The following is a 72,089-nucleotide window of genomic DNA, read 5'->3' on the forward strand; positions in this document are numbered from 1 at the left end:
TGGACACAGTCTGACCATTTAAATTGAGGACTGGCTGTTTAGTGTATTGCTCTGCACACCCTGAAACTGAAGTAAATAAATGGAATTCATTATTTCTCATTAACACGTGTGATTTTCCTGCTGTATACATGTCGTATGGTGCCATTGCTCAGATTTCCGTTTCCCTGTTCTCCCCTAACCAGTTTCTCTCTCAAATCTCTCAGGCTTCAAATTGCAAAAAGTTAATTTCTAAAGATTTAAAGACTTGACTGGAGATTAATTTTCATGTATGAATATTCATGATTTGAATGTATCAAAACACGCAAGTAGGCCAAACTTTACTTCTCCCTTGTTACCAGTCACATGGGTGATGGCTTTCGCTTCTCCTCTCCTCTGTGATATGGTTTGTAGAACCGGGAATGACTTTCAGAGGCTAATTAATCTTGTTGAGTTACACTAATTAGAAAAGTAGTGGCAGACATTTGAATATGGGACAGTTTGAAACATGATATGACAGACCGTTCCCCATCAGAGATGTTTTGTGAGGCAGGTGGCTGCCAGACACCCCTTTGGTAATTTCCATACTAGATTTTGGTAACACGGTCAGTAACATCCATGCACCCTATGGACACTGTGTATAGACCAACTATGTATACACTTTGAAGGCTTTTTTACCCCTGTCAGACTGGTATGAAATGGCTGCTGTTTGCCCTTCACTTAACCCAGCTATTCTTTAATTTTATATCGCTTAAGTTCTCATACTGGTGCAGGATGCCTTTTGGTTATAAGACAGACCAGGATTCAGCTACATGCATAATTAATTTCTGAATAATAGCCCTCAGTATTAGAGAATATTACAATATTTGGTAATCATTAATAAGTAATGCATTCACACTTTCACTGCTCATTGTTTGACGAGAACTTTGGATTTATGGCAAATTCTTTCATATAATATCAAGTAGTTATTGAGCAAGTGTAATGAGTCAAAATTATGTTTTTACATTAATGCTGGCAGTTGGAATACCATTAAAATGCATGTAATTTTTTTTTTTAAAAAGTACCAAAACAGGGTTATGTCACAGTTAATTTGTGTGATTTCAGATTCTTCATATTTCAGTTTACATTGAGAGAAAAACAGCTGAAAAAAGCAGTAAATATTCTTATTTACTGTTGTGCCTTGATTGCCACTTGGCCTGTCCCTGTACGTGAACGTTTGAGGACGTGTTCACTGAAGTGTCCAGGAAAATGGGAGTAACCCGGACCGAGGAATTGAAATTTTAAGCAGCACCACCACCACGCTGACGGCCATGGAACACCTCAGACAGCTTAAATATCACCGCTAATTAACACAGAGAGGTGCGCTGTCATAGGCATGATGGATGTTGGAGGGGGGGGGGGGGGCAGATCGCTGCTTTCAGCCAACCAGCGATTCCTTTATTAATCAAAGCCTGAGATGAAAAGGCTCTCCCACACCTCGGGGAGAGGGAGATAGCAGGAGCTATTGTTGGGAGTGTTTCAATCATTTGCTGTGAGCCTGTGATGTATTTGATCAGGGGGCATCCAAACATTTGTAGGAGACAGAACATTTCTGCTGCTGAGCACTTGTTTTTGTAAACCTCTGAACCACCCACTTGTTTACACAACACAGTACGCACAGTCAACAGAGATTTACTGGTTATAAAGGGAAATTTCTGTTTGGAGGACCTGTTTTTTTATGCCTCTGACAGGAGAGGTGAGGATGTAGAGAGTTGGCTATCACTCTTAAACAGCTCTCCTCCCTGATGGAGTGAGCCAGACTGAGCACAAGGCAGCACTCCTACACTTTACCTCTGGACTGACTCCATGATCAGTCTGTCTCGCAGAGATGATTTCGAACCTAGATGATTTCAGCACTTTGTGTATGAAGATGGAGTGTTATCTCCCCCTCTCTGGTCTCCTCCCCATCTACCACACTTAAGGAGGTCCATTGTTAAGTGCCAGGGGCCTGTGGGTGCTGTAAATCAGGCTGCAGAGGGAGGGGATGTCTCCCATGGGGGAAGGCGCACACTCCCAGCAGCCTTCAGGCTGATCTCATCCTGCCTATCCTAATGCTTTAATTAAGGAACTGGTCAATAGCAAAGAGGAAGGTGCTAAAGGGTATGATCTGCACTTCCTAACATACGTCTGATGTGGCAATACCTACGCAGACAGAATGACGGGGCAATGTACTTGAAGAAATTCTTCCCTCCTCTCGGGGGAATGTGGGTATCAGCTATCACCACACACACTGTTATGTCTGTTTGATTACCCACTTTGACAATAGTACTTCTTACCGGCTATAACAAGTCATGTTTCTTTAAACAGAACTGACTGCTGTGTATACTTTTTTTAGTAAATGCTTAACTAAACTTTTAGCGACATGCTGTAAACTCTGAGAAACGTATGGCTTAACTAAGTCACATTGTATCTGACTATTTGTTTCAATATGATGTTTTTAGATGGATAGGTTAAGCAAAGTGCGTCATGACAAATTTTATTATTAACAGCTTAGTTGTTTAAGAGAGGGGGAAAAGAATCTGAGTAGTACTGGTATGGGCAGATTGTTATCAGTATGGTATTGGACATAAGTGGCATTAAGCTATGCTATGTTTAAAACTTACGTTTTATACTTAAGCTGGATTTGCAAACTCATCAAATGTGACTGTTTTGACCTAAACAACTTTTACATGATTTTTTGTATATTTGCATTGGGTTGTAATATCAGATCTGGGATATATATTACAACCTATCTCAACCCATGATATCGGTGATAGGCTCATTAAAGAGGTGTATTGATTATTGATTATCTGTTGTCTCAGCTATAATGGCTACTCAGAAAGAGAGAGAGAGAGAATTACAGAGCACTTGGCTTTGCACTGTGAAGTAGTATCTGTTCCTGGTTGTGAGCAGACAGCAGCTTATGATACATCTCCCTCTTGTGGTGCAGACGAGGCTTTGTAGAAACCCACCAAAGTGATAATGCTCTTGTAATGGCTAATTGTGCTTGTTGTGTGCGTATATATATATATATATATATATATATATATATATATATATATACATATATATATATATATATATATTTGCACAAATATAATAACAACAAAATAGCTCATAAGAGTTTAATTTAAGAGCTGATATCGATGGTTTTCTTGATAATAACCAAAATCGTTATCAATAAAAAAACATGGAAAATGGCTAGATATCAGCTTTTACATGACTGTATATTTATAATCACTGACTGAGTTTCATTATTAATTGTGCTTCTCAGAATTGAGGACTTTCTTCATAATTGTAAATTTAGAGATTTGTTTTTTTGTTCAGAAAAAAAGGGAATCCATTTTAAGACTCTGGATCAAGGAGATGTATCATTATTTCTGACAATTTATTGTGAAAAGTATATTTGAGTAGATACTACAAACAAGTTAAGATGCTGTTGAAAACATAAATAAAAGCAGGATCCATTAAATTCAGAATTAAGACTATTTAGGAAAGCAAAAGTTTGCACATAAATTATATTGTCTTTGTACAGTTTTCAATTGAATAAATGTCACAAAGAATGAACAAACATTTGTTTTATTCATGCTTAGAATGGCGTCTATTTGAGTATATGATTAATTACCTTGTAATTGTTAAACAATAGTGTGTATAATATGATGTTTATGGTGGTCTCATTGTGGATCAATGATCTTCTGACCAAAACTGTATTTTCATGACAAATGAATGTGGAGACGAGACTAGAGCGGCAAAGATTACTTGATACATTGATTATTACATTATTATAGAAAATGTAGTAAGTCAAAAAGTCAAATATTTGCAGGTTTTGTGCTTTACTTTGTCATACATGATGATAAACTGACTGTCAGTTATTGACAAAACAATTAACTGATTGATCAAGAAAATATTACGATTATTATTATGAAACTAATCATTAGTTGCAGCCCTGCACAGGAGTCAAATCCCCTTTCTGCATTGATCTAATGGCTTTTTTCCCCCCCACACTACTTCCTCCCAAGAAAAATTTATGTGTAGCAATGTCCTGCCATTTAATTTATTGTTAAATCAAAGATTATTAACCTTCATAGAAAGTGAGATAAGATACGACTTAATTTATCCCGCAGAGGGAAAATCTAGTAAGGACTATCTGCTTTAATCTTATTAATGTTAATTCCCTTTTTACACAGAGCATTGTATGATCGTTTTTAATTACCACCAATCTGAAAATAACTTTTTTCATCACTGTGCTGAGAAAAAAGGGTCCCTCATTTGGTTATATATGCCACCTGCTGACAGGATTGGTGCATTACATGTTTCCAAGTGGGTAATGTGTCATTTAAAGACCAGTCATTTAATCTCTTATTTTATGTTGACCACAGTGGAAGAAAACTGAAATGAGTCACGGTGATTTTTTACAGCCTTTTTGTGTTGTGAAGTGCTCAAATATACTCATACTCTTCTAGAAAAAATAAAACAAAAAAGGAAAATCTGGATCCTTAAACATAGCATGCAGATAAATTCAGTCGCGCACACGCACACAAACACACACACACACACACACACACAAAATGTGATAACATGGATTTGTTGAAAAAGTGTAACAGCTTTATTGAGTCTTGGGGCCCTAAAACTCCATTTACCACAGTATGATTGAGTCAAACTTGATTTCCAATCCTTAAAATGACAAAAAGGTGGGGCTCACATTTTAAAAAACAAACAAACAAAAAACTCTTTACCAAAACAAAATATACACAAAATCCTCCAAAAAAATACATGCAAAGGAAACATTAAAAAGTATGCTGACTAATCATGGCTGCTATACTAAAAAGGGCAAAAGTGGCGGTTTTTACTGCCATGGCCGATTGAAGCCATTTTCTTGTCATATGAAATCATCAGACTAAGGATTATTACTTTGTAAATACTTTGAATTTCTCTCGAAGTATAGGTCCCATACATACTATTTCCTACCCCTAATACAATTTAAATATATATTAACTTCATAAAAAGTAGGCAGGTCAGTGATGGGCCCCAAACTCCTTCCACATAATCTAAAAGTCTGACAGCAACATAAGTACCAGGCTACAATACAATCCTCTAAAACTGAGCTAACATCTTCTGTCGTCATACAGAGGCCTGAACATAATATAATGTAGGTTATCAACGTAGAAAACACCACGTGGGCCTTATATTCCCCTGTCCACTGCTCTTCATCTTCACTGAAGATGCTCAAAGTTAAGCTGGAGATGAAACGACATGGCACTGTATTCACATCACATTCAGTCAGGTCAAGACGGAGGCGAACTCTCGTTATCTGTTAATGAACCAAAATATGCTTAGAGCCTTTTGAACTGATATGGGCAATGGTTTGATGATTTGACTAGACCAAACCAAATTAATCCAGTACTTCCAGTTGAACCATCAAAAAGTAAAACTAGTAGGATGATAAATGCATCAGAGGCCCAAAAAACTTCTACACACTGCAATTAAAGGAGATTTATTGGGAACAACATTTCAGTACTCTTATGTTTATGTATATAATAATAACCTGATGATGACCTACATACCAAAATGTTTCCAGTAAATCTACTTTAATTACTTTAATTAGTAGCATACAGTGTGTGAGAATTCTTAAGTGTATTTTTAGGCCTAGGACTAGTTTTAATTTAATCCAATTTTGTGCTAATGCAATTTTTCAGATACATTTCTGGTTTTCATATAACATTCAGCCTCACTTTCCAAAATACTTTTGAAAGGACGGACGTTTTTCAAAATCAGAAAAATCTATAAAGGCTGATCAGGAAAAAAACACATAAGACTGACAGTGGTTTCTAGGAACAGAGAGACAGTACACATTTATATTGAGGGGGTTTATAGAAACACCTAATTTCTGCAACAGAGAGGTGGTTCCTACATCCAGTTACTGTATAAAAAAAGGTCACATTGTCCAGAAATTCTCCCGATAAAACCTGTCAGCTTTCTACTGTTTTTCAACTGTGTAACCTATCAACAGTAAGGACAAAACTCCTTTAAAACAAGGTGGAACAGTGAATATGTGAGCCAACAGTCGCTACACAGCTTGACTAACACCAAGATTAGTTTTTTGTTTTTTTTACATTTCAGGAGTTAAATTTTAGTGTTTTTCATCCTGTTTATACACATCACCAACAGAATTTCACCTGTAGTTCAGCTTTACAGCTGGGCCGGTAGCAGACAAGAAATTGTTTTAGATCCATTTAAGACTTGTGTGTTGGAAAACAGGCGATGCCCACAACATGGACCACAAGTCTGCTGTGACACTTATGAACACTAGCTGGTACTTGATTTGTAGCATTAGGAACAAAAAAATGGGCAGAACTCAAAACCTACACAGTTCTGTTTGTGTGTCCTTAGTTGGACTGTCCATATGTAGTAGGTTGGGTTGCACTGGAGTTGATTGCAGGTCAACAGGATACCCAAAAGGTGCTGCACGATGCATTAGCTGTCAATGTGGCAAAAAATACATGTAATCCCTCTGCAGCAATACCAAAAAATATCTGCAACCTTTCAGATAAAAGGAGATGTTTTTCATTCAGTTATTGCCATAATATCAAGACCTGCTCTCCAAGGTACTGAATGAATCCTTCCCCCTTTGTCTGTATCATGATTTAAACTTTAAAAAAGTACAAAAATCTACTATCAAGCTCTGTGTAAGAGCTGGCGAGAGCAAACTAAAGTCTGGTTGTGTTTGAGCGAGGCTGTTTTTCAGGTTACAGTACTGTTGAGCTCCAATGTGTGACGTCACCGAGCTGCAGACTGCTGTTCTGTCTGTTGGGTCTCTATGGGAAGCAGAGGGTCAGACAGTCAGACGGTTGTTTGAAGGCTGTAGGGGGCTCCAGGAAGCTGTATGGGCAGATGCGTCCTGTGAGTACTGGTTTTCCTCTTTGCTCATCCCGACTGTACATAGCCGTCGGTGTCTCAGCAGCCGGTCTGTCCGTGAGAAGTTCTGGAGGCAAAGAAAGATACGTTTCAGTCAAAGTTAATGGAACAATTACACTAACGGTGCTTAGAGTGATTGATTTGTCACAGTTTTACTTAGTCGCTTACTGGTACATTTCTCAAATAATCCTAAACAAAAATTGTACAAAGGCCATGCAATGCATTATCTACAAAAGCTCCTATCCTTTTTGTTTATTCATCAAAGTAAATATCTATTCCTCTATTCCTTAAGTTATTGTTTACAAACAAGACAGTCTATATGCTTCGCCAAGGCTTCATGTTTCCTGTATGGCATACATCAGTTTTAACAGTACAAAGTTGCACATTGCCTGCAGATTCACCTGCAAGCATTTCATCAATTCTGAATACATACACATTTATAATTTTGAGTCTTTAACATCTGATCTGAAAAATGTGCCAAAGCAACTGAAAATAAAGCGATGTCTAACCTGATGGCAGCGATCACACTGGTACGGCTTCTCTCCGCTATGCACCCTCTTGTGTCTGTCCAGGTGGTAACGCTGAATAAACCGCATATCACAGGCGTCACAAGCAAATGGCTTCTCTCCTGTAAACAACCAAAGATGGAGAATTTAGCAATATATATTTTAGATTTGTGGAATATATATAGACAAGGTGCAAGACCTTTTAATAAGCATTTATAATTATATTTTTTGAGAGAGATTATAGCAACAGAGCAGCATTTTAATAACACGGAACCAACATTATCAAAAAAGAAGAAGAGTAAGGACAAATATAAGTATAAATAAGGCACCATAATAAATTAAAAACATGCACAATGTGCATTAAAATAATTTAGCATGATTTGTGTCTGGTTTTTCTTTTGTAGTTTAATCCAAGCAGATGGAGCTTCAGATGTGTGGATGCATACTGAGGTCCACTGGCTGTATAGTGGCTCCACTCTTCATTTCATCACCCTGTTTCACATGGTTAACCACTAAATGCCAGAAAGGCCGCATTGAAGTACACCCAAATGAGTTCTCACCTGTATGTGTTAGTATGTGTCGCTTGAGGTGGTAGCTACTCCGGAAAGCTCCATAGCAGTGGTCACAGATAAAGTTCTTCTGGACCTTCAAGGAACTGTCATCGTCCATATCCATAGGTGGAACTAAATGCTAACAACAATAACAAAATGAACTTAAAGTGAATTGAACATCAAGAGTAGATCTCTGCACAGTGTTGTTTTTTTCCCAATGCTTACCTCCACTTTAACTTTGCTGGATGGTGCTGATTTTTTGTGCTTCTTCTTGGGCTGCATATTCTGGTTGGCCTGCATGTCCTTTCCATCCATCATTCTTGATGAGTGATAATCCCCGTCTTTTCGGATCAGCTTTTGGAGGAAGGAATAGTAGTAGGTAAACTGCACAGTTTGCCACTGGGACAGTTATTTTGCAGTACATGTCTAAGAGGCTAGTTTGCAATTAAGCAAACATATATTCACTTCCCCCTCATTAAGTAATTCATAAGCTCTATAATATACTAATAATAATATGTATATAATGTAATAAAAGCAAGTATCTGAGATACACAACTAACTGAATATTCATTGCAATCATAATTTTGGCTTTTCACAATTAAATGAACATACAATATTGACAGTTAAAATGGATGCTACACTAGAAAACTCTGCTGCATATTAAATCAAGTGTTTCCTAGACTAACAGCCAGCCACCATGGGGTGATTGACATGTTTTGGCTTCACTTTAAAAGAGCGGACATGCCGCTGTGTGTGCACCTGCGCCAGCATAGCAAACTTTCTAGAATGTTGTGGCTGTAGTCCAAGTGGTTCAGAGTAGAGGAGTTATATACAACAGAGAGTAGACGAGCAAAACAACCAGAAAGCAAAAAGCTCGTCCTTAAAAATGGATTATCATAGTGAAGCTACTTTTTTAAACTTGACCTCACTGTATAAATGAGCTGCTGTGACCCCTAGGATAATCACAGCCTCACGAAACCTTACAGCCACAAACTATAGTCCCAGCGCATTCAAATCTTTTCAAGGTTTTTTTTTTGTTTTGATGATATCCAATAGCAAAAAAATGCTATTCTTGCAGAAATCTCCAAATGTCAAAAGTTTTTTGATACTTTTCTTTAGTGTCCAAGGGTTAAACACGCTTTCTGAGAGACCAGGCCCAGTTTTCTCTCTCTTACCAGGGGAGGACAGCTCCCAGCTGAAGGATGGCCCATGTGGCTGTGGTGGGGTTGCCCATGGTGAACCTGGTGTCCATGGTGGTTGTGGCTGTGCTGAGAGTGGGTTTGGTGGCTCTCAGGACTGGCCCTGTGCCCTTGACCCAAGGGTGACATCATCCTCTTCTGTCCTGGGATGTTGTTGGCTTGCATCAGGGCCATGCTGGACAGCACCGCCTCGCAGCCCAGCAACCCAGCCTGGCAACACAAACAATGTGTCAGAGCAGAAAGACGGGGCCGCAGGACTCCTCACAGAGACAGTGAGTCGGGGAAGGAGAGGGTGTTGAGTAATGGGAGGAACAAGGAAATGCACTGGCATCAGGATTGGGAATACAAACTAAAAACATGATGGTGATTCTGGAGATGAAGAGACTTCCACTGACCCATTTCATATGGTCTCGAACAGAGTTGTTGGAATTGTGTGTCATCGCCGTGGTTTGAATGCGTGTGTGTTTGGGGGAACAGAGGGGGGCTTCAGTTAGGATGAGGGGTAACAGAAGAGACCACACCCACCCAAATCATCAAGGGCCAAAGCCTGAAAGTAGAGGCATCACAACATGAGGCTAACATTTTTTAACATGCTGGAATCAGGAGCTGGAAAACCAGACCAATCTAATTAATTTCACAAGTCACCAAATCTGCCTACATGGCCCAGAAATGTAGGTCCAGCATTGATAGGTGCAGTCTATCAGGCAAGAAAGCCCCAAATGGTTTGGTGCACAGCATGCTTCAATGGTTGACAGAAAGCACAACAGTCAGATTGAGAAAAATAATGACATCCAGTGGGAAAAATGAAAACAGCTGTATAGGTATGATACATAAACAAATGCTTCATACATGAGGTAACACTGAAATATATAAAAGACAATTATCTAAAATTGGATTTCAGGCCATGAAATCTGGCTGCATTGAGATTCCAGATGCCTGAAATGTTTATACTCAGTGACCTAAAACACACTGTCTCATAATGACTGAACATCACAAAAACATGTCTTTGAAACGGATAGCTACAGCGTAAAAGTACTAATTAATTGTTTATACATTTGTAGCATACAACAAACATTTATAATGGACTTTTTGTCTTGTCTTTCATGCTTGCACGATCAATTCTGAAGAGAAAAATGCAGTTCTACCACCTCCAGTCAGTGAGCTATCATTTTGTAGTTTGATTATTTTATAAATAGTTAAAGATGGGGTGGACAGAAATGATTTTAGAATTAAAATATCTTCCAAATTATTTGACTTCTTGAGCAGTTAGTAACTACTGACTTGTGACTGGGGAACATTTGTTACTTCTTTCAACCTTTAGTATGTAAGATTGCAATGTTAGTGCTCAGTGTTAAATGTATAACATACAGGAACAGTTCTGTAAGCAATTAGACCTACACACTTTACAATGAATTGAAAAAATTAGACTTACTTTGGTTTCATTTCATGTAAATTTGCTAATAGAACTACAGAAGAAAATGAACTGATAATATATTTTGGTATTTAGCACACACAAAAGACTAGAAATTACAGGTTAGAGAGACTCAGACTGACCAACTCAGTAGTGATTGTTTGTATTCTTGGCACTACCAATCAATTGATTCGACATAAACACATTAATCCCCTGGTAGCAAGGCAAATTAGAATAAAACCATGTGATTGATGCATGTGCGTGTGCATCAACAGAATGGGAAAAAATATCCAAAGGGAAAAATAAAGCACATACCATGCAACAGAGAATATGCCATAGGGTGTAATATGATTATGGCAGTTTTATGTTTACATGAAATAGACCATGCATGAAATTTCTGATAGTAAACAAACACTGCGTCTTTACCACTTCATTGGAACACATTTGCCTAATTTAATACAAGATTTAATGATGAGTGCTTCATTGAAATTATGCATTAGAGCACCAGTAAGCTAGCTCGTCTTAAAGACGTAGCAGTACTGGAATTGCGACCATCTCTGCACAATTGAGCTCAATTTATCAACCGGGATTACATCTAGAGCACACAGGAGAGACATTTTGTCTTTCAATGCGATTTTTTTAGCCTGCAGGTTGGGAAGTGTGAAGCATGCTGAGAGTCTCTGTTGAATGAAACAGAAATGGCTAACCTGCTAGCTAGCCAGTAGTTGGGTTTTGGGACAACTCTTGTATGACTGCACCCCCACCCCCCGCCCCAGACAACACAACAACAGCCAGGCAGGGCGTGCGGGCTCAGCGCCGACCGCTAAATAACACCTCCCTCACCGGCCACAGCTGCTGCGAACACACGCGTGGCAGATTATAAAACGCTGAAAGAGCCGCGACTGAAATTCGTTGTAAAAACGACTGCTTACCGTTTGATTTTTAGAGTTATGTAGGTTATTATTTCTTGTCGCACTTCCAATTTTTTTCTCAGTTTACAAACACTGACAGGAAACGCCACCGGAAGTGCTCCCCGGAGCCACTGCTGATTGGCCAGACGCCCCGCCACGTGATTGAAGCAGAATGACCCACATACGCGGCCATAGTTGTGAGGGAGCGAGGCAGCTAGAGACGCAATTAGCAACTTTCTTGATAAACGATTTATTTTTTAACCTGTTTATTTTGTATGGAAAAAATACATTCACTAAAAAGGAAACCACACTTCAACATTTCAAAAGAGAAATCAGACGCTCTATTGGAACACTTAATGGGCTAAAGAATACTCAAGAAATATGTAAACCTTTAAATATTTCCTTGTACGTCTTAATTATGTGTCTCTTGATATCCCCAGGTTTTTAATATATATATATATATATATATATATATATATATATAAATAATTTAAATCACATTTGTTTACTCCTCCAACCTTTATTAACATACAATTTCTAAAACACAACCTACATTTATTATTTTTCCTCCTATAACTAAAATAATTTATGGCATTCTACGGACACTAAATATTCTAACATTTCAGGGACTAAATAATACTTTAAAAAAAATGAAATGTCTGAACCCTTAAATGTATTTAATATATTTATTATGTGTTACTTGGTATATCGATGTATTAATTTTTTATTTTTATAATTGATTAAATAATTGAATCAACTGTATCTACATCTTAAACATTTATTATATTGTTTGTTACTATCATGGCGAGAGATTTTTAGAGATTTCAAAAGGATTTTACCAAAGTGTGTGGTGAACCAATTTCAGAACAGTTGTGTAATTCACTGGAAATGTTTCAAAAATAACAAAGGACCCTCTCTTTGTCAATTAATTTATTAATTTATTTATTCATTGGTCCAGGGTAAGTATTTCTCCTGATAACATTACATTAGTACCTTTCTAAAAAAAGAGTTTCCAAAATGTTTTTCCAGAAAAAGCAAGTGCCAATATCACATCAGAGTGCTAAACAGTAAGGCCAAACAAAGGCAAGTTAAGGTAAAATTAAAGCAAGACAAACGATTTTGAACAAATCAGAGAGAAGACAGGTGGAAAAAAAGAGCAAAAGCATTAAAAAGCTATAAAAATACAATAAAAAGATGGTAAGAATAAAATTAAGCAGTACAGTCAGGATGTCGGTTATCATTTGTCACATTGTAATGGCAGGTTTAGTGCACAGCCTCTAAATTCCAGATAGAGGAACACAACTTGTAAGTTGTTTTTTTGTTCACAAGTCGTTTCCCAGTCTTTCAACTTCGTCAAGGAAGAAGTCCATATCTCTGTGGGAAAGCAGCGGAGAGAAAACAATCATGCGGAAAAAGTTGACCTTATTTCCCAAAGGCTGGTATCCAACCATCATAGTGCCTTGTTTCATCATGCGCTCCTTAATGACTGGAGCTACCTGTGATCACAAACACAAACACACACATGCAGTTAACTGATTCAGAAGTGATGCACAGAGTTAGTAGTAGGAAGGAAGCAGTTAAAAAGGTCTCAAAAAGTTCCTCGACTGTTAATGTAATACATAAACTTACTTTTGCCAGTCTCTCCTGGTAATCTGCACTTCCTTCCTTCCCTCTCAAACTGGGTGGTATGAACCAGAAGCACACATTCACAAACTCTGGCTGTCCGTGGAGACAAACACACACAGGTGGTGAAAATGTTGCAGGGAGGAAACAACTTAGTATGCTTGATATGTCGACTTACCTCGCGCAAAAGATGAAACCCTTCTCTTTTCTTCATCTGCTCCACCAGATACCTGCAGGACATATTTTACATTTGGTTGGCCTGGATTTAATTTTTTTTGAAGATGGTTTTAATGATAAAGTTCCTGCTGTGTAAGAAAAGGATTTAATGGTAAGTAGCAGTGGTAGAATGTAACTAAGATATGATACATTTAAAGACATTTAGACATTTTATAATTAAACCTTTAATCTTAAAATGAGCCCTACCGTGACCAAATAAAACCCTGCTTGAATAAACGCATCAATAATAATCATTCAATAACACATTTGGAATATATATAAAACAACCTGAGTGGGTACATTCTCCAAAATGAGTTCTTTTACCTTTGATACTTTAAGTACATTTTGATGCTGATACTTTTGTGCTTTTACTTAAGTAAGTTTTGAATGCAGGACTTTTACTTGTAATGGAGTCATTGCAGTAAATAGGAGTAATGTGGAGTTAGTACTTTTAGTAGTTTTACTAAAGTAAGGGATCTTAATGCTTATTTCCAGGAAAATCAACATCTAAATAGCTAACTCACTTATAAAGTGTTTTTTTTGTTATCAAATGTTTTTATTAAGTAAGTCACACAAGGTTATAGAAAACCATCTCTGTCAATCACTTATAAAGTGTTCAATCATTTATGCAAAAACTGAAGCAGATATAAAGCAGTGTTTTTAAATCATGTCTCGAAAAGATTAGAGTTTTTAATTCACTACTTGACCCCTCCTCTGGCAGGCTCGTGTTGTGCAGCAGCTGCATGCCTACCTTACATGGATAAAAGCTTTGTCCACACGCTCGGCTAAGCCAGTGGAGCCAACAGCTTTCCACATCAGCCACAACTTCAGACAGTCGACCTTGCGGCTGCACTGTACTGACTTATCCCCGACATCCAGATTCACATCATAGAATTTGTCTTGCTGGAAGAGGTATGTGGCACTGGCACAGTGGCACTTCTTCAACAAGTTCTGAGACAAACAGAAATGATTGATTGTCAAAGATAAAAAAAAAAGAAAAGAACCATGTTAAGTATATCAGAACTGGCTGTAGCCTCAAACCGTGGTATCCCGTAGCAGCAGGGCAGAACACTGCAGGCCAGCCACCAGCATCTTGTGTGGATTCCAGGCTACTGAATTCACTCTTTTTAAACACACAGACATTTAAAACACAGACCATAAGCTTTGCATTATAGCTATCTTCTATAAGACAATTTCTGTAAAACTGTATGGGCAAAATGTTACTCATAATGAAAAAAACATTTTTTAATAAATACCTGGCAACCCCTTTCATTAGATGTCTGTGTTGCTCTGAAAAGAGCACGCTCCCTCCCCAGCAAGCCTGAAACACATGACAAAACAGGCAAAACTCTGCATGTTCTGAAATCTGAACAAATAGCAAAAGCTTAAAGATACAACAAGAGATACCAAATGCTAGTGATGGGATGATGATACCTCAAGGAGTGTATTGACACACTATACAAACTGAGTCAACACTGTATTGACACTGTGTTGGTCACTCAATAGTGCCCCCTGCAGTAGTTATAAAATCATTGGAGGTAAACAAAACGAAAATGAAATGGAAGAGCTAACATGCTGCAAACCCAACATCAGCCTGTGAAATATTTAATCGCCAGTCCTTTACTTAAAATATGATCTCATCATTGTATAATTTCATTTGCTGAGTTCAATTTGTTTGCTGAGTTAAGTTGTTCATGAGAAGAGTTAAAAATTTGCTTAAAACCTTGTTTGTGTAAATGCTAAACTGAGTTGGTATGTAAAATATAGCGAATTAGTCTGTAATAAAATTCAGAGTTAAATTATTTCAGACTGGGCAAAACTTCTTGGAATGATCCATGAAGTCAGTGGAACAAAGTGAGGCCAAGCAGAAATCCAACAGCAACAGCAAAAATCCATCCAACAAACCCACAACATGTCGATACAGTTTGTTCCCTTAGAAACACACTTTGGCGCAGCACTTCGTAGCGACACACCACCTGTATCGGTCACATGTTTTTTTTTTAAAGCAACACACGCACCAATACGGGGTTTCACTCTTGTGTGGTCGGCACAGTGCTGACGCACCAGTGTTGTTCGTCCCATCACTACCAAATGCCCACAAAAAGACATAAAACAACTAAAAGACGCGCATTGAATACAAGAAGACACAAATAATCACAGACATTTAAAACAAAAAAGATACAACGGCCAAAAAAAGACACAAAATGACTATTAAGAGACAAAACCAATAAAAAAAAAGACATAAAATGTATACAAAGACACAAAAAAATAACTAAAAAAGATACAAAACAACTACAAAAAGAAACAAAAGACGAAAGAAAGACACAAAATACCCACCAGGAGACAAAAAACATAAAAAAAAAAGACACAAATTACTTTCCAAGAGACACAAAACAACTAAAAAAAAGACACAAAATGCCTACAAAGAGATACAAACAACTTAAAAAAGAGACAGAATGACTGCAAATATACAGAACTACGAAAAAAGACATAAAATGTATACAAAGAGACACAAAGACAAAAAACAACAATATATATATACTAAATGCCTACGAAGAGACACAAAACAACAACAAAAAAGACACAGAATGCCTACAAGGGGACAAAATCAAAATGATTACAAAAAGAAACAAAATGACCAAATAGACAGAACTGAGCATTAGGAGACGCAACACCACAGAGTCTGTGTAGGAGAGGTGGTGGGTGGGACAGGAGGACGTGGACAGGAGGACTCACGTCTACATGCATCCAGATCTTGTGTTTCTCACAGACGTCAGCAATGCGGTCCAGCGGGTCAAACGCACCCTGCACTGTGGTCCCTGATGTGCAGCTTACAAGGAACGGCACTGTACCCTGGTAGAAACACACTGAAGGTGAACACAACTTTCTTGCATCAACATGTGACATATCTGAATGCGAGTTAAATGTAAGTGAAATTACCTGAGATTTTGCCAGCTCTATCTTTTCATCAAGGTCCTCTGGAATCATTCGGCCTCTAAACCGCACAAGAGAGCAAGTTATCAAGTTATCAATCTGAACCCAGAGATTCATTATGAATAGGTCTGTAACTAACAATTATCGTCATTATAGACTTTTGAATAATTGTCTTGGCTATAAAATGTTTAAAAAGTTATAATAATGGAATATTACTGTCACATTTTTCCTGGGTTATATCTTCATATTGCTCATTTTATTCGACCAACAGTCCAAAAGATGTTAAATTTACAACCATATAAAATAGATTAAAGCTGTAAATTCTCACATTTGCTGAGATGGAACCAGTTTTGGGCACTTTTTAACCTTTAACTTAAGCAATTAAATGATTATGAAAATTGATGGGCTCATTTATTATAAATGGTTTCAGCTCTTGTTATTAAAAATACATTACCCATCATCCACTTTCACCAAGATGACATTGTCTGTCCCGATGCCTAGATAGGCAGCCCCTTTCTTCACTGAGTAATGGCTCTAGGAAAAAAATATTATTTTTATGTAGAGACAACACATAAACTGCAGGTGATGCTCTGATCAGACATGCAGCGTTAAACAGCCACTCCTGACCTCTGGAGATGTGAAGACGGTTAGTCTGGGGAGACCCCACAGCCCCTGGCTCTTGACCTCTGGGAAGAGACGGTAGCGAGCGAGGTTCATGGCGAACATGTTGGAGGTAGAACCCCCTGGACAGAAAAGACCATCACCTTCTGTCCAGCCAACCAGCTGCCGCAGCGCTTTCAGGACCTCAGTCTCCATCAGCACGAACACCGGGGCGACCTCATAGGTGAAGCTGCAATTGACACACAAAATGACTTTTACTTTTACTGCTTTCAGTACATTTCCTGTTGTCGTCACTTTCACTTAACCCTTCTGTTATGTTCATTTCTCAGGAACAGCAATGATGTTTTATTATGCAACAGTGTCAGAAACTAAACAATGCCAATAAACATTGTTTATATGTCATTAAAACTCAATTCCTAACCATTTAATCGATATTTAGTGCACAGATCATGTTTCAATGAGGATAATGCACTCATTTTTCATTTAAAAAAAATGCACGTTTAAACTTTTTTTTATGTATATTTGAAAGACCTACATATAAAATACAATGGTTTTACATGCCTTAAATGTAAAATAAATGTTTTCTTTTTATGAAAAAATACTTTTAATTATTTATTTTTTAGATTTTGAAACTTTGAAATGGGTCAATTTGACCCGCAACATAACAGGAGGGTTAAGTAAGAGTTAGAATGCATGACATATAACAGAATGTGTGTTTATGACCAGTCATTCATTCATTCTGCCTGGTTTTCCATGTTACTAACTGTCTTGTTTCAGACCCAGCCACACCCACCTACCCTCAGTTAACTGCTTCCCTGCCACTTTCACCTGACCTGCTCCTCCTCCTCACTCACCTGCTTCCCATATCCCTGATTACCACAGCAGTATATATAATTCTCCACTTCCACTCATCTTTGTCCAGACCTAACCTGCCTGATTTTCTTTTCCTGACCCTTGTCCCTGTTAAACAAACTGTCCTCGATCTGTTTCTTTAGGTTAAAGATTTCTGGACCTGTTCTTAAAGGTATAATATTTAACTTTTCCACATTAAACTAGACCAATTTTATTTATTTAGCTGAGCTGTGTACTTACATTGTCTGAAAGGTTTCAAAACCATTTTTAAACCTAGAGGAATCCCAAATTTAAACAGGGTAATGGCCCATTTCATTTAGTCGCCTGTCAATGGCGCCATATACCCCTTTGTGCATGTGTCAGAATCATGTTTGTCTGCAAGATGTCATGAATTTACTTTGTTCCTAGTTTATCCACATTTTTATGATTATGAATTCTTAAACTGGAGGAATGATTTAAGTCACTGGAAGTCTGGATCATAAGTTATCAAAGAATAAGCAAACATTATCCTCAGCTCAGCCTACGTCCACATAGTCGGAAAAACACTAACTTTTAAATGTGAAACTGCTTTTTTCAGTGTGGTTTTACAAGTTTAAATCACTGTGCCTGTTTGTTTTGGAGAGGAGGATAAGTTCTCATTCATCTCCTGGTAAAGACCTCCTGACTGAAGGAATCTTAACCACAGACACTGACTTTAATGTTGGTTTAACTTCCATGATCCCACACTACTGTACAGTGTCACCAAACTCAATCTTTTGTTATTGTTTTGATCGAGAGACCCCTAGCAGAAAAACATGTTCTTGCTACATGTTTAACTTGCTGTCTTCAGTTGTGCTTGTGGGCTTATGTTCTTTGCCAGCCAGCATCACAGGTTATCAGTACTTTTCTTTTTCCACCACTGCCTAATCAATCACATTTATTGCCACATTTATTACATTATTGACATCATAGTTAATCATCTATTCCCTGCATAATGATGTGCTTATACTTTGTATTTTGTTGATTCTTACAGGTTAGTGTTGAGAGCCTCAGTGAGGAATCGTCCAGCCAGGGCATGATAGTCCACCCCTGCAAACTGCTGATTAAAAAACCGTGGGTGACCTGAAAGAGACAGGAAAAGAGTAAGTCTTCAGTATTTAAATGTCTCTGTGGTTTCTGGCAGTCTTACTTGTCTTAACGCTGTACTTGGCCACATCTTTTACTCTCTGTAGGAGCCTTTGTTGTGGCTCCCCCGCTGCCCTCAGCTCCAAATCCAGCAGCAGAGCCAGCTCTTCCGGCTCTTTCCACTCACAAACCTGCAACAAGAACACACATTCTGAGTTATGCACAGAGTATGTACTATAATCTCACACTATAGTGATATCATGCTTCTTGAGACCTTGTGCTTGACGTCTGTGCCCTTGCAGAGCACCTCCTCCATAATAATTCCCAGGGCTTCATTCAAGAAGAGTTTGCCCTCCGTGTGGTCAATAAGAGGCTCAGTCAGATCCCGGAGATTAGCCCGTTCCTGCCCATCTGCTGCTGTTGGAACAGTTTAATGCATAAACAAACACTTCCAAAAGTTAAGAGATGTAAATAAGAACAGCACACAGTACTTACATGAGTGCATGTGTGCCATATCCACACTTTTAGAAAGTTAGTGATTCACTCCCCCTTTACTTGGCTGCGCTGACAAGACTGATCGCAGAAAATGGCTGCACAGCAGCTGCAGGCTGAGTAACACGAGGAGTGGGAGGGAGCCAACCTTTGTCCCAAGTAATTGAGTTCTGTCTTCTGAGATTAGGGGAAACAATGGGAGACAAAATGAGACTAGTCACTTCTGGCTAATGAGTTTCTGCTACAAAAAGAATTAATTTATTATTAAGTTATAATGCATTTCTTGCAAACTTTATTTTTTTTTTAGTTTTACAGAAAATAAAACTTTTAGAGGCAGCCACTGTAATCTAAATTTGTTAATCCAGTGTAGTTGGAACAAAGTCACTGCTTGTCTGCCCTCCTTTGCATGACGATAAGAATCGCTGTCTCAACAGACAAACCAATATATAAACTACAGTTATTCTTTTTCTGAATTCTAAAACGCACACAGTGATTCTTGCAGCACTATCTCAGAAACATTTAACGCTTATCCTTATGAAGTATCCCAAACCGAATGCACATTCTCTGCTTTACACTCAGTGTGTTTTTTTATATCACACTCAAGAATCAGAGCTTAAGCAATATAAATAGGTCACAGGTAAATATTTGATTCTGACAACAATGGAGGCCCATATCTACAGCACTCTAGTTGTTTGATGTGTGTTAGTGTTAGAACATTCAAAAAAAAAAAAAAATCTTTCCCCCTTATTTGGATTGACAGTGTATTATGTTACTTTACTATGTTACGTTAGTTTACACATTTGGATACCTGTATGACATGTATGGTGAAACTTTATGGCAGACTGCTTTGCCCTGCACAGAAAAAGTGAAGCCTACGAGTGTTCTTCATTTATACGATGTGCAAGGGTAGGTGCTTTGTGTTCAAATTATGGTTTGTGTGCACTGTAAACACACAAAAACACAATTTTTAAAAAGAGTTTGAAGATTTTTGCAAGAAGTGTTTGCTTTTGCAAGATACGCATGATGTTTTGCTGGTTTGGTGTAAGACTTTGTGGTGCTTGTGGAGCTGAAACAAAAATAGTTTCAAATAATTTCAAAAATTGTGCCAAAGCAATCAATCCTAAAATATTTAGGAAAAACATTAAACAAAACATAAAGAAAATTATTTTAATGCCCTCGTGTATTTACATAAAACTAAAATGAGCACTGCTCAGAATACAAATCAATAAAACAGACAATTTGAACAGAACATTAAAAAAAGAACTCTTTCAAGGACATTTCATAAAACAAGTCATTCTTTTTTTATAGTATTGTGATTAAAGCTGTCATAAAAAGTTGATCATAGGCCTTGGACCTTATCCAGATAATGAATAAGGTCCACAATATCCCTTTAACAGGAGAAAAAGTTGAAAAAAAAACAACAACTAAGGAAGATCAAGAAAACAAGGATCCATCATCCAGGATGGCGATACATGCACTAAATGTTGAGGATAGACCAACAAAGTAAAATTACACTATGGACAATCAGTATGACGAAATGATAGATAGGTTGTAAATGTATAAAAAGAACAAAAGGCCTCAATGGTCCTAAATGGCGCCATGGACTAATTTCAAGTACTAAAGTCTACATGATAAGACTAATAAAAGTGTTTCGGTCTCTGTAAGTCCCGGACAGTGAAGGCCTCACTTAGTCCAGCAGAGAGTCAATGCTTTCAGGAGGCAGCGCCCAGTCCTCCTGACTGAGCAGCGAGTGCAGGTGAGCAGCAGTGGCTTTCTCCTTCTGGCAGCTCCTCCAGTAGCGCAGCATGGCAAACACACGCTCCACGTGGAGCGAATGGTCCTCCTCGATCTGTTCCAGCTTCACGGACGGGATGTCAAGAGCCAGTCTGCCAATCTCCCTCCACGATCTGCCAATGGTACGAGCCACGGTCATCAGCTGCTTCTCCTTAACTAAGCAAGAGCCTGTGCAATGGGACAGAGACAGATAAAGTGTGTGACTGCCTTTACGATACTGGAAAGGGAATAGCTTTGAATGTCCTGTGACCCACCTTTGGCGCAGATCTGTTTGGATGGAATGACCTCTTGTAGATGATGAGCTGTCTTTTTCTTTCTCTTTCTTGAGCTTTTGTTTTTTCCTTGTAAAAAGAAAAAGCTTTTAAAGGAGAACTATGCAGCATTTTTAACTTAATAGAACAGTTTAAAAATCATTGTGATTGTAAAGTGACCTATGGGGACGGGCAAAACACCGAGAGCTACAGGAAACGGAGGAATTCAAAACAGATCTGCCAATTCTGCTCATGAAATTCTAAGTACCACTTAGTTTTCTGCTTAATTACTATGGTAGTATATGTAAATGTGTTTAATCCATTTCCATTGTCGGTCACTGGCTGGCTATTGTGCTAGCTCAAAAAGCTAGCATGTTTGTTTTCAGTAGCAGCTAGATTACTATCGACCAACTCTTGCATTGGGTTGTTGCTATCTTTGTGGCAAACTTACCAGACAACTTAGGTTATGTGTTCGTTCACTATATGTCTGTTATATGGGACACATTTAGAAATGCATTTCACTTTGGGCCTTACAGTGCTACATGACAACCTATGTTAATAACTCAGACCCTCGATGTTACTCTGCTGGCTCCGGTGACAACAAATGCACATGGCCAGCGGTAGAAAGGGGGAGAGGTGCTGCAATTTAGTTTATTTACGGGGAGCTCCAAACTACCAAGTAGGCCTTTGAATTTAACATGAAAATCAAACCGTTTTTTTCTTCATAATGATATTACAGAAAACACTGAACATACTTTGTCCTACCTGGAGACAGTGTGTTGACCTGCAGATTGACCGAGCGAAGCATTGGGAAGGTTTCCCTTAGGTCCTGGTGTTTTAGCAGTTCCAGTAGACCCCGTGCTGCTTCAGGACCTCTCTGGATTATGTGATCCAACAGGTCCGTCACCTTCTCACAAGGAACACGGCAAGCTTTCACCTGCTGGTAGCCCTGAGCAGACAGCAGACAGAGAGCGTCTGCATGCTGCAGGACAAAGTCAGCATCTGCGCTGAGAATTTCTATCAGCTTGACCTTGTGGCTTCTGAGTAGCTGGATTTCTGCTGCTGGCTCCTCAGCCATGACCGAGTGTCACTTAAATAAGAAAAAAAGTGATGATAAACTCTTTTAATGTGAACACAGAACAAATCTGAAATTATTAAAAAACCAAGGACTGCACACATTGTGGCAATCCAACAAAACTCACTCATCTTTATCCCTCAACTCAGTTATTTTACATTTAGATTCTCACTATGAAGGCATCGTGCACTTTCACCATCACCACTCAAATGTATGTTTTCTTTAAAAGACTGCCAAAGATGCACCGTTTATCGTACAAAGAAACTATAAAAACAGGCATTATCGTTGAAATGTGAACTTTTGGTCAGTCCTTGAATGGATCATAGGTTACTAAAGTTTCCTTTAGAAAAAATAACCAAAACAAAGTGTAAAATTGTGATATTTCTGTCAAAATCACTATGGTCTCATTTAAAACTTTGTCAAAAGCTGTTTGGAATAACCAGATCGTATTAAAAACATTGAATTGCTTATTAAACTGCTGAGAAGAACACTCACGTTACAAATATTCACTGAAAATATGTTTACACAGAGCAGAGAGGAAAGGGCAGTAAAATTGCAAATGTGCCAATTGTTCAATAGCATGTGGAGAGCCAATTGTTTTGCCAATATTCTTGACACTTAGAAAAGTGTTGCATTTATAAATTTCATTTTATTACATTTTATCACATTTCAACTTGGTTTTAATTTTTATTTTTTATGATTTATGTCATTATAACAGTGTTTTTTCTGCACAAAACTTATATATTCCAGTGAAGTATTCCAGAGCAAAAAAACTCCCTGAAACAGCTTGATGTTCAGAGGGTTAAGAAATGAAACTGACAGATATTATTGGTAGGTGATGAAAGTATATCTCGATTGCATTTACAAATATTTAGTTTTTGCTGATATGTCAAATTCCCAAGCTTAATAGTATCAGCATACTGTTTTAGCATCATGGGCTACAGTGGCCTGCATATGAATAGAGGTTATGATAATGCGTAAAAGACAGCTGATAGGTTTCAATCCTTGAAACATTTTACATTTTTATAACACATAAATGTGTGAGAAATGACCCAGCAGACTCTTAAAGTCAGTTCGTTGTGCTGCATAATTCTAACAGGACTGTTTCCTTCACCACTGAAACATATTCCTGAGAGACTTTTGTATGTGGAGATAAAATAATAATATACTAACTCACATATGTTTGAGGTAACACTTCCAAGGCCACTGTAGCAAATACCCTCCAGTGATTTGTTATTTTAGCATCCTGGAAGTGTTTTCTGGACTTGCATAAACACACATGTGAAATTTAAAATAAAGTTTGGCTTAAAAGTGAGCTTTTCGTATACTAGGCTGTATTGTTTAGCACATTACTACAGTATATAAAATATATAGTATATATAATATACTATATATTTTAGGAAAAACAGAACCCCCATGTGCCCACAGATTAAATATAGTATAAAATATCTGTTGGATGGTATAATAGCTTGGACACTCCACAGTGCTGATGGAGAATAATGCAGAGTGGCTCCATTCTACAGACCTCTGCACCTGGAAAATTGGGATTTTGTAAAAGTGTGTGTGTGTGTGTGTGTTTATTTATGCATGTGTACAATTCGAGAGTGAGCCAGCGCAGCAGCTTATCCGCTCCACGCCTTAACAGATAAATTAGATTTACATGTAGAGTAACCGACAGAGAAAATCGCTCTTACTGACAGTCTTCAGCACCTAAGGCCAGAGCTGGGGCTACGTTTGTGTGGAAAACTACTAATTTAAAGAAAATCAACAAGAGCTAGAACAGGCACACTATATATATATATATATACTTTTTTCTTTTTTTTTAGAACTATGTTGTATAATTTTACAACAATATTTTAATTTTTGAAACTAAATTAGGCTACAATAGTCTTCATTAAATTTAATCTTTTTTACATTTTGTAAAATGTGTTATTTTTAAAGACCATAAATAAACACACCAACAAAAGAATAGTGCATAAGAAAACAGTCACTTCTAATTACACCTTCGAAAAGGAGTAGGAAGAAGTGTGAAATTATCTAATCCCACCTCTCTCCATTAATCTGTAGCTAATAAATCAGCATAGGCTTCGTTATTTAATCATACATCATGAATACATGAATAAATACATGAATAAATTAAATGTATTGAAATAATGAAAAAATATATAAACATACAAGTATACATCTATTACCAAATATGTACTGCAAAATATAATTTAATTTATCAACCATTTATTATATATTATAACTTTATTTTATATTTTGTCTTCTATAAACATGTACTGCTCCCATAATTATTTGTGTTATTATAGTAAATTAAGTACATATTCTCCAGAACCCATTTACTTCAAGTAAATGAAAAACCAATAACCATCATAACCACTTAGTGCATTTTAAAGCCCTTCTGCAGCCTTGTACATTTCTATTTATGTATCAGCAGTGTCATGCTGAATATCTCTGTCTGGACTTTCTTTTATTTATTATGGTCCATGTTGTGCACTTGTCAGAGAGAATAGGAGCCCCTCTATCGAAGTGGTTTACTGGTGGACGCCCTTGAAACTGTAAAATGTTTTTATTATGATAAATAAAGAGAAGGATGTCTGGACTTCCTGCTTTCTGTCTTCCAGCTTTCACTGTGCAGTATACTCTCTCTTTCTCTCTCTTACAAAAAGGCTTTATGTAACAAACAAAACGTCTTCCTATAAGACTCTTACCATGTGTTTTAACAGCTGGAGTATGAAAAAGAATCCTCTGTTTACATGGCTCGTATCATATATATGAGACTTGTTTCCTCCCGCTGATTTTTTTTTCTTCTTTGTCTGAATTGTTACATCAGCATTTAATCTGTGTGTGCTTCCATCCAGTGGAAGGAGACTAAACTGCAGTGATGTGCCACGGCTGTGAGGATTTGGTGACACCTGGTGGAAATGATTACATGTTGCACTTCGATCTTGTTAAGTAAAAACAGTTATAACATTAATTATAACGCAATGTTTCAAAAGGAATTTATTGATTAAAACATTAACAGTAGCACAGAGACAGTCTGAGAGGAAAGAGAGCAGATAAAGAAATAAAAAAGTAAGAGATTGAAGAATTTATAGGTCACATTTAGAGAAGATGAGACTTTATATGTGTAAACATATACATTTAAAAAAATATATATATATAATATATATTTTATGCAAATTCAGGCGTCACAGCATCTTAAGATAAAGATGGAGGAGTTACAAATAATGTTCAAGCAAATTTGCATATTAAAAAACAAGAATATGTACAGAGACTATACTTTAGAGTATATAGAATTAATTTGTGCCAAGATTTGTGGAAAAGATGTCCAGGAGTGCAACTCCAGCAGCCCCGATGTGTAAACTATGTATAATACAGTATAATATATAGGTACAGTCATGTGTAGTATATGCAATCTTTATACTGTAATAATGCAATATTATGAAGTATATCTATCTATATATTCATCTATCTAGGCTATCTAAAAATATAAAAGGAGAAGAAAAAAACAAAGATAATAACAGTACATTTTAGTGCTGTTTCGCTAAAAAGAACTCAAATTGTTGATCCAGGAGAAAAAAACACTCCCTGTTGTTGTTGTTAGTCATTTAAATTGTTAAACCGTAAGCTAAATGGCTTCTCTTCTTCTGAGCGCTCTTCCTCGTAACAAGAAGCACAAACATTCATGTCGACTCCGAGAATTGTGTTGTTGTTCATGCCGTGGAAGCGGAATGCTGTAAACATGGGAATAAATATTTGATTGTTCTGTTTGAGCGGAAAAGATCCACTGAATGAATGCCAAACAGCAGGTGTGTGTGTGTGTGTGTTTGTTGTGAATGATGTATGACATACAGTAAATCTAAGTTTAGTGTATCATTTCCTCACAAGGCCTCTGACTGTTACCGGACAACAATTATCAGCTGCCACCGGTCACAAGTCTGCTTAGCCTGTTTACTCAGCTTCAGCTCTGGGAAATGACAAATCAATATCTTATTCCTGGACAGATATTTGCTTTGTGTGAGAGGAAAAGCCTCTCGAGCCCATTTCATCCACACACAGTATACACTCTGAGTCACTGTGTGTATTAGCTGTCTGAATAAATCCAGTTTTCTCTGCCTACAGTGGGTGGAAAGAGAAGAGAGAACCATCATTTATTCTTATTGTTTATTCTTACCACCCATGTGAAACTGCTGTATAAGAGGAGGAATGCTCAATTCATCTACCTTTATGTACTTCTAACGACTTTATTATGCTATAAATTAGCATTGTGTTCAAACTTGATCTTGAGAAGATGCATTGTGAAGACTTACACAAAGCTGAAATGCTAAGAAAATATACACATGTTGACACTCTTGTGAGCTTTCAGCTGCAAACGCTGTATAATGTGCATATGAAATGTGCACTTAGTCATTTTGTCTTAAATCACTGCGACACAAGTGGAGCATATTATGGAATATGAAAATGAACTTACTCTGCTGCTGATCGAGCACGATCCCACTCATACCCTTGTGCTTTTCAGGCCCCATCGCGCTCTCTGTCAAGTGGTAAACTCCATTTGTATGTGCATGCTAGTGGTGGATGGTATAATAGCTTGGACACTCCACAGTGCTGATGGAGAATAATGCAGTTTCCTTATGAGTGGCTCTGACTCCATTCTACAGACCTCTGCACCTGGAAAATTGGGATTTTGTACAAGAGAGAGTGTGTGTGTGTGCGTGTGTGTTTATTTATGCATGTATACAATTTGAGAGTGAGCCAGCGCAGCAGCTTATCCGCTCCATGCCTTAACAGATAAATTAGATTTACATGTAAAGTAACAGACAGTGGAAATCGCTCTTACTGACAGTCTTTAGCACTCTGAAACCCAAGGGACAAAATGGAGATGGGTCTACATTTGTATGGATCAAACAATTCTTTGTACACACTTTAGTAATACACGAGAAAGGGCATTTTTATGTGTCTACAAAGAAACGAACATAAACTGAACTCCTTGAGAAGAAAGCAAAGGCAGCAAAATCCTTGATAAGAGACTTTTCTCCTTTTAATAAGCATCCACTTCACAAATAGCTTCAGATGCAACTCCTTTGTAATATACTTCCTTGAAGCTGAGACTTGAGCCCACGAGTGCAATGATTCTGCATGAAAGCTCCTCTCTTAGAATTGTCATGATTTTATGAGATGAAACAGGTTTCACCTTTTTGTATAAATAGACTCTGCTCTCTAGAACAAAGGTTCCCAACCTTTTTTTGGTCTGAGGTACTCACACAGTCCTGTCAGATGGACTTATCATCTTCAGCCATTCCTAACATATGCTCCAAATGCACAGCACTATTCATTATATAAAAGTGGATATTGTTAACTGTTAATATTTAGATTGCTGTGGCCAGTAATGGTACTACTACTGCTACTACTATTTGGTTTGAAGCTGAATGTTTCAACCATTTAGTTATCACTTTTTTAAGCTAATTATTTCATCCATTTATTCATATTAGTAAAAAAAAATATTGGTGCATAAGAACAAATAAAGTACTAAAAATATAAATAGAGATTAAGGCAAGTACTGCCAGTCAAAACCAGCAGCATTAATAGAAAATACAAATAAAAAAGTCAACATACAAAGAATATTAAAATAAAGGCCTATCAAAAAATATAATCATTATAATTATATTATTACAATATGTACGAATGTGCAAACTTTCCAGGAGTTCGCAGTATTAATATTTGTATTGTGGTGTGAGACAAAGTAGCTAAACTGTAGAATTATGACTTCCGCCATAGGATATGAAAAATACTTTGAAAAGGATTTGTTTTACTATCAGAGCCATATGATTATTAAATTAAAGTTAAACCGGAAGAGGCTGGATCAGCCAGCCGATGTCTGAAGTACACTTGCTTTATAGGCCCCAAAGATCATCAATGAGGGTAAGACCAACTCTTTATTTCTAGCGCTGTCTGCTGTTACCCTCCAACATTGCAGCTCCAGTTGAACTGTGCATGTGATATGAAACCATTTGACCACATAACTCTTTTTCTTAATGAAAGAGCCATTAGAGTTAGTGGATAATGTCATGCATGAAAGTTAAACTTTTTGCTCTCATGCGTTAAAAAACTTTCATAGGAATGAATGGGACCCCACCTCCAATGCTGTATTCAGTTTTTTTTACATTTAGCTAGCAGTTCCAACTATTTATCCATACTTTTAGCCCGTTATTTCAACTATTACTTTCAACTATTATGTGAACTGCTTGGTCATTTCCTTTAGCTACCTGTTTAAACTACTGGGCTCGCTTGTTACTTATTTTTTATTCACTAATAACTGCAATATGTAGTGTTCAGGTAAACAGCTGACTTAATCTGTGCAAATAGTCCTTCAATCCAATCATAGTTTCTATATTTTAAGCAAGCTGAGCAGCTTCCTGCAGTAAAAGTACCCCTGTACTATAGAGTCTGTATTTGCTGTAGCTGACTGCAGTTCAGCTGGATGTGGGCTGCACATAGGGGCCTCGGAGAGGTGACCCCTCACTCTCAGGGTGAAAGGAGCAGTAAGGGGACAGCCATGCATTTGAGTGACTCTGACATGTCTGTTTGTTTAACATGCATTATATATGAAAGACCAGAGTGAAAGGAGAAAAGAGCATGGGAGCGAGGCAGCAGAACAGAGAGCAGGAGGTCGAGAGAGACGCCACCGAAGAGATAGACACTGGGAAGACAGAGAGAGAGACGGCAAAGAGAAGCTGCTGTTTACAGTAGAGTGGACACATATTGTAGGTGGAAAGCTTCAGTTTCCTGCAAAAAGAGGCTAAATTTAGTATGATGAAGGAAGAATGAGAGGAGAGTACAGAAAGGTACAAAGGTAGAAAAAGAGACTTCAGTCAGGCTCAACTCAGAGTACCTCAGTAATGCCATCTGGGATGATATTATCCTCACTTTTAGAGGCAGGAGGGTTGTAATATATGGTATAAAAAGCAGGATGACCATCCATTATCATTCAGCATGTCATGTACTTTCTCTCAGATTAAATATATCACAAGCTGTTGTTCATTATGGGAAGGAGATAGTTTGCGGAGACTTTAGGTTGACCCTGCAATGTAACTGACGGGTCCATTACCGCTGATAGAAGTGTAAATAATTTAAGTGTGTGTGCTCCTCAGCACATCTACTTTAGAGAGGGAGCTGAAAAATGGCAAACACAAAGGCATTTTCCTTCCTTTAAGTCTAATGAATGGAAAAGACAGTGAGTCTGACTGACAGACACATTCTCAGCCTGCATTAAAGCCACAGAGGAGCTGCTGGAAAATGGATGAGTGCAGGAAAAAGGGAGACAGTGTCTGTGTGTGTTCGTGTGTGTGTGTGTGTGTGTGTGTGTGTGTGTGTGTGGGGTAAGCAGGAGACTGTGGGATCATCACACTTAAAGTCAGTGGACTTAGGAGAGGAAGGTGCCGGCTGCTGTCAGCATGTAGCTGCTGTAGTTCAGTGAAGTCACCAGTCAGTTTTGGGACGAGACCATTCAGTTCTCTGGACCAGGGGAAATCTGCACCATCACATCAATTGCAGAGGAGCAAAGTGAACGAAAGAGAGGCGAGAGCGAAGTGATGTGTGTGTCTAATGCAGTGTGGGTCGACCTCTAGAGGGAGCTCTTATCATTCTAAAGTGTTGTTTGAAAGCTCTCAGCCTGCTCCCTCACTCAGCTCCTCATTTAAGCATACCTTTTGGATTATTTTAGCATTAAAGCTCAGACCTGTCTTACCTCAACACCATCTCTGTTTTTAGACATTAGACAACGCATCTAAATACGTCATAAGAGGGCAAGCCAGGTTTCCAGAGCTCCCCGAAAGAAACCCAGCTGCAAAATGGACCCACACTGTGCCGACTTTGTGGTTCGGACTGTCCTTAGCTCCTCTGTCTCTGAACTGAATTGACTCTGGACCTTCTGAGGTCTAAATCTGAAAGTGTAATGTTTGCTGAAGACGTCACACCTTACCGTTTGATCAAAGCGAAGGCCATGGTTACCCGCAATGACAGCAACTGAAAATCAGCTAACATCTAATGCAACAGGGTCCTTGTGGATTTGCAGCTACATGAACACTAATGACAACACTGGCCTGGATTAAACTTCCAGGGAAATGCTGCTCAGAATGTGTTTCCATCAGGGTTAATGTAGTATACAAGAATGGAAATGAGCAGTGACAAAGTTATCTGATTATAAATAAACTAAACTAAAATGAATACCCAAACTAAACTGAAACAATATTGCCTGGTTAAAACAAACTAACAAAAACACATTTGAATTTGAATTTTAGGCATTCCAGGAAATCCTAAAATTAAAACATTAAATCAAACCAAACATTAAAATGATGGTCATTCCTTTTCCAAATATGCACATGTATGTAGCTACATACATACAAACTAAATATAAAAACAACTTAAACTAAATTTTGTGAAAAAACTAAACTAAACAAAAACTCAAAATTAGAATAACCTTATTCACCACTGCTGTTCTGTTTCTAATGAGATATTTTAACAAAAAAAAGGAAAACTGCTATTCAACTCAATTGGGACATCATCATTTTTGCAGATAAAACAGATTACAGTTCATCCCTATATAATCCAGTCTTTCTCTTCTGTGGTTCACTGCTCATTGCATCACAAACATGATCCTGTGAATGTGTATTGCATAACGTGAATGTCTGTTATACATGCTTAATGAGCCTACAGTAAAGGCGTTTTCATCTGTGAGAAGGAACATCCAAGTTGTGCCCACTATGTTTAAATTATTTTTATTATTTAACATGTTTTTATTGCATAGTTTAAGCTACAGCGTGGAGGACATGTAAAACACTAAAATTACAAAGAATGAGAGTTTGGTTGGTTGCAGTATTTTGCAGTCTTTGAGGTGTCTATAGATCGGTAGGGAGAGGTTTGCAGATGCACTTGCTACTGATCTGTCTCTGCAGTTACTGTATTGCACACAGTCATCAAATTTTGAGAATGCACTGCTATTCAAAGCTCAATAGTACTGGATTTATAACAAAATACTAAATGTTGGAGGTTGTTTTTTGCCTGAACCTAGATTCAGTGTGTGTGTGTTAGTGTGTGTGTGTGTGTGTGTGTGTGTGCCTGTGTGTTGTGTGTGCCTGTGTGTGCCTGTGTGTGTGTGTGTGTGTGTGTGTGTGTGTGTGTGTGTGTGTGTGTGTGTGTGTGTGTGTGTGTGTGTGGTGTGTGTGGTGTGTGTGGTGTGTGTGGTGTGTGTGGTGTGTGTGTGTGTATTTACCTGCATGCTATTTAGCTTCCTTATGATTAATGATACAAGGTCGGTTACAGAGAACTAAAACAGATTACATTCATTTTTTAACTGGAAACTGCACACAGACACATAAAACACTCATCCACATAAAATACTTATTTGCATTGCTCATATTTTTGGTCAACAGAAGTATTCATTTTATTTGTAGATTTCATGTACTTTATGTAAACTTTTGCAGGCAGAAAAGGAAACACAGAGAACAGAGAGGGATTGTTATTGAACCAACTACTTGCATAGCCTTCAGCTATATTTCCTCTTGTTCCATCAGGTGAGTATAACAATAGTTTCCAAGGCTTAAATTGTCCTTAGTGTTCATCATCAACTGAAAGACTCCCGTGAACTTCATCGATCTGATCAATACAGGAAAAACAGTGCTGTTTGTGACAAAACCAAATCCCATGCTGTTAGTTTCTTTGCCGTCATAAAAATTATACGACCGAGCAAATTGTCTTTCATTCTTTCCAGTCAGCAACCACCATTACCTGCAGACTCATTTCTGTTGCACTTTCTACATCCTAACAACCCCATTAGTGCTGGAAAACAATGAATTCTGATGGGTTTAAAGAAGTCCACTGGATATATGCTGGGTGTGATTCTTCCTCACGCTTTGCAACAATCCTGCTCGAGTTAATTAAAGCAAGAGAAGACAGGGGAGACGACTTTGAGTGATTTACGTATGTGTGAGTGTGTGAGTGTGTAAGTGTTTGTGCGTACATCCAAAGCTTCGAGGTGGTGTCTCTGTCTCTGTGATTTAAAGTGTTTGTGACAGCCGTCACTCTCTCCTGCTGTGTTTTCACTGCATATTGGTGTGAATATGTGCCTGGGTGTATGTGTGAGTATATTAATTGGAGGTGGTCCAGATATGGAAGTGATTCACATATGAGTGTTGCATCACACCATACATCTCCAGCCAGAGAAAGCCTCCTTATTAAATCAACCAAGCCTTGAAAAAAAGATGAATTGAAGTTGGACAAACAAGATATATAACACATTATTTGTAATCAGATTTGCTGGAGTAAATTATATATCATCGTCTCCATATTTACTTTGAATGCTCTCACTTATAGCAATATCGATTGTTGATGGTGGATGCTGATGCAGATATCTTTAGATGAAGGTGCTGATTGCTGGTATTTTGTGACAAAATCCAATATCTGTAAATTTGAGCGTTTTATAAGTGTTTCTCAGAATGGCTAAAAACCAATGAAGTTGCTTTAGTTGCGTTATCTTCTTTGATCCAGAACCTCACCTTGCGTTGCTGGAACTTATTCAGTGATAAGGAACATAGACTGTATAAAACATGGATGTCGTTTCTGTGAGTACAGCCATATGTTTCTGAAGAGCTTTTGTGAAGCTCCAGCCCAGTCGCCAGCAAATAATGTTGGAATTTTACTTCTGCAAACCACAGATATGTTGCAGGAGCCAAGGTGGACGACATCAACCAACCCATGACTTTAACCCTCTGGAGTCCATCTATTTATTGAAAATACACATGTTTTATTTACAGTAATAATTTTATTTATATATGATATGTAGATGAGCTGAGAAAGCCAGTTGAAAGTGCAATCATAGGAGCTTTCACAGTGTGCCATTTATGTTTCTAGACCATTTTTAAAAATGTGAATTTTCTTTCTACAGTGGAAACTATTACTATTTTAATTTACATGCAAACAGACTGTTTTGTAGTTTTATTATTTATTATTTCTGCTGTTTTTGTGTGTATAAATGGTAAAAAAAAAAAAAAATCCATAGAAACCTGTGTCTTTTGCTTGTATGTTATGATCCTGGCAGCTTTATACTTTGTTAATTAAAATAAAAGGAAAAATCTGCCTGATAGCCAAGTTTGTGTAGAGAAAAAGGAGCCATGCATGTGATGTAAGGACAGACTGAAAGATGCTAAACAGAGACAGAAATGAATGCATAGGAAGTTGACAAATTTGAACCAAAATCTCCTGGACTTCAGAGGTTTAAACCTGGAGATTGATGTTTTGTATGGAAGTATTATTTTTGTGTCCTGTTATTGGAAGTTATGTCTTGAAGTAGGGTTTTTACATTCTTATTCTTTTCTCTTTTTTTACCTAACCATAAACGAGTGTGGAGTTTGCATGTTCTCCCTGTGTCAGCATGGGTTCTCTGGGTGTTGTGGTCGTCACATGTTTGCAGTGGTTCAGAAACAATCACATTCAACATATTTGTAGTAAAAAGAAAATGCTGTGATATCTGCAGAAATGTAAAATGGCAACATTTATTCTGGCAGCCTTACTCCCGGTTAATCCAAAAATGGAGCAAAGAGGTGAAACTGTGGTGTTCCAAATGAAACCTGGTTGCTGAAATCACCTGCATGCAAAGTGGCCAAGTCCTTAATTATGCATAACGTTTAGCCTTGATTAAATTTTAATAAAAAAATAAAATTCACCCCAAACAGTTATCATGAAGGGAGAATCAGCTATAGAGACCAAAAACACTTTTCTACTAGACTATAAACATTCTTATTTCTACTGTATATTTTGGCATTTTAATATGGGAGCCTATTAGCCTGGCTAACAACAGACCAAATCTCATTGGAGATTAGGTCTGGACACCTGCCGTTTATTTTTCCGTAGAGGAGGTGTGGTTTAAGATCCTCCAGAGCCGTTTATTGGGCGCTTAGAATGTCTATCAAAGCGTCTGTAGGTAGCTCTTAGCCAATCAGATCAGTTATACCAGATGACGTAGGAGAGCAACAGAAATGGATGCTTGTTGTGTGTGTGTCTGTGAGAGAGTGTTGTTTGCTGCTTTGCTTCTCCAGTCCTCGCTTTCTGCAAGATTATTTATTTTCACGCTTTATTCCCCCTCATGTCATTCTGCCACACACATCCACTGATTTTATGGGCAACAAACAAGCTGCTGCGGGTCTCTCGGCAGCTCCGCTGTCCCCCGATTCGGAGCGAGATCACCGCCGGTGCGGCGCTAATAGCCCCGCTACCGGTGATCTCGCTACCAGCCGGGGGACAGCGGAGCCGCCGAGAGACCTTTCGCCTTTCAACTCTCGCTCTAAACTATTTAAACACCGTCTACAGCTAAAGAGAGTTTCACGTCTGCAGCAGCCATGTTGGATCCGGAAAGCTTCCAAGTGCCGAGTAGTACGCGTCAACGTCTCACCGTCCCTCCCCGCTCTGTGATTGGATCCCTAAAACAGGGCTAAGAAACTCCCGTAGTTGCCAGACTGCCTGGAGGTTCGAAATTAAATTCGAGCGTGCAAGGCAGTCTGGGTATACCCAGGCTAGGAGCCTATGGGGATTGACTCACTTTTGGAGCCAGCCTCATGTGGTCAGTCAAGGAACTGCAGTTTTTGGCACTTCAGTGGAGCTGATTTTTCAGCTCCAGGGATTGCTGCTTGGTAAACAAACCCTACTATCTATATATGTTAAACCAATTCACGAAAAAGGAAATAAAATGTGGGGAAACTGTAGTCATAGTGAACATCTGTCTGTTTCTTTTCTCCAAGCTTAGGGTTGGAAATCAGTCCAAGGTGGTTCCCTGCCTTCTCCTCAGTGCATGCCTAGATATGTTTCAGAAAATCATCAGTAAAGACAATGACTCAGTAACTTAGAAAATGCATAAATGAAGAAAATGTGCATATCCCCAGAGGTCCTGATTAGTCATTTTGAAAAAGTGAATAAAAAAAGGGAAATTTCAGTTACATTTTGTTTTCCTCTGCACAAACACACGGTGAAAAGGTGTATCCCTGCTATCCCAATACATCTCTATACTATAACCAGACAATCACTTAGTGTCTGGCTGTGGCCTGAAACCCACAGATTGCACTATTCCTCTCTTGGCCACTGGAATGGAGTATTATGCAACGAGTGGCCTACCTCAGGTCATTAAGATGCCCTCACTCAGCAGAACTGGCACATCTGCGTGTGCTGATCAGCCTGGCCCTGTGGTTGGTGGAGGGATGATAACTGCACGCTAATTAAAAAGCCATTCATTGGAGTGAAAGGCCAATTAAAGGCCTAATATTTGATAAGGCTCTCAGTTCACTCAGCAGCAAGCCCACCTGGGAAGTATTTATTAAATGTTAATGGGGACTGTAATTAATATCCAGGGTGGATTAATGTGCAACTGAATATCATTCATATTCACAGAGAGGGGGAGGGAGAGAGAGGGAACAAGTACAAATGAGAGACAGATATGTAACTCAGCATATTGCTGGTAGGCTGAAGTGAACACAAGAGGCTGTTAAACAGGTTTGTCATCAATCCAGAGCGTTACTGCCATGGAGCATGACGATTCCTTTTTCACATGCAGGCTGCAAAAAAATCGTTGCAGAAATATTCATATTCCTTGTCGCAGTTCACATCTTCTAAATATAGCAGCCAGTTAGATCTCGATAATTGGGTGCTTGTGTCTCTGTATATTGATATTCACACTGATGGGCCACGTGAATAGAGTGCATTAGTGTTTGTGTATTTCTAAATGAGCTTTGTTTGTGACTGTAGCTGTTTCTGAACTCATTCTACATTGAAGTATTTACTGAATACTGAGCGGGCAGAAACTAGATTGCAATAGGCACCATGTAACACCTATAGATATAACATAATGTAATGACTTACACTTCACTTTCACATTTGAGTATAAGAGACCCTTTGAAACTGAGTTTTAATGTTGTTGTTCAGCTTTTCCACATGCTAAAATCCTGTTTTTAATCATATAAAAATGAAACACAGCTTTTCCGATTAAGGCCACTGCTCTTCTCCTTTCATCTTGTTTCTAGTCAGAAAATATTCTTTACCAGGTTTTACTGATGCTGAAACAAAAGGGCCACATCACCTCCACATACAATTTCAATTAAATCACTGGTTATTTTGTATTATGGCATGACTACACTTGTAAATTGATGATGTGATGATGGGGTCATATCACCAAATAAAGCAAATTTCATACACAAAGTATTTCTAAATATAAAATAATATAATTTATACCCAAATATACATGATAAATACATAAAAGGGACAAAAAATGTAGAAATATAGTAGATTTATAACATTTTTAAATGACCTTGGGAAAGGCAATGTCAAACAGAAAACGTTTAAGCCTTAATTTATAAGTAAAACAATAAATTAAGACTTAAAATCTAATTTAAGTCCTGATTGACATTGCACATCCTACAAAATAGGGAAAAAAGTCCATTCCATTAGTAAGTATGAGAAAGTAGCCTGTGTTTGTCACTCTTCTGTATACAGTGAGTCTATTTGTGTGACTGTGTCAGTGTGTTCTGTTGGAGTCACTGTCCTTGCTCTCCCTCCCTCAGAAGCTGGCCTCTATTTATAAGTTGTACTTTTTTGAAAAAAACAAACAAACAGTACCCTCCCAGTCACTGAGCAGCAAAAAAGCTTGGGAGAGTCTCTCACTGTGTTCTCCAGCCTCCCAACAACAGAGGACAGGCCGGGTTGAACTGTGGATAACGTACCTGGCAACATGATTTCCCCCTAGAAACGGCCTCTCGCTCCCCTCTTTCCTTTTACAAATAGCTTTGTTTGTTGCTGCTGCTGTGAGCCGAGTTATTGTCTGACCGTGGTGATGGTTTTCTTTCATTTTCCTCTCATTGTGATGAGCTGTTTTGGTTTTACTTTTGACCTTGTTTACATCCCTTCCACAAGCCATTAGGAACTGTGTAGTGTGTCTTCATTACAGATGGCTGCTCTATTAGCCAAGACTAATAGACATGGTCACAGAGGAAGGACATGTCAATAGCACTAAATATGCTAAAGCTAACGATCCATTGGATTGGTGACAGGATTAAGGTTACGGCTAAAGGTTGAGGGTAGAGTCACAATCAACCATTGGTGAATAGGGATAGAAATTGATAGTGTTTAGTTAACTGTCAAGAGGCCGGTGATGAAAAGGTGTTAACCAATGATGCAGTGACCACACAAACACACCAAACAAATGATACGATCTCATTTGGCTGCTCATTTATTTTTGATCTGTGTGTGACTTTGAGATGGCTCACATGAGTTTGCTTGTGTGTGTGTGTGTGTGTGCATCTCATGACAGATGATGTTGGCAGGATACACTGTCTGGGGTGAGAACTGACATTAATACTATGAATAATACAAATGTTTCAACCTGTGTTATTTAAATGCTTTGCACAAGTGTCTTTTAGTACAACCGAACACTCAACAAGACATTTTTAAATAATGTTCAAACTTCAACTTCAACAAAAGGGTCAAAGTTCTGAGATGAAAACACAACAAACAAATTCCCTTCACTTCTAACCTGATGACAGCTCAAGGTGTTAGCGACCTGTCAATCAAAGGTAGCCACGTCCCAAACCATACCCTGCTTTGTCATCTACTTTTTTCTAAATCCGAACATTATTTACATAATTAACACCATAACTTCTCAACTGAGAAATAGTCCAATTTTGTGTTGAGATAGACAGGACCGAAGTTCTTTTGCAACCTCCGTTGTCGGCTGTTGGACTTTTGAAAGAATGCAGGCTTACATCACTTCCGGGTTCAACTGCCTGATTGTTAGTTGCAGAAAGTCTGACTTTATTTCATTTAACTTAATTACGAGTCAATTCGCTGATTAATTGCATTTTATCTGTCAGTCCCTTAAATGTTTTTCTGCTTACTGTAAGTCTGCAAAAAACATACTCAGCTGCCCCAAACCAGCATTACATGCTTCCATGTGTAGTCTGAGGAGCCCATAGTTTATAGTGATCGCTTCAATAATAAATGTGTGTGTGTGTGTGTGTGAGACGGACTGCACACTGTGCAAACAGCAGAGTGAAGTGTGTGTGTGTGTGTGTGTGTGGCTTTATTGGTCAATAAAAAACTCAGGCCTGAGCTTGAATGTAAATTTATTGTTTCAGTGGTCAGTTAGTTGTATGTGCATGAGTGTGTGTAGCAGTAATAAGGCCACAATGCCCAGTAAATCAGTCAGGCACAGCAGACAAAGTACTGTTAAAACTTCTCTGTAGAGCAGCTGCAGAGGGAGGATGGATGGGTGGGTGTGGGGTGGGTGGGGTTGGACTATTAAAAGATATAAAGTAAGAAAAAGGGGGGAGGGCAAACGAGAGGAAATCAGCAGGAAACGGCTGCTGAACGGCGCTCAGATCAATACTAATAACCGCACACAGAGAATGACTTCCTCTCATCGCTAATAACTCAAACACAAGAGGAGAGAGATGGAAGCACACATCGAGAAGAGAGAGGTGATAACATGGAGGCTGTTAGAGGAGAGGTGGAGGAAGGCAAAAAATGAGTGTGAACTTCAAATCTGTCTGTTTTGCAGTCTCTGTTGGTCTTTTGCTTGCTCGTTCTCTTCCTTCCTGTTTATTAAGAAGGCAGGGCGAACAGACGGCCATGTTTGAGGCACCACTTTATCACTGTGGAAACCCGGTGCCACCCATCTCCTCCTCTGCAAGCCCTCGCTGAGCTCACACAGCTACAGTCATATTCGGAAGATTAGAGGAGTGTGTGTGTCTGTGTGTCTGTGTGTCTGTGTGTGTGTGTGTGTGTGTGTGTGTGTGTGTGTGTCTGTGTCTGTGTGTGTGGAGTGCCATACAAATTGTGGTGAATTAGATTTTTCTAAAAGCATCTCTCAATAAGAGGCTGCTGAATGCGTTTGCCCTAATGGCCTGCCATTTTATATTTCTTTAATGAAGTTACAGAAGAGGGGAAAATGGTCAACCCCGCCGTGCTCCTCTACACACACACGCTCCATTTTCTTTCTAAGCTGGGGTGCAGACATTAACCTCAGCTAATTCTGTGTGCCGGAGAGAAACTGAAGCTGCATAATGCTTACCTCCTCACACTCCAGCACACAGGGAAATTCAGTTTGGTGTTTGGTACTTTCTCTGTGCACGTGAAAACGTCAGCTGAACTTACCAACACTGTATCAAAGCATAATAATGTGATCCCAGCTTACTTTAGAGTGACAATCCCATTTCACCCAGGCTTCACAGCTTTGCTGGAAATTTCAACACCTTGCTCAAACTCAAACGTATTCACCCTCTGCTGAGTTGAAACGTCCCCCATGAGAGAGTGTTTATGAGTGATAGAGGGGCTGAATAAAGTAAGTGTTTGTCTGATGTCAGATGAGAAAACTATGCACACATGCAGATATTTTTTAATGCTGCACATTGCCTGACAAGTGGAACAATTCAGTTTCCTCTTTTTGGTGCCAGACACGAGAACCAAAGGAAACAGATCCGTCCAAAGCACATCCCTTCAACAGTATGTTGCATGGCCGTTTGAAGAACCTCTTCAGATCATATCCAACACAGCAAGTGTGTGCGTTGGAAAGCGGACTTGTTGTGATTCCCAGATGGCAGACGACTCATTGTCTGCTACACAGAGCCAAATTTTAGGACAGAGCTTTCATAAGCCGGTGATTATGGTGGAACTCAAGAGCAGATGGCGGCCCTAAAGCCCTGCATGGAATTTGCTTCCTACAGCCACCACTACGACATATTGTCTGTAATATTTTTTCATGCATTACTTTTGTAGGTAATGACCCTTGGGTATGGAAAAGCAAAAGAGATGATATGAATCTTCACTTAAAAAGCAATATGTTGCAATTAATTCAAGTAGCGTTTGTGGTAGTCTCTATTATCCAGGCAATCTGCTGCAAAAGGCCTCCTGCACTTGTCAACTAAATCTGAAATAAAAGTTTAGATGCTTTGAGGAACACAGACAAAATTGGAAAAAACACAGACTTGAACAACTCTGGATGTTTTTTTCTTCTTTTCAAATATGCGACTTTGAAACACTGATTCGAAACAAAATGTGCTGAGGCAGAGCATCCCAGGTATGCTTACAGATATTGATGTGCAACTAAACTGTTTCCCTGCACAGAAACAGAACCGCACCTGAACTAACATGACTCAGTATAGCTGGAACATGGCTCATGTCTGCCAGGTAAGTAATTAAGAATTTGATCAAACAGAATGGTGCATATGAGGATTCCCTATTGATTTAATGAACATCTCACGGACACATATTTAGATGCCATGAGAGAAACCTTCTATAAGATATGTGCTAATCAATAGTCTTATAGATTTTCTCTAGGGCTATCTTCAGATGGTGCTATAGCTTATCAAACAACAATGATACATATCACCATCGACCCATCCTAATCAATTATTTAATCCTAAAACCTGAGCTATACCTGCATATTTTACAGCCCCTAATGGACATATCTATCTGTTCCTGCCGTTTCTGTCCCTCCCTCTCTCTGTGATATCGACTGAGCCAGAGCTAAGATATTGCTGGTATTGAGTAGAACAATGTCCGGCCAAAATGTTATTGACCTGGAAGGTAGGTATTCATCAAAGTTCATCCCACTAGTGATGAAAGATCCTCCATGGATATCACAGGAGCATGCATACACATAAAATACAACCAGCGAAGATGATGTGAGGAGAAATTCTCTCTGTTGCAATAATTTAAATAGTGTTTGCTGTGTGTATTTTAAGGGTCCAAGGTCACATCAGTCAATATCACAATAAAAGCAATGATTCTTGCAGTGCAGCTACTCTTCTGTAGTCTTTCTATGATGTTAGAAGCTAAAAGTTAAAAACAAATAAGCAAGAAGACATGGCAGAGTGGAAAGTTTTAGGTTTCTGTTTGGACTGTTGCTTTCCTTCCCCTCCCATTTTCTGCCTTTATCTACATCTCCCAGTGAAGTTTATTTCCTTGTGTAATTTTTAGACTTTGTGTTTTTTCATGTCTGCAGGTTTTTGATGAGTTTCCCCCGTCGCTGCCTGAGAGCTTCCATGTGCTCGCTCTTCCTGGCTTTTCTATGACCGGTGTGTTTGCTGTGAGCCGACCAGCCTCCACTGCCCACTTCGTACTTTTTTCTGTGACATTGTAAATAAACTCCTTTGTGTGTATATTCACCAGTGGCCTGTCTCTGCTCTGGGGTCCAAACAAACAAAACCTGGTCTGTCAGAAAGTAGCCTCGTCGATTATAATTGGACTGATCCTAGATTCTTGTGGCAAATGTGGCAAACAGTATTTGAGAATGTACAAAATGATGACAATTTAATGACCATTTAAAAAACAACAAAACATGAACAATAGGGATGCAAAACCAAACTGTAAAAAAATGAACCATTCACTGCACAAACCAATGTCCAGTTTTGCACATGTGTCACAGTTTTTGAATCCACAAGGAAACAAAAGTTGTTGCTTCATCATTATTTAAGTCTGCTTTGTTGGAACATTTTGTAACTAGCATTGAATACAATAGTGACTTAAAAAAAACAAAACAACTGTCTGCAAATATGATAATGGTAACACATCTAAAACGATGGGGCATCCTTGGCAAGAACAAGCAGGACTCGGAAGGTAAAAATAACTCTCCTTCCTGCTGAGTGTATTATTACATTTCATGTTTGCAATAAAAACACAAAGATTGCAGCTATACTGAAAGTTTTTTTGTTTGTTTTAAAATAAACTGAGTTTTGCTTTTAAAAGAATATTTGTTGATTTCATATATTATGAAATCTCTGGATGGAAGAAAATGTTATTCATAAGCTTGTTGAACCGCTGCACCCCTAATGAACACAACATATATATTTGATAAGGATCCCGTTCTGTAGCTACAGTGTGTTCATGCTGATATCAACCTATTGGAAACTGATTTCTATGTACATGAGAAAATACACAGAAGGATCTAAAGGTCCTTAGATGTTTGTTATCATTATACCAGCCTTAAGAATGTATGTTAAAAGAGGAGCATGGAACAGTTTTCAGTTTCTGCTGGGTTGCAGTTTATACAGTAAAGATTATGCTATTGTGAAAGCTTTACAATGGAAAGAACAAGTCTCATTAAATATCTCATTCAGGATATGGAAATAAGCAGCAGCCACGTTACAGGTGGACAAAAAAAAGTGAATTTCAAACCCTGATCTCATTGTATGTCAAGACCCATGTGCAGCACTGATATCTGTGCAGCCATCTCTCTGTGGCTGAACATGCTAGATGGAAACCTTTTCTGGCTAAAATATGAATATTTTACTGAAATTCATCTGGATTTCAGCTTAGAGAAGAATTTTAAGTACATGTAGGTGGATCATGAGCAAATGAGGTGCTGAAACAGCAGTGGTGGAAAAAACATTTACTCAAGTGTTGTACTTAGAGGCAGTTTACTTGTGTTATAACCTAATGATATAATATAAAAGTAAGTCTGGAGAATGCTGATATGCAGCAGCCTTGGTCATACTGTGAGTGTAGATATCTTCATTTTTGTCTTCATATCGGGGTATTGCGAGGTAAATATGCATCCGAACACATAGCATTGCCCCTGAATGGTGCACATAATTTCCAACAATCCATACATTATCTATTAAATATGAAAGACAAAATATCACCTATGTGTACACCATAGCCCATCATATATGCTTCAATGACAAAGAGTGAAGATATGCCACATATATATCACAATGTAGAATCTTTTGTCTTTCTTTCAGTATCGTCTAAGGGGAAATTTGGGCATTGTAATTAATGCATATGCAACATTGGATGCAAAAAAAATCTCTAGATGCTCATAATGAGTACTTTACTTTTGGTAGTGCACATAGATATACATAGATTTTTAACGATTTCTTTGCCGTAACAAAATAAATTTAACACTAAAGTGCCCTTACATTCTCAGCAATAATAAAAATATTAATTGAAATAAAACAATAAAAGTACAAACTTGCAAGGTCTATGTTATGTATATTTTGATGCCTACGAAGTACGATTTTGAATGCAGGAGTTTGAAATTTAAATTTAAATTATATATAGCCTATGTTATGTAATTTTGCACTGCAGTATCAATACTTTTACCTTAAGATCTGAATCCTTCTTCCACCACTGTGAGACAGTAGCCTGGCTAACACCAGAATAATCACAAATGAGATTAGTCTGGAAACCAGCCATTAATTTCTCCGTAGATGAGGCGTGGTTTACGATCCTCCAGAGCCGTTTATTGGGACGTTCGAAATGAAATTCGAGCGCGCAAGGCAGTATGGGTATATATGTATGTATGTATACCCAGGCTAGTGAGACAGTAAAAATATTATGAATAATGTTTCTTTCCATGTATCCCAAAAGAAAAAAAAGGAAAAAGAAAAAAAAATATATAATTTATTATTATTATTGTTTTATTTATTTATTTATTTATTTATTTTTATCATTATTTTTATTTTTTTTTCCTAGTTAGTTTTGCCTTTGGCCCACACCTGGATTGTGGTGACAGTAATGCAATTTGATAGCCTGGCTAACAACAGACTAATCACAAATGAGGTTTGAAACAAAATGAAATTCGAGCGCGCAATGCAGTATGGGTATACCCAGGCTAGCAATTTGACGCATGTTGAATAGAAGAAGAAGTTTGTCCATCTTGGCCTGATGTTGCCATGGTGGCGCTCGTTTGGTAGTTTTTTCCTCACCGGATTTTTAAGGGAAAGGAGACGTTTAGAAGAGGAGGATACACAACAGTACAACAGTTAGTCTGAGGCCAAATATAAACACGTGTCACTGCGCCATTAACGTAAATATTTCTGCTAGCATAAAGCGCCTCTGCTTACTGTTTAACAGAGCTGAGAAAAAGCTTCGACAACATTTCAAACAGTGGCTCCAGTTGGAATAAATTCGAACTTCTGCAGCTGAGATGTGGGACTTCTAGGTCGCCATGACATGAGGAGGATGAATGCAGCTCTCCAAACTGTGAGTTATTTTTATTTTGTTTGTGCTGGCCGCCGTGCTGATGCTGTTTGGTGTGACCTGTTGAATGTTGTGTTTAATCTGCTGAGGACGCTGTGATCACACTGTGGCCACAGTTACACTATTAACTGCAGCTGGGTCCTCATTATTCAAAGTACTGGCTTTGTGTTTGCATGTCTTCTTTATGATGAATATCTGTGTGACAACTTATTGTCACTAAATATAATAGAAACATAAAATTAGTTTACTGGTGTTTGGAGCATGGGAACAAATTGCCATGTTGCAGCCTATTTTGTGGCTTATTATAGTTGTATTTTAGTTAGTTGGCCTATTTGTGTCTGGTATTTTGTCACATTAGACTGCCAGTTATTTTAATACCATGGACTTTATTCTGTTGTAAGTTGAAGGCCGTCAGAGCTTGGCATGAGGGCATATTTGGTGTTAGAAAAATTGCATGAGGAAACCTTGAAAATTGATAATCTGTCACCAACAGAAAAAGCCTCACCATTTTTCTGAGCAGTTCGTTGATGAAGAGCTGGAGACGTCCAAGTTCTCAGTTTAACAAAGTTTTATTACAATACGTCAAAAAATGTGCACTTTACAGAGAATCTCCGGGTTCAAAAACTCATGTCCCTGAATACAAACAGACGTGTTTCAGTTCGTGAAGTCTGAACCACGACTCTCTCCCTGAACCCATTAAAATACTAACATTTGTTTACAAAACATGCTGGTCGATTTCTTCCAGGAAGTTCCGCCCTCCTCACTCGCCGATTCGCCAGTCCCAATTAACACAACGGCACGTCATGCCAGCTGGGCATACGATCTTGCTGCCCTGGACAAGGTCATCCTGACCTGGCCTCTTCTCCAGAACATTCAACAAAAACCTTCTGCCTTGTTATGTATAACAAAGATATTATGTCTTACAGAGCCAAAGGATTTTCACTGTCTCACATAGATTCTAAAAGTCTATATGTAAGTCATATTGCCTGATTTAATATAAATGCATAGAGATATTTACCAAGGCTGACCTGATAGTCATGCACAGAGACAGACACAGAGTCAGACAACAGAGACAGACACAGGGACAGACACCAGGAAGTCAAACAACAGGGAAGCAGAAATAAACATAAAATCATTTACAAATATAGAAAATAATCAATTATTTTAACATTGGGTATTTAATGCATATACAACACTTGATGTGAAAACATATAAAAAAAGCATATTTTATAATGCTGTTGTAATTTATTTTAAAGTAAGATTTTGAATGCAGGAGTTTTACTGTCAGTTCACTGTCAGACGGTAAAAGATTATGGAGTTATGGAATTATAATCCTGCTTTTGTGATATTGTTCTGCTTTATTTGACCCCCACTTCTGCGGGATTGCTGCCAAACATATGTGTTTATACTTTCCCCTTCTGATCTCACTTACCTCAGTGAATATGATGTGCATTCACATGTTTTTGGCATATTATGCATCATATTATTTGTACTACTGTGTTAGGTGATGGTGGTCATCAGGAAGTTGAAGGCCATCAGATTTTGGTATTGCATGTGCTTATAAAACTATTGTTATCATCAAGCTTCATCATGAATAATTGAAGCTTCTCTTTCACTTCCATAAATGGATATAATAACTTTTATTTGTTGTACATTTAATAATGAAAAGGCTAATTTCTGTAGCTATGATTAGGGCTGAAACTTCAACAACTTTGTGGTCTGAGCTTTAAAATTCATAGAAAGTGGTGAAACATTTCCATTCCAGTTTGCTGACATGTTTGTCAGTCCAAAACCCACAGATAGTCATCACGTTATATAAAATAGGGAAAAGCAGGAAATCTCCATTGTTAAGAGGTTGTTGTAGCTCTAGCCATGATATTATATCATAACAAAGTGTCATCGATTGGGCCAAGAAGAACAGAAAACGGCAAAGTAGAAGTCTAGAATAGAAGTATCTAATCTCATTTTGTTATATTGTTGTGTTTGTGCCAGTGCTGAATCTGTGCTTGTTGCTACCTGTTGAATTTGTGGGACTGTGCAATCTGTATTTCATCTGCTGATGAGTTATTGTGGTCAGACCTTGGCAACACTCACGCTGCTGTGGTTGCATTCATATAAATAATTCTGTAGACTCTCAGCTTTCCATTTGCTTGTTTAAGTTACATTACGCTGCCATTAATAAACCCAAATGCTTGTGATTATGTGACAGATTCCTAGAACTAATTTGGATAATGGGGGGGGGGGGGGGGGGGGGGGGGGGGGATTTGAAGGTTTTTAATTCATTTTTTTACATTTTGAACCATTATTATCACTAGACACAGTGGTGTAAAAAGTATTCAGATCCTTTACTTCAGTAAAAGTACTAGTACAACACTGTGCAATTACTCCACTACAAGTAAAAGTCCTGCATTTAAAACGTACTGAAGTAAAAGTATAAACGTATCAGCATCAGAATGTACTTAAAGTCTAATCACTTTTAATTGATCATACATTTTATGTTAAATCTCGACCTGTAAAGTAACTAAAGCTGGCAGCTAAATGCAGCAGAGTAAAAAGTACAATATTTGCCTAAAAATGTAGTCGAGAAGATGTAAAAAGTTACATAAATGGAAATACTCAAGTAAAGTACAAGTACCTCAAAACTGTACTTTTGTGCAGTACTTGAGTAAATGTACTTAGTTACTTTTCACCACTGACTAGACATTATAACCTCTTCAGAGCCTCAGATTTTTTTCAACTTTTTATATTTCCATTATGTTTTATTGTTTACATATCACATCCTTTGTCTGAACATTTAGTTTTCCTGACTGTTCCTTTTAAAATCATATTCTGTACATAAAACATTTTAACTATTTTAAACTAAACAGTATTTTATCAAACCTATTTTTTCACCAGTAGTCCACACAAAGTTTACCAATGATTTTACAAAAGGAGCTTGCTCATGTTAATAACAGCAGCAGTCATCATCTGTCATCAGCTCCTGACTGACTGCAGTTTACTGAACCAATGTCGACTTCATGGGAAGAGATCCACAGTGTTTGATTCATTGATTTTTATTTCCCCACACACCTGCAGTGAAACAGGAAGCCCACAGACAGACTGTGAACCATGATACAGTTTAAAACGCATACAGCGACATATATATGTGTGATTTAAAGAGCTGTTAATGCAGATTTCGTAAAGTGAAAAATAAAGTCAGTGTGAATACATTTAATAAAATGGAAGTGTATATGTTCCTTTAGATGAGCTGGTGACAGATGTCGATAACACTAAAAAAATGTCATTTTGTGTAAAGGAAAATACATTACTTCGATGGACTTCCTGTAAATCTCTGTTGTCTGGTTGACAGGATAATGTCAACCAGACATATATATTATCCTGTCTGGTTGACAGGATAATATATATATATCGGATAATATTGGAGCACATTCGGCTAGACCTATTGCACTCCAAGACAGCTAACTTCAACTTTAAAAAATGTGGAAAAAACATTTCTTGATTATGTAAATGTTCTGCAATTTTAAATGAGAGCATTTATATGATGTGTTTAGGGTCTAACTACACAGAAAAAAATTGGAGTGACATTTACTTAAAAAAAGCTAGGCAAATTTTTCCACACAGAAAGTGTTTTTAATCTTTACTCAGGCTGTTTCTAAGTAATATTTATTTAATAGAAGCACTTATTTTTTTTTTATGAAAATACACAAGTAAATTGCAGATTCAGTGATGTCCCTCAATTACATTTTACTTGGAAATATCAACTAATTAAGCCAATGAACTGGTTTAGTGAATATTGCTTGGAACAAATGATTCAATTTACATACAAAACTGAGGACACGTAATAACAAACAATCACTAAGTAATGCACTACATGAAAAACTGCTATTTTAAAGTAAAAGCACTGAATTCGTATTTCTTTGTAGAATTTATATAGATGATTGAAATAACAATTACAGGGCCAAAAAAAATCTCTTTTTTTCAGTGTATGGTACTTGTGGTTGTATTAATGTGATATCTTACTCAGGATAATGCACCTGTTGAGAACATTTCTTTTCTTTTTGTCTTTTCTTAGCTTAACACTTTTATATTTTGAGATATTGTTGCCCTTTCATGTCTTGAAAATAGGAAAACACAATAAAACACAATGAAGAGAAGAAGCATTTGCATTGTGTGTGTTGGTTCAGCACCACGGACAGCACCATTGCTCTTTTACAATGGCTTTGTTCAGGTTCTACTGAATGCAATTGTTTTCTCCTTTTGTTACATTTGAAACTTCTATTAAAGTTTTCCAACGCTGTTCTTAGGATTATAATCACATGCTCTTTTCCTGCAAGGTCAAATGAAAAGCCTCCCTTGAAAATGTATTATTGTATTAGAAAATGATTTTTTCCCCCATCAAGGTTTCAATTTTCACGTTGTAGCTTAAATCTATTTAATAATGACATTTTCAAAAACGTTTTTATAATACAAGAAATAAGCAGGGTTCAATTCTTTTGTAGTTCACTCTATTGAATTTATGATGGCCCGAGCAAATAGAACATTTTTGCTGAATTATTTGGGTTACTTTATGTGTGTGTGTGTGTGTGTGTGTGTGTGTGTGTCCACACTCACATGTGTGAAGTGGGTGTGGACATGGGAACTAATGGTGACTTATTAACATCATAATTCAGCCAGGCAGGACAACTAATCACTGAGACCTCAGATAGACCAGCCACAGGAGGTGATGGATGAAGCCTGTGTGTGTGTGTGTGTGTGTGTGTGTGTGTGTGTGTGTGTGTACGTGTTGGTGTGTGTGTGTGTGTGTTTGTACGTGTTGGTCTGTGTGTGTGTGTTTGTTAGTGATAAATGGGTTGTGTGGGGGTCCTTTCACACTGAGATGTCTCCCAATCAGTCTTAATGATTAGGCTCTATTGATGAGGTGCATTGATGAGAAAGGGATTGTGTGCAGGGTGTGGCAACAAAACTCTCCCAAACAGGAAATACACCCAGCCGATATCCTGTCTACTCCAGGATGTGAAGGAGGTATATTTAAGACTCTCTCAGTGTGCTGCTCATGAGTATTTCAGTGTTTTTGTGTGTGTTATGTCTGCTGTCTGGCTTTAGCTAATGGATGACCGGGCTGACGCCTGTTTATCACATGGACCTCTATAGAGAGGAGGAGTGTGGAGGTCCCTCCTTCAGTCGTTTGCTCCTCTGTCTGTGTCTCCATCCATCTCTGAGCCTCCTTCCCTTGACGACGCCACTCATCCGTCTCTGGCCCAGTCAGGGCTGTTTACACTCATTTAGCTCCAGCTGAGGTGCAGCAGCCGGGCCAGGCTTTGAGGTATTTATAGGCAGCAGGTGAATTAGAGAGTAAACAGGAAGCAAGAGAATAAGATATGTAAAAAAAACTGTTGACATCATTTGGGCAGTGGCTTTTAGAGGAATGAAATGTATTCACTTAAGTAATGTGATATTTTGTTTTACGATTCTTTAAATTATTTAGTGATGTCTGAAATGATTTAAAGTGGAAACTGCTGGTATGGATCAAAAAGCTCTGGACAGAATCACTTATGGTAATCAAGAAGTCCACATACAGTCTTCATTTTTGGTCTTTTCATACATGAAAACATGAAGAAATAATTTTACTATGTTAATTCGTTTTTTTTTTACATTAATTTGCCTTGCAGCGACCTGTCTGTTACCTGAGGCTGCTGCATGCACAGATAGATACATACAGATACCATAATATCATTTTATCTCAATAAGAAAATGTCCTACTCAAAGCTCATGAATAACTGCTGAAAACCAAGCCAACGTCGCCCCCCAGCCTTTAGGCCTCCAGCACCCGGAGATCCTTGTTTACCTCACCAGATGAGCATTGAGCTCTGGGGTTAGTGGTTTTGGAGGGAAGGGGGTTTCATTTATCTGCATCAGCAAAGTTTCCTCAGGCCACCTGTGTAGTCTACACTGTAGAAAAATGGCAAAAAGCCTGGCAGCAAAAAACACTTAACGTCAAATAACGGTAAGCAAGATTCATTTTTTTTAAAGAGATAATTTCTTTAATAATACGGAGGATATACAGTAATACAGTTTTTACAGTAATTATATCCATATTAAAAATTTGTATATATATTTTGGCAACTTCTGCGGCCAGACTTTCTACCATTTTTTAAAAATGATTTTGTTTATTTTAAATTTAAGGTTTTACACTAAGAAAAGTTGCATTCATTTTACATTTTTTTTTACATAAAATTCACTGTAATTTAACATTCAAGACCATTAAACAGTTGAATAATACTGTAAAAAAATCTATAATGTCTCATTATATTCATTTACAGATTTCAACTTCCAGTTTTATTATTTATATTGTATGCATTTGCGTTTAATGTAGAAAAACACAAAAAAAACCCTGTGAACTTAAACAATAATTTATTTATTTATTTTTAATGGTGTAGTAAAACAACAAGATAATTGTCGATTTCCACATTTAGATCTACGAAAATCGTAATAGTTTTATAATTGCAACACATATGAAAACAGCAGCCAAGTATCATGTAGTTGTCCAGGCTCTACATGTGACAGGAAAAAACAACAGATTTATTTTCGGAGTCATAAACTGCGGCAGTGACTGAAAGCTAGAGGCGAGTTTTCATGATGGCTTCTTCTCTCTTAAGCTCACAGTTATTGTAACCAGTGTAAGCAATGCAATTACACCGCGGAGATGATTTAGCACATGTCTGATCGGAGTTATTCTTAATACGGACATTTCCCCACCCTTCCTCTTTCTCTCTCCACATCCCTTAGCAAGCGGTGAGGGCCAGTGGAACAGAGGAAGAGACAAACTGAATTAGTGTTCTTTTCATCATCCGTGACCAGCGAGCCGTCTGATAACCCTGATCTCATTATGAACGCTAATTGTTAAGTTCTCCCTCCTCTCATCCTCTCCTCCTCGCCATACACACATTCACAACCACAGGCCCATCTCACTGAGAGGAAGCTCTCTCTCTCTTTCTCTCCCTCTCTCTCTCTCTTTCTATGTGTCTGTAAGTATTTACTTCCTGCTTGCTAATGGCACCAACTTCAGGGAGAGGTCCAATATCCACTTTTAGCATAATCATTCTGAGCACAGGCAGCAACATGAGAGATTTATGGTCCACTGAATGCAGTCTGGCAAATCTTCCAGCTTTCACATTTCCACCTCTTAGCTGTCTGTTTTCCCCAACCATCTCCATCCTGCCTCCCCACCCTTCCTCTCTCGCTGCACTCATTTTTGCATTCACAGTGTGCATTTTTGAGCCTATATGTGTGTAACTGCTATTTATTTATTGCTGTATATGTATTTTTCTAAACTTTGGTTTGCTCGTATGACTTTCTCTCTTTCTCAAATAAGAAAAAGGTAAAATTTCCACAAGTTTTCCTTTGCAATACTTTGTTCAGGATACAAACAACACATCCAGTGTCCTTGGTTCAACTGAAACTGAATATGGGACAAGGGAGCATCAGCCATGTTTTGATTATTGGTTTCCTCTATGTTCCTGCTGTGAGTAATGACCACGACTTTTAATGGAGGTCTTACCAGTGTCCTGCTATTAATTAAAGCTTGATTGGAAGAATAAATTAATCTAGCTGTGGTCTGCCCAATCAATAACCCATATGAGGGCTCCATTAAGCACCAAGGGCTGAGCGCTCTGCATGTGATATGTGTGTGTTGAAGGAGTTAGGGGAGTCAAATGGGGCTCTTATATTGCAAGTGATTTTCACCTCCATTAATCATAACAACCTCATCAAGTCATGGGATGTGTGTGTGTGTGTGTGTGTGTGTGTGTGTGTGTCCACATAGCTCTGCATGTGTGTTCCATGCAGCAGTATTTAGTAATCTTATTTTTTATCACAGTCGTGAATTGATTTGGGTGTTCATATAGACAGTGAATAGATGGTATTTTGCACACATAAGTCCGGGGAAAGCTGACATTTTTCTCTTGAATCAGTGAAAAACCTCTGCTATGAAACAAAGGCGAATGGCATTTGCACAAAAAGTTCACTCAGATGAAATGCTAATCCAAAATACAGAGTCGGTTTAATATGCAGGCCCGACTTTAGCATAATAATTTTGCTGAACAGCTTCATAAAGGTGGCAAATATCATATAAACCGGTGCTGAATTCTCAAACACAGGTGAGAAGAGTTATATTTAAAGTTCAGTCATTTGCAGGCTTTGACGTTCTAGCACCCTCTGAGATTCAAAACCTAACAAAAACATATCAATATAGACCCGTGAGGACTGCATGTGCCTGATTCATAATTATGCGTTCAATGAGAGTTCATGTCAAGGGATGGTTATTCCAAGATTGTTGTATTAAAATACATACAGGTTTCAGTTTTGACTCCAACACCTGTGGTGTATTTTTTCATAAAAAGATCACCAACAACACACTGTTTATCACATAAATAAACTGTAAAAACATTGTTGTCGAAATTTGAACTTTCCTTGAATAAGTAAATGAAAAACCTCTTTATTCCCAAGCTCAACAGAAATTTGTCCTCTCCTGTGTCAGAATCACTCCATTACATGTTTCATTTGTGGCCAAAAATAATCTTTTTGGAATAACTTGATCCTGTAAAAAACATTAAATCTGCTCAGCGACACTGTGAAGCCATGATTGATTCTGCAGAGATGAATGGTCACGTGAGAAATATTCATTAAAAATCTGTTTACACAGAGCAGAGAGGAGAGGACAGGAGTGGCTGCTCAACTATGTCAAAAAACATAATCACAATTGTTTTGAAAAATAATGAGATCAGGTATTTAACATGACGACTCATTGACTTGGAAAAAACATCACGTATTTATTGAACTTAAAAAATATATATTTTCCTTTCTTCTTCAACAGTGGACTTTCTTGAACTTTAAACGCAATTCAAGTGAAAAAACAAACAAAAAAATGTAAAAAAAATTACATGGATGAATATTATAGAAATATACCATATACATTGATTTGATCAAAAATGAAAATAAATGTTCTCATGCCATCGTGAGCGTGTTTGCTTAGTACAGCCTCACAGAGCCACTACCAACACTGTAAACTCTTTGTCTTTGTTGACCCAATGGGACTGGAAAAAAGAGTCACCAAAACCATACTCATCAAAATTCTCATCATAGTAGTATCCGTATTCTGCCCAGCAGTTCTAAAGCTACATATTGGACCGATCAATGAGCAGTCAGAGCGAGGCTTCAACTGAATAACTTCAAGCTTTATGCGCTCTATGTATAGTAGGACAGGAAAACATCAAAGATAAGCTATGAAAATATTTGATATGTGGACAGAGACAAAGAAAAATTTACATTCAGTCAGTCCTTTGTATCAGTTCATGCATTTTGAGTAGCTCCAAGGCTGGAATGATACAAAAGATAGAAGCCTAAATAACTCTCAGGTCTCCAGCTTCTTCCTGAGTAAGCACTGAATCTTCATTCAGCTTTAATACAGAGTGTTTGATCATTTTCACAGAAAATGCTATTTTCCATTGCACAGATTTATTGCGTATACCTCTTGTCTGTCTTGACTTTTCTTTCACCTATACTGTAAATCATTCGAGGCTGGTTCAGTTTAAAAATGTAGGTTCCCCTGCTGCCATACAAATGTGTGTTAACTGAACTGAAACATGGCCAAATTTGCTTCCATTTCCAAGTGTAAAGGGGCTGAATTCAAAACTAACCTTCGGCATCATTCATGACTTGTTTTAATTATTATGCAAAGAAACAACCATGACGTATCTTAATATGTATTGACGACATTAAAATATCCATGTATTTAATCTTCAAACTTCTCTGGCAGGGCTGCAACATCCAAATTTGATTATTTTGATGCTGCTGTTGCAAAATAATTCCTGATATTGGACGAAACTATAATTTTCGCACCATCTGTTTTTCCTTTTTGGTAAGCATCTGCACTGAACACATTTTTCTGTCTGTAGAATATGATCTGTAGGTTGGGATTTTGCAGCACTATAAAAATGGTATATTGACACATTTTTTGTATTTAACTAATATTGCATCTTCCTGCGATTTGGATACTGCAATTGTCCGTATAGCAGTTTTGATCAAATTAAGTTCAATAGTGAAGCCCTCATCTCTGGACAGTTTAAACTTAAAAAAAATGTACATGTTGGGAAGTTTTTTAATTTTAATTTTATTTATATTTATTTTTCAATCACATACACTGAACAAATAACCACTAATAATAATAATAATAAATACAAGTAAACAAAATTAATAAAAATACATATACATACATACATACATACATATACATTTAGAAAATTAAGGAAAAAAATAATAAACTCACATTTACATTAAGTTAATGAATATGACGAGTTGATTTTACTGTGTTCTTCGTTCCTGTGATTTTTTAAATTTTTTTTACAGTGTACACAGCACACACACATACCATGTAGGTCTCATTTGGATATGCATTGGACTTTTTCAGCATGAGAGCGCTCACAGATTGGGACTAGTCAAACGCACAGGAGTACAAACCCCCAGCAAACAGCAGTAGTTGCTTGTGAATGCACTCCTTCTTATGGAGTGTTGCAGTGCTTGTTAGTCTGGCAAATTGTTTTTTTCCCACCCCTCTTGCTAATGATTCATCTGTTGTTGGAGATGTTTTCCTTGCAGCCTGAAAAGACTGATAATCAAAATCCCTGCTGTAATTTCATTACAGCATTTTAAATACGCCTCACACTGTTTCCTGATGTAAATAGAGAAGTCCTTCTCTCTCCATTCTTCTACTTTGCTCTGCATTGAATTTCATTTCAGTATAAAGAAACCAATAAACCCAAGTCCATCTTGGGCCATGCATAAATGAATTTCTTACATAAAGATGTCAAAAAATCTATTCCCCCTCTACTGTTTCCCATTTTGCTTTCCATTTTCCTCTTTTTCTTTTGTGTGTGTGCAGGAGTGTGTGTCTGTGTGAACATCTACGCTGTTGTGCGCCATTCCACGCTTTAATGGAAAACCTTGCTTGGTTTCCTCTACCTCATTATTTGATAGACCAGATGAGAAATAGATTTATGATTCCGATTAATAACGTTAGCCAGAGTTCATTGTTTCCGCCAGTCAGCCGAACAACTTCATATCAGTCCCACTAATGCGTTTGAAACACCAGTGCTGTGTGTTTAATAATATCGCTGTTAGAAAAGCCATTCGTTCTCATTTGAGCAGCAAGTCTCATTTGGTTGGATGGAGTAGCTCTCCACCTCACCAATCCTGCAGAGACTTTGGGGAATACCAGGCAAATGAAGGATAGAAATAGCGATATTTCTGCTATCTCGCTGTACAAATCTCTGAAGAGCCTGTGTTGTAATATACAAATACAATCTATTGAAAGAATACATTGAAGAGTTTGTGGAAAACGGATTAAAACAAATGTTACTCCCAGTGTGCACATTTTATCCATGTGTTTGCATTGGTGCGTTGAGATCCTGGTTGTGTATTTAGTTTCTCATTTGCAGGGTCAGATTTATATATTACGTCTGCCTGTAGTCGGCCCAAAGTATTTCTGGATGAGGTCACATGCTTTGGGAGACTGCGGGCCCCAGCTACAGCTGCGAACAGGGGTGCACTCTAACAATAAATGAATGTGGCAGCAAAGGAGCTAATCGGCCAAACAGTGCTGGTCACAACGGGACACCAGCAACCCTTAATCATCAAGCTGCAGCAAATTAATTACCACAATCATCTACCTACGGCAAATTAATTATCACAATCAATCACCGCAAATTAAACTGGGCCTTAAAATAGCCCCGCGGTCAACTAGCAATCAGCACCTCTGGCCCAAACCCGGGGCGAAACGAACACATGCAAGCAAATATGCATATGAAGGATTTCTACATTCATATCCACATGCATGTACCAGTTCATAAACACACACATAAATGCACACACCAATAAATCTTCTCAAGGAAGAGAAGGACATGAGACTTTTTTTTAACAGCAAATGTCATCAAGACAGAACTTTTAATTAGAGCTGCAGAGGTTAGGAAGGCATGGGGGTGGATTAAGGAAGGTGACAGGAAAAACAATGTTGAACTCAGAAAATGACATAACAAAAAGAAGTGAACTACACTTACTAACTGGCTTCAAGTGGACTTAAATGAAAATCACAAAATGGAAGCAAATGAAATAGTATTTCTTATAATTAATTAGTAACACTTTCCATGAATGTATTTCAGCTGCTGAGACATGTTGTGTCAGAGCGGGCTGCAGAGCTCTATATGAGGTGTTTGTGTGGGAGGGAAACCTGAGGGGAAAACAGTTTTATGGGACTAACTGTGAAATATGTGTCATAATAACAATCTGGTCTTTCTGCCTCCAACTGTCTCTGTTACAACGAGCCAATAGGGCTTTTTTCCCACAAATTTATTTGTATTTTGAAAAAATAATTTGCATGTTAATGGTGTCCATCTGACATACAAGCTCTTTAACATTTAAAGCATTTCTCAGTAAAGGGCACTTAAAGCTGAGTGGGTCAGTCAGAAAAAATGACAGTTATGTTATAAAAGATGAATATACATTTTAGTTAATTTACAGTACAGGTCAGAGGTACCTTAACTGTGTGAAAGGGTGAATTGGGCCCAGTTTAGCCTTTCTTGACTCTGTTCTGAAAATTATAAAACATTGTGAAAAAAATAAATAAAAATGAATGAATGTAAACATGCAGCTGGCCAAGTTAGTTATCTGTGGTGCTATATTGTGTTTCATTGGTAACAATTTATCTTGTTCACAGAAAGTAGTATGATTTTAATTTACTTTACCCTGTGTGGAAATTGTTGAAGTAATCAGGTTAAGCAAGTCAACTTGCTACCATTGTAACAATTAAAACCAATTAATCAAAGCAAAACCCATTGGTTACCAAACTAAAATAAGTAAGTTAAGTTGGAACTGGAAAATTGTGTTTAGTTGGTCTTACTAAATGCAGATAAATGTTAAGTTACATTTACACAAGTCTGTGTAATGAAACTTAGACTTAGAACTTAGAATTCAAGTTAAACAGATAATGTTGGAATTGCCACATACAGTTATGTTGTTTGCACATAACCCAGTTTGGTTAAAATTGTTGATATAAGTAAATCCATGAAAATATTTGGATGAGGGGCAGTCTGGGACTGTGGGCCCTCAGACAAGCTTAGGAAAAGGCGGCTCCTGCTAAGTTTACTTGCTCAGTTTCACTCATTTCCTGGATGCTTTTGTGTTCATGATTATGTTATTTGGTTCCATAGACACCAACAACTGAGCCAAGATAGTTCAATATTGCTGTTTGACATTAACATCAGACTACAACAAATACAGAAATGGTCTGTCTAGGGCATTTATTAGTGTCTGACTCTGGGAATGTGGCAAAAAAATAAAATTCCCCAGAACTACTGTATTTCTGTCTTGAACCAAAACACACACATTAAGGCTTTTTCATGTTATTTCTCTCTTGATAACTAATATCTAAATATTTTGTATTTTGTATATTTGTATATATAATCACATACGTATATAGGCCTACTCAGTTTTGCACTGTCTGTGTCATGCTGGTATATTTATTTTCTCAAGCTATTGTCTGCTTTAACCCTCTGAACCCCACAACCTACTGAGGGATTAAAAGGCATCTTTTCATAAAACTCCCCACAAAATCACACCATTTATCGTAGCCAGAAACTGTAAGACGTTTCTTGAACAACTAATGTGTAACAAATGCTTCTTTCGGGAAACACATTTAAGCTTAAAATAGTAATATTTATTCAAAATACCTTTATTTCTAAAAAAATAAATGAATCATTTGCACTAACCAGATCCTATAAAAACATAAAATATTGCCCAATTGGGAAGCTATGAATGACTTTACTGAACTGCAGGGTGTTTACACAGAACACAGAGGAGAGGACAAGAGAAGTTGTAAGTAGAAGTGGTGAAAATATAAATTGTTCAATATGTGGCCTGCCATTGTTTTCAATATTGGCAACACTTGTGATCACTCTGAACACGCTCACTAGATATTTTCTCTTTTTCTGACCATTCTCTATAAACCCCAGAGATGGTTGGTAGATCAGCAGTTTGTGAAATACTCAGACCAACAACCATGCCATTCAAAGTCACTTAAATCACCTTCCTTCCCCATTCTGATAATTGCTTTGAACTTCAGTAGCTTGTCTTCACCATGTCTACATGACTAAATGTGTTGAGTTGCTGTCATGTGATTGGCTGATTAAATATTTGTGTCAATGAGCAGTTGAACAGATGTACATAATGAAGTGGACGGTGAGTGAATATTGCAGTGAAAAACAAGGGCACAGCGAGTAAAAGTGACGAGAGCAAGTCAACCATAAAACTGTTTGCGGTTCAGAGACTTAAGGTATTATCAGGGTTTATTTTCCACATTAGGAGGAAGTACACACCAGTCTCAGCCACTGTGTCGTACTGACCACACATCTCCGTATGTCACATGTTGTTTTACTGCTTTAACAAACCGTTTTTCAATGCTGAGATATCAGCTACAGTATATAAAGTCAGATCCATTTCTAATCTTTACTTTATAATAACCAGTTGCTTTCCAGGTATGAAAAAAATGCACCATTGCGCCTTGTTACATCACTGGAACCATTTTCTAATGCACGGTATTAGGAGCTAGTGAACCGCGAAGCAGCACAAACAAGTAAATAGCAGCAAGCAGTCTCAATTAATGATATCTGCACTGACAGCTCATGCTGGCAAGTGATGCGAGCAGAGATGCTTTGGGTGGAAAAAAACAAGCGATTTCAGTATTGCAGGTTGACGACACTTCTAAAGTGCTGCTGCTGGTTAAAAACTAAATTTGAAATGCAGTGTTTTGTTCATGGTAGGGATGAAGAGAGGCTGTCCAAATTCTGCCACAGAAATCTCATGTTGATACTCCTCTCCCCCTCCAAGAGAAAAAAAACTGAAGGAAATCATTAAAGAAACACTGTAATGCAGGCTATATTTTCTCATGCAAAGGGTTTTGACTGTCTTACATAGTTAGTTTGCTTTACTAATGTCAATATTAGTCATTTTTTGTACTAAATGTATACCTTGTGTCAGGGTTTTCAGCAATTCTTAGTTTTATTCAGTTAATTTTGTTGTCATGCCATATCATTAACTCCCCTGTCATTTCAGATCTTGCCACTCCCACTTGCCAGGCAATCAGTTCATTCACTTCACCTGGTTTCCCTGCTCATCTCCTCACCTGCAGGCCATTCCCGCATTAGTTCCCCTGTATTTATACTGGTCCACCTCCACTTGTTCTCTTGTGTTTTCACCAAGCCTTCCAGCGTACCCTAGTCTGTTTTTTCTGATCTACCTGTTCTGAACCTGCCTGTTTATTGGATTTTGGATACCTGCCTGCCCCTTGTCGGATTCGTTTGCCTGTTTGGACTGATCTCCCGTTTTTGACCTTTTTGCCTGAATATTTAAGTAAACTGAGTTTCCTGCTGATCTACTGTCTCTGTGTCGTGCTTTTGGGTTCTACTCTGCCAGTACTGGTGATCTTTACACCTTGTAGCCATATTTTTTAAAGCTATGAACATGAAAACAAGATATTCTTTCTACTTCATCACAGATAACAAGTAGCCTCTTTTTAGGGCACAGTAACTTTCAAATCAATTTAAATTATTTCATGTTTTGTCTGATTTTCTTTGCAATGCTTTATAGTACAGTTTGTACAAATTGTAAAAATGTACAAATTTATTTAAAAATAAAGCAGTGTAGTCTGTGATTGAGTGGGACTGCAGGGACATGAGGGAAATGCTTGTATGTGTGTGTGTTATCACCATTATTAGAAAAAATAACCAGGGTTAGATCAATAATCCAAAAGTCAGACAAACTATTGAATGTTAGTTGGATTTGGTGCAAAGATGTTTAATATGTCCTTTGTGATTCCCTTGAATATACTGCTCTGGTGTGTTGTGGCATTATGAAAAATGAATCATTCTGTGACAGAACTAAACTTTATTATTCAGTATATTACTCTTCACAGTTCTGTGAGCTGCCCAATAATGAGTGTTTGCAGGAGACCATCCAATATGGGGTTTTTGACACCAATACTGATTTTAGAGTGGAAAAATGTACAGATTACTGAGATAGCAAATAGTGCTTTTTTATTATTATTTTTTATTATGTGGCTTTTGCACCAGTTTGACTATGCAAAGGCACAAATAACTTGATAAAATAATATTAAATATTATGTTAAACATAAAATTAATTAATAGTTATAAAAATAATTATAAAATTGTCAACCAATTCTAGAAATAAACAAAACAGAAAAAAATAAATGCATGAATAAGATACAACTAAATAAACACCAATGCTGTCTGTTCAGTATCAGTTAATTTCTGATCATTTAAATAAATAATGAATAATAAATGGCTAAAATCATTTTAAACTTTATTTATTTTGCATTTTATGTCCTGTAAAAAAACGCTTTTCATATTGACGCATATTGAACAACATTCCCTCCATCCTCTCTTTCCACTCACTCACATGTCTCTCAAAAACTCTCTCTTTTTGTATCTGTCCCTCTTTCTTTCTTTTTGTCACTCACTTTTTGTCCCCGTCCCTCCCTGCCTCTCTTGTCACTCGTCCTCTTTTCTTTCTGCTCTCTGCCTGGCTCTGCTGATCTCTTGGAAACTGAGTAGACGCTGTTCAGTTCCTGTGGGACTGGGGCTTAGCCATATTGTGTGACACCCTGATGGCGCCTAAAGGCAACTTAGCGCGCACCCCTCACACACACAAACACACACACACACAGAAGAAGACTTGTCTGCATTCCTCATACATACGCATGCAGGCTTAACGCATTCAAATTTAATACCACTGGTGGTAAATGTAAGTGCAGTTTTATTGAAGCTGACTATGCATGTGTTTGTGTGCTTTTTTGTGTTTTATGATGTATATGGCTTTTGGCATGCATGCATTTTGTTGTGTGTGTGCTTGTGCATGTGTGTGTGTGCAGGATTAAAGGGAGTACTTCATTGTGTGTGGGGGTCCCTTGATGGCCTTTAGCCCTCATCTGGGCATACTCCAATACCACAGTCTGATTGGTCTCAAACTGTCCTGACAGGAAATCCATCTGTATGTGCCTGTGTGTGTGTATGTGTGTGTGTGTGCAGAGAGGGATGCATCTGGATGACAGCTAAATTGAATGCCAGGGCCAACAAGGCCACAGGATCACAATGAGAGAGATGAGGACAACACTGCGCAGAGAGTGACTGGGAGAGAGATGCTGGCATTAAGCCCAGGGATGACATAGAGAGACAGTTGCTGGGAGGTGTGTGTGTGTGTGTGTGTGTGTGTGTGTGTGTGTGTGTGTGTGTGTGTGTAATTGATTGAGTTTTAATGTGGTCCCTGATGAGGAGTCACTGACATCAGGGGGGAGGAGAAAAGAGGAAGGAAGGAGAGGAGGAGATGGGAAAACAATGTCTTCTTCAAAGCGAGATAAAAAAGGATCATGCACACCGCTCTGTCCATGGATCTTTTTATAGCTTCTGTCCTGACGGTGGCTTTTCCAACGCATCTGGCACTCAAAACTTTCATGCAAAGGTGCAAAAGTGTGTTTATTTCTTTTTCACAATCAGTTGATGGCAAGTGGCTTCCTCCAGAGCTGAGAAATGAAGCCAACTTGGGAGTGCCAAAAACTGTGTTCCTCGAACGGCTACTTGAAGCTGGCTCCAAAAGCGTGTCAATCCCCATAGAACCCTGTATGAAAACGGCCAAACTGCTAATTTCCTCCTTCATGAAAACTGTTTGGAGGTGATTTTTATTAAACCGCATCTATCTGTGAATTGCAATAAGGATTAAACGTATGCATATCTAATGGCGTGACTGCTTTGAGTGACAGGTGGGTGCTGTCCGCCTCAGCTCCACCCTCGCTGCACCTCTTTGCCCATTTTTGGGTAAGCTGAGAGGTTTCCAAGATAGCTATAGCAGGAGCATCCACACTGAGCCTAGAATGGCTCTTCGGAAACCTATGGGTGAGGTTGAGGAGACTACGTCGTAGTTATGCAATTGGAAACATAATACAGCATTGCTCTCTGATTGATCCACATGGCACGATAACATAAGTTACTAATTGCCCAAATGCTTTAACTTGACCAACAGAAAAACAGTTCAAATATCCAAATGTCAGTTAAGTGACTTCATTTTTATGTTAAAGAACCATTTTACAGATAATTTCTTTAATAATGTGGATATATTTCATAAATATATTTATACGTATTTATACTTGTATATAAAATCTGTAGAATAGTGACAGAAAGTGTTTTGCTGCTAGACTTTATACTGTCTTTTTTTGCATTTTTACATGGAATTCACTGTAATAGAGAACATCTCTGGAAAATAACCTTTTTTTCCAGTTTATCATAAAAACTTAGTTATGGGTTGTGTACCCTGCTGGTCATGCATCTGTCCATGCAGCAGGTTTTAGTTATTTCTCTGTTTGCTAACAGAGAAATGACTAACTCCTAATTGACAAGAAGGCAACTTCACGTATTGCAAAGTCAATAGAGAATGATTAATTGTTTTCTCGTCTGGTGTAAGTGGGACTAATCTGTTTCTATACTGTCTAAGGTTTAATTCTTCAGAGTTAGATATCAGAAGTTTTATTCTACATAACTCTGATTTTACTTCACATAGTTTCCATTCCATCCTTCAAAAAAAGTCAGTAACACCTTACCTCAGGATTTATCCAAAAATCAAGTGACAGAATCAGACAATGGTCTGTATTTCATTTTTCTTGATGTTCTTGAGGTTTTCTATAAATTTGTATCATTCTTTCTTTGTAGGTGATTTATTACCAATGTCCCCATCTTTTTTTGTTGTCTGCACTCTCATTTATATTGCAGAACACTTTGTGACTGACTACTTTAGGCTCATTAGTGTATGTAGGTGCATTATTTATGATTCAGGACTTTTGTGGGTGAGCGAGTGTGCGTGTTTTCTGTGCATCTGTACATTTTGTAACTGTTAACTGTAACACATGCAATGCTGTAAAATGCATTTGTGTGTGTGGGTTTCTGTGTGCACGGTATGGTTGTGTGTGTGTGTATCTTGTTAATGATGCAACACGGATGCAAGCGCATAGTTTCTTCATCACAGACTTGTTGACATGTCAGGTGGAATCCCTGGCTCAAACGCACAGATTTGTGCACTTATGCCAACCAAGCCTACCTTCTGAAAAATATGCAGAGGTTTGTTTTGACTTTGAGATTTTACATGTCTTTGGCGGTGAGGCTTAATGCACCAACTATATTTCAAAGTTATAAAGCAACACTTAATACAAGTGAAGATTTTTTTTTTTTTATTCGACTTGGCGTTCTGCCCACTGCAGTGAAGAGACTGGTCTCCCCTCAAAAATGACAGTATAGGCCATTTGTACATGCAGCAAAATACAACTCATATTTATGTTTTAGACGTTCCTCCACCGCCATCTATCTTACGTAGTAGTAGTGATTGACGGCAATGCAGATTATATATGACGATTGCCAAACTTGGGGTGGGAGGGAATGGAGATGGATGGGTCGAACAAATGGTGAACTTTCACCCAGGAGAACGGAGTTTGTGTCCCGTGTGAAAACAAAATGAAACGACTTTTAACGTAACTTCAATTTTTACATACCATCCATGTTTCACGTAACCGTCGTAATTACTTCACTTCCGGCATTTACATACATTTATTTACTTTCTTAAACTGTCTTTTATAATTCCTAACCATGAAGTTTTTTGCCGTAAACCTAGGTTTTGTAGCCTTAATTCACCGACACTGCAACCATGAACTGATCGTGTATGTATGTACTGCGAGTAGGGATGGGTACCGAATTCGGTACTTTTATAGGTACCGACCGAATTCCGTCGGTACTACCGAGTACCGATTCATGTAAAATCAAACGGTACCATGTTTCGGTACCTAGACGGCGTTAACTTTATACTGATCATTGATTTCAACCTGTTTTCATTTAACGTCTTTGATTAACAAGCGTGCTGACGATGGCACTATTTTTTATTTTTTTATTTACCTCCTCGTCCGGTCCTGTCTGCTCACCGCGGTCACTAGCCACTAGCTGCTGCCCTCTTCCAACCCGGCGCAGAGACGAACAGCCCGGCTCGAGGCCTGCTAGCCACCAGCTGCTATCTCTCCAATGTCTACCCGGGCTTGGCCTTACTCCGTTTGCTCTCTCCATTCTTCTGTAGACCGGTCATTAACAGCTAACAGCTAGCTGCTACATCTCCGGTCCTCCGCTAATACTCCGCTCTTCAATTCAGGAATATTACCTGCCAATTTACTCCAAACTGCCTCGCTGAAATTAAATCCCTCGGACTCCTGCGTCATCCTCGATATGTGCACAGAGCAGCCCGACTCAACTTTATTTATTCCATCATGCTATGCCCACAATACTGTCTGACCGGTCCTGCGCCGCACAGCTACGACGTCATCACAACAAATCACACGTGCACTTGCAACCTTTTTTTTTTTCTCCTCCGTGCACTTGCCACCTGAGAGCGCTCCTCTGTATTCTTTGGTAACACTGCAACCTTCATGTTACAAAATGCACATTCGCTCAACAATAAAGCACTGCTCATCCTGGATTTTATATTGTTTTGATATATTTTTTAAAGTTTATATTTTGAGAAATAAATATGTTGAATTGAAAAAAATAGATTTTTATTATTAAACAAATTAACATTTATTACCCCATAAACAAACGCAAAAGTACTGAAAACTGGTACCGTTGAGTACCGGTACCGATTCCCTGGTACTGGGTATCGGTACCGTATCGGTTCAAATGTGAAAGGTACCCATCCCTAACTGCGAGCCACAAAACACTCAAATAGGTAATTTTGATATGTGTCGTTATGGGGTGGATTGACAAAAGGTCTATTCTGTTGTTTAGGTTGGAGATCTTGTTGGCAGTGAAACACTTCAAGACAATCAATCAAGATTCTGACTTAGCCTTAATTTTTTTTCTTATGAGATTCTTCCTCATCTGTACAGGGTCCTAGGAGGGTCACAACTGTAAGAAAAATGACATCCTGAGATTTTCATATTTGTCTGTGAATTTTCCTGATTTGTGTTTTCGCAACAATTTACAGTAAACAGCACAGGTTCAATGCATGTGAGCCTCACAGGTTCCTGTCTTATGGTTGGTTAGTATTCCTGTATGTGTGTGATCTCTCTCTCCCTCCCTCTCTTTCTCTTTTTCCTCTTCTCTTTCTCTTTTCACTCTCTCCCCCTTTCTCCTGGGTTGTTAGTGAGCGTCCAAGGTCAACCACTCCACTGTTGAGCTGAGCTTTGGTACTGACACAGCCCTTTGATGTTCTCAGAGAGAGAGAGAGAGAGAGAGAGAGAGAGAGAGAGACATGTAAGGTTGGAAGGAAACAGAAGAGGGACTGAGAGAGAGAGAGAGAGAGAGAGAGAGAGACATGTAAGGTTGGAAGGAAACAGAAGAGAGAGGGAGAGAGCGATATCTTGGGAATGGTAGATGAGAGAAGGGGGAGGAATACAAAAAGAGGAGAGAGGAGGAAGAGGGATGGTTTGGGGGCAGGAAAAATATGGCATGAACACATTTTATTATTTTTTTTTACTTACGTGCACACGGACACACAGTAAAGGCTAATATTTATGATCTCTGCCAAGGAGATTATGTTAAAAATTCAGTTTGAAACTACTGGAATGATTCTTATAAGACCTGGTGGAAGGGTGTAGCATGGGTCAAGAAAGAACCTATTAAATCTTTAAATCACAGAGTAGACAATTCACATTTTTTCAGACCTCCACTTAGGCCAGTGGTTCATGCATGTGCTCCTTTGATGGTCTCATTTCCTGAGTTAGGAAGTTTGTGACTTTGGTGTATTCATGAGCTTTATTTCATTTTATGGAAACAACATGGATGCTCTAAAGAAGATGCATTTTATTGTGTTTAGAGTTAGGGTTGTAAAATTCCAGGAATATTTTAAGTAGGCAACTTTCCATGGGAATTAACAGGAATTTATAAGAATAAACGGGGAAAAAACTGGGAATTTACAAAATTGAAGGTTGGCCCTTAACAGGGAACTTAAATATACTTGAGGTGAGTATTTAACTCAACAAGAAAATAAATAATTGATTGTTCAATAAAATAATTAAAAATTGATTAAGTTCTACTTACAAATAAATCAGTTAAAACGTTTTGTTTTTAATTGTATTATGTTGCATGTATGCTTATGACAAAACAAAATGTTTTTAATTGTTTGGATATGATGCAGTTTGTTTAAATTTCTCCAAATTTTCAGTAAATTCCTGTACATGTCCAATAAATTCCCATAAATTTCCATAATTCCAATTTTTCAATATCTACAAAGTTCCCCAGCTTAACTTCCCATGGAAAGTTCATGGAAATTTACCAGAAATTTTATACCTGTTTGCAACCCTATTTAAACCTCACGTTCATGGATAAAAACTTTTTTTCTTTCTTTTTTTTTTCTTATGGGGTACCTAGGTTTCACAGACACACAGTTTATTGAGGGTGCTGACCTATCGATACCTATAGGGATAATAAGGGTGTAGTTTTAAACATGGATAATTGGATGCTGAAAGTGGGATACAGATTGGTTGGGTCAAGAGACAATGCATGACCTGACTGACTATGAGAGGCGGGATGAGAATGGTGTAAAATGATTAATTAATTAGGACAGGGAAGAAAGAGAAGTCTATACAGAAGAAAAACATTTTTGAATTTTTTATCTTGTTGAATTTGAAGGGAAAATACTAAAAAAACCTGGAACATGTGTAGTTAGAAGGAGCGGCTGTGGCTCAGTTGGTAGAGCGGGTTGCCCACCGATCAGAGGCTTGGTGGTATGATCCCTGACCATGGCAGCCTACATGTCGAAGTATCCTTGAGCAAGATACTGAACCCCAAATTGCTCCTGATGCTGCGTTCATCGGTGTGTGAATGAATTCCCAATGGTGGCAGGTGGCACCGTTTAGGGTAACCTCTGCCACCAGTATGAATGTGTGTGTGAACGGATGAATGAGTGCAGTCTGTAGTGTAAAGTGCTTTGAGTGGTCGCAAAGCGACTAGAAAAGCGATATATAAGTGCAGGTCCATTTACCATTTAAAAGAAAACTGTTGTAGAAACTGTATTGTGTGCTTATAGAATTTAATAGACAATTAAAGTTGAAAGATGTCACGTTGATGGCTGTTTCCAGTATTTGATTTAACTAAGAGCAAAAGAAAGGATCAGGTTAGACATGAAAGATGATTGGGAACTCATGCTTCAGCTTATATTATCCCGACACCAGAATGCAGCAAAAATGCTGTATCCTGCAATGTTAACAAAAGTGAATAATTTGTGTATCCGCCCAGTGATTCAAATCCAGTTCAAGTTTGTTTAAAAAAATAATTCTGCTGACAGACATGCAAACAAAACAGACAAAAACATAACCTCCTTAGCGGAGGTAAAGAATATTAGACTTTGCTATGTGCTAATTTGCAGGTAAGTGCAAAAAATAATAAACTTTGTGCAGGTTATATTTTACCTGCCCCTGAAAACACAACCTCCTTGTTGGAGGTAGCAAGTGCCATGCAGGAGAGTAGCTAATGTGGCTTTCAAAGGTTGTAGAATGAGTGTTTAATTGTGTTAGCTTCCCCCTTCGCTCCCTCGTACCTCGGGGAAACACTGTTTTCTGAGTATTCTGTAGGTGAGGATGACAGAAGACGTACAAATGAGAGAACAACCCTTAGAAGAGAAGCACCCACTAATCATTACTTGTCCTCTGTAATTTGCTATTTCAGTACAATGACAACGGTCAAACTAAGAGTGATGGAGGAGCAGCAATGGCGACAGGGTGAAAAAGAGAGCAACTGGAAATGAACTGAAGTGTTGGAGATAAGAAGAAGGGGACAAACTGAATAAATGGTGAAACAACAAGTGAAACAAAAATAAAAGAAAGAATGAAGTACGATAGTGAGGCAAAGGCAAACAAATGGTAGCCATTGTGAGTGAGAAAGAGAGACAGGTCATGTGGTATATCTATGGGTGAGGCCCCTGCCTATTAGAGTGTATTAGCCTGTGGCTGATGTATGGAGTGTTGTCAGGGATATGAGGTTTAGATAGGCCGCGGTCTGGGTTAGATAGAGTTTGTGTAATGGAATCCAGTCTCATATCACTCGCTATGGGCCAGAGAGGGTGGGGGTAATTCAATTGCCCCCTTCCAAACCTCAGAGAATGGTGTGAGGCTCGGGGATAAAGGATGGAGTCTTTTACAGGTGAGTGCACGAGGCAAATCTATCAGTCAATCCAAATGCTGTTTTCATTCTGATAATTTGTGGTCCGGTACAGTGCGATCCCTGTCTTAAAAGACGCAGCAATCGATTTCCGTTGTGTGAGACCTTGAGAGGACCCAGCACTGACCCAAATATAATCTCTGCATTTTATTCACAATTTCATCTCTCTTAGTTCAAGTACTACTTATTTTTGGCGACTGCAGTGTCCCTTTGTACTTCGTGTGAGCTTAAAAGGGAATATATCATGCTCAAATTCCAGGTTCATACCTTTATTTTGGCTTTTTACTAGAACACAGGATTTAATGTCCAAGATCACATTATTTTTCTCATATTGTCTGTCTGTATATACCTATATTCAACCTGTCTGAAGGACTTCATTTTTTCACCTGTCTCCTCAAGCCCCCCCCCCCCCCCCCCGGAAAAACCCAGTCTGCTTGGATTGGTCAGTGTTTCTAGGTCATCTGCATCTAAGCTCTCAGTGTCCCTGCACCATCATTGCAGCCAGGGATTGATTGTAACAGCACTTTCTAATAATAAAGAGCAGTAGGATTGATTAAATTAAGTTATTCCAATTAATGGTTTGGTACAAAATTAAATTGTTCTTTTAATTGTTCTTTTAATTAAAATGTGGAACCACCACTGTATTGTCCCGTTGTTCACAGTATTCTTCATTCATTCATTATCCTTAACCGCTTATCCTGGTCACAAGGGCTGGAACCGATCCCAGCTGACATTGGACGAGAGGCCTAGATAGGTTGCCAAACTATGGCTGGGAAGACACATAGAGACAGACAACCATTCACGCTCTCAGTCACACTAGTAAGCTGCATGTCTTTGGACTGTGGGAGGGTTCCTGGAGCCAGATTTTGTGAGGCGAAAGTGCGGGGTTTCCTCAGTCGTCTGGAAGTGGTTTGGTTTCGCAGTGTCCCACCTTGAGCAAACCACTGTTTGCTGTAAAGTTTGTGTAACATCAGCCGCTGCCTCTGGACAAAGAAGCATGGCATCTCAGTGGTTGTTGCCGCGGTCGTAATAATGCTGTAGCTCCCAAGTAGTACACGAGGTCCGAGATTGTGGTTAACTACGGGGTTTATTTTACAGTACCAACCAACTCGTGAACTTGGTTAAAAAGAGAGAATAACATTAAAAAAAAATTACATTAAAATGCAGGTTATAAATGATATGTATGTCTTTCCAGCAAACAGATGGCACATTACTCTACAACACAATATACCTACACCACACAAAGCCCGCAGCCTCGAGTTTAGCTTACAATACAATTGTATAATCACAAAAACTAAGAATAAACATTTACGCATTGCATGAAAAGCACGTGCCCAGCTTGTAAACAATTCAACACAATGCTACGCCAAATAATTCAATAAAACAACATACCTTGTCCACTGCTTACTACTTAAGAGGGATAATTTCTTGTTTACTTCTTTGTCATCTGCTTCTTTCTTTCTTTATGAGCATGTTTACTTAATATTAAACTTATTTTAGCAGAGTATCCTTTGTGTGTTGATTCTTTCGTTTTGCGGCTTGGCAATGTGTGCCAATAATTGTGATGTATGGGAGATCAAGTCGGCCAAATAGCTCCGCCCTTAGGAGTGATATTAAGACAGATAGGGACCAAACTGAACTGCCGATGTAGGGCAGTTACAAATGCTTTGAAAAAAAGGAAATGTGGTCAAATAATGGGTCAAACCCTACAGCATGGTATATACAAAATCTCTCTCCCTTTCACCCATTAAATTGTGAGAAAAATTACTTTATTTTTTTTTTCATCTTGGTTTGCAAGAAAACAAACAACACGTGGGATATCCCCACTTTTAGTGATAGTTTGATGCTTAAGACCTTGACAGTCTAATACTTAGTAGTGAGAACTATATAGGATGTTAAGCAGGAAAGACTTGGACGCCCATATGGATACTGTTCGGGGCCTGATGTCCAAAGTTGAAAGGGTACAAGCCGACACGCGGACCATGAAACGCCAGGCATTAGACAACACCACCGGCATCGAGAAGTTTCAACAGAAGCTCGCCATATTGGAGGACCACAACCAGAGAAACAATGTTCGGATCACAGGAATCAGTACGGGCAGAGAGGGCGACAACGCGATCACTTTTCTCCAACAAATGCTTCCTAAGTGGATACCCTCGCTCGGCAACCAAACTATTGAGATATAGGGAGCCCATCGTATTTACGGCCCACACAGGAAGGGGAACATCCCGCAGACCATGATACTGAGGCTGCTTCGCCACGGAGACTGCAACGCCATACTGAACGGCGCCCTATACAAGATGACGGCAAGTGGCTGCGTTTCTATGCTGACTGCAGTGCCCATACGAGCCAACGGCGGAAAACATTTGTGGGTGTACAGAAGTGTCTACGCGAAAAGGGAATCTTATCCTTCACGATTTATCTGGCCACTCTGAAGATCACCCTGGATGGCAAGCAGCGCAGCTTCTCCACTCCGGAAGACGCAAAAGAGTTTCTCAAAGGGGAACGGGGAGGTGATGGAGCAGGAGGGTGGGATGGTGCGGGAAGAGAGTATTGGCACATATTTGGTCATATTTGGATACCTGGCCCAGGTATCACTGTGAGAGCTGTCTTGTTTAATAAGGACATCTAACTGTCCCATACTAATTCAACACTGAGGGTTGTCAGTCCTTTCTCAGGCTATACTGGTTATTGTACCTACGAGAGAACATTGACCCTGCCATACATTAATGTTTATGTTTCAGAGGGACAATTTCAGTTATTTTTTCATGTGACATAGCCTGTGCCAGTCAACAATGGGCTTTATGTTTATATGTTTCAGCTGTTTTAATACCTGTCAGGTCAGTTATGTTTACAAGTGGGATATACCTGAGTCTTGGAGTCTCAATGAGCTGCGTTATGCAGTGGTCAAGTTACACAGAAACACATGTTTTGGGATATGGGCAAGGCAGCAATCGGGTGGGGGTGGGCCTCTTACTGGACTGTAAGTTTGGATACTTGGTTTGCGGTCAAGTGTGCAGCTGGAAAGTAAACACAGTGATCTTTGATAATGGTTAAATTAACTATCCTGAGTTTGAATGTCCGGGGCTTAAATGTCAATGTCAAGAGGGTTAAATGTCAAGAATTGATGCGACGAGCAAAGGCTGATATAGTGCTAATTCAGGAATCCCACCTCAAACAAGGGGATGCCCAGAGAATGCAAAATAAACAATATATGGTGGTCTCTCTTCCAGCGGTGGGTCTAGCTTGAAAGGAGTGATGATAATGTTCAAGAGGAATTTACCTGTGAAAATTGACAGGACTAGTAACGATAAATCTGGG

The 72,089-nt window shown here is 38.3% G+C and overlaps 3 protein-coding genes and 1 long non-coding RNA gene across 7 annotated transcripts; 1 reads left to right on the top strand and 3 right to left on the bottom strand.

Moving 5' to 3' along the window:
* Window positions 1-4,577: 4,577 nt before the first annotated feature.
* On the bottom strand, window positions 4,578-11,587 carry znf740b (zinc finger protein 740b). 2 transcript variants are annotated; one of them, XM_059333998.1, is made up of 7 exons: window positions 11,509-11,587; window positions 9,561-9,712; window positions 9,142-9,375; window positions 8,192-8,320; window positions 7,976-8,105; window positions 7,419-7,537; window positions 4,578-6,976 (listed from the first exon to the last, which is right to left on the bottom strand). In XM_059333998.1, the coding sequence occupies exons 2-7, from the start codon at window positions 9,603-9,605 to the stop codon at window positions 6,827-6,829; spliced, it is 807 nt and encodes a 268-aa protein (XP_059189981.1). In that variant the 5' UTR covers window positions 9,606-9,712; window positions 11,509-11,587; the 3' UTR covers window positions 4,578-6,826. The 2 variants fall into 2 exon arrangements, with proteins under 2 accessions (XP_059189981.1, XP_059189983.1); XM_059334000.1 differs by lacking the exon at window positions 9,561-9,712 and having other exon boundaries at window positions 11,509-11,560.
* Window positions 11,588-12,402: 815 nt separating this feature from the next.
* On the bottom strand, window positions 12,403-19,763 carry csad (cysteine sulfinic acid decarboxylase). The gene is made up of 14 exons (XM_059333699.1): window positions 19,333-19,763; window positions 19,112-19,254; window positions 18,902-19,028; window positions 18,744-18,834; window positions 16,888-17,110; window positions 16,715-16,794; window positions 16,267-16,321; window positions 16,063-16,179; window positions 14,583-14,647; window positions 14,368-14,449; window positions 14,078-14,277; window positions 13,289-13,340; window positions 13,117-13,206; window positions 12,403-12,983 (listed from the first exon to the last, which is right to left on the bottom strand). The coding sequence occupies exons 1-14, from the start codon at window positions 19,349-19,351 to the stop codon at window positions 12,810-12,812; spliced, it is 1,518 nt and encodes a 505-aa protein (XP_059189682.1). The 5' UTR covers window positions 19,352-19,763; the 3' UTR covers window positions 12,403-12,809.
* Window positions 17,796-42,166, top strand: LOC131971993 (uncharacterized). 3 transcript variants are annotated; one of them, XR_009394424.1, is made up of 4 exons: window positions 17,796-17,905; window positions 18,746-18,854; window positions 18,945-19,064; window positions 33,168-33,424. It is a non-coding gene; the product is annotated as an uncharacterized LOC131971993 (long non-coding RNA). The 3 variants fall into 3 exon arrangements; XR_009394422.1 differs by lacking the exons at window positions 18,945-19,064; window positions 33,168-33,424 and adding an exon at window positions 41,492-42,166; XR_009394423.1 differs by lacking the exon at window positions 18,945-19,064.
* Window positions 20,093-25,246, bottom strand: zgc:174906 (uncharacterized protein LOC571548 homolog). The gene is made up of 4 exons (XM_059333700.1): window positions 25,164-25,246; window positions 22,140-22,464; window positions 21,378-21,464; window positions 20,093-21,291 (listed from the first exon to the last, which is right to left on the bottom strand). The coding sequence occupies exons 2-4, from the start codon at window positions 22,450-22,452 to the stop codon at window positions 21,017-21,019; spliced, it is 675 nt and encodes a 224-aa protein (XP_059189683.1). The 5' UTR covers window positions 22,453-22,464; window positions 25,164-25,246; the 3' UTR covers window positions 20,093-21,016.
* Window positions 42,167-72,089: the final 29,923 nt, after the last annotated feature.

The sequence above is a fragment of the Centropristis striata genome, chromosome 5 (assembly GCF_030273125.1).
Source record: "Centropristis striata isolate RG_2023a ecotype Rhode Island chromosome 5, C.striata_1.0, whole genome shotgun sequence".
Classification (NCBI taxonomy): Eukaryota; Metazoa; Chordata; class Actinopteri; order Perciformes; family Serranidae; genus Centropristis; species Centropristis striata.

What these genes read in the sequence shown, in the direction of transcription:
- znf740b (XM_059333998.1), bottom strand. Translation starts at nt 9,605, where the DNA reads ATGACACACAATTCCAACAACTCTGTTCGAGACCATATGAAATGG. An exon ending in CTGGGAGCTGTCCTCCCCTG is followed by an intron (nt 8,321 to 9,141) that starts GTAAGAGAGAGA and finishes TTCCTCCAAAAG; the next exon opens with CTGATCCGAAAAGACGGGGA. An exon ending in ACACATACTAACACATACAG is followed by an intron (nt 7,538 to 7,975) that starts GTGAGAACTCAT and finishes GGTTGTTTACAG; the next exon opens with GAGAGAAGCCATTTGCTTGT.
- csad (XM_059333699.1), bottom strand. An exon ending in TAGAGCTGGCAAAATCTCAG is followed by an intron (nt 16,180 to 16,266) that starts GTAATTTCACTT and finishes TGTTTCTACCAG; the next exon opens with GGTACAGTGCCGTTCCTTGT. An exon ending in ACCAGGAGAGACTGGCAAAA is followed by an intron (nt 12,984 to 13,116) that starts GTAAGTTTATGT and finishes TTGTGATCACAG; the next exon opens with GTAGCTCCAGTCATTAAGGA.
- zgc:174906 (XM_059333700.1), bottom strand. Translation starts at nt 22,452, where the DNA reads ATGGCTGAGGAGCCAGCAGCAGAAATCCAGCTACTCAGAAGCCACAAG. An exon ending in GGTCAACACACTGTCTCCAG is followed by an intron (nt 21,465 to 22,139) that starts GTAGGACAAAGT and finishes TCTTTTTACAAG; the next exon opens with GAAAAAACAAAAGCTCAAGA. An exon ending in CAAACAGATCTGCGCCAAAG is followed by an intron (nt 21,292 to 21,377) that starts GTGGGTCACAGG and finishes CCCATTGCACAG; the next exon opens with GCTCTTGCTTAGTTAAGGAG.